The 71,299-nt window shown below is 45.6% G+C and overlaps 1 protein-coding gene across 4 annotated transcripts; it reads right to left on the bottom strand.

Annotated features, from left to right (window-relative positions):
• Positions 1-40,038: 40,038 nt before the first annotated feature.
• TRA2B (transformer 2 beta homolog) lies at positions 40,039-56,761 on the bottom strand. Of its 4 annotated transcripts, none has more exons than XM_040357091.1 (10): positions 56,634-56,759; positions 48,521-48,666; positions 48,238-48,409; positions 47,180-47,257; positions 45,055-45,243; positions 43,075-43,190; positions 42,150-42,242; positions 41,471-41,536; positions 41,143-41,216; positions 40,039-40,452 (listed from the first exon to the last, which is right to left on the bottom strand). In XM_040357091.1, the coding sequence occupies exons 1-10, from the start codon at positions 56,667-56,669 to the stop codon at positions 40,442-40,444; spliced, it is 981 nt and encodes a 326-aa protein (XP_040213025.1). In that variant the 5' UTR covers positions 56,670-56,759; the 3' UTR covers positions 40,039-40,441. The 4 variants fall into 4 exon arrangements, with proteins under 4 accessions (XP_040213025.1, XP_040213026.1, XP_040213028.1 ...); XM_040357092.1 differs by having other exon boundaries at positions 48,247-48,409; XM_040357094.1 differs by lacking the exon at positions 47,180-47,257 and having other exon boundaries at positions 56,634-56,761.
• Between the last annotated feature and the right edge of the window lie 14,538 nt (positions 56,762-71,299).

The following is a 71,299-nucleotide window of genomic DNA, read 5'->3' as shown; positions in this document are numbered from 1 at the left end:
TCAGGCGGATAGCTGCTGATATTATTTGTCTGCAGGAGACTCACCTCCCCCCGACCTCCACGCCCCAATTTGCGGTAAGGCAATTTAGCCACCAATTTCATTCCACTTTTTCAGTGTACTCGAGGGGGGTGAGTATCCTGGTCAAGCAGGGCACACAGTTCACTGCCCTGAAAACGCAAATTGATCCGGATGGAAGGTATATTTTTATCTTATGTTGCATACACGGTACCAAATGCATTTTGGCTGGAATTTATATTCCCCCTCCTTTTTCATCTAGCATATTGAAGATATTGACTGACTTCATGGCCCGCTTTACGGGTATACCTGTATTAGTGATCGGGGATTTTAATAATTGTCTAGATACTGCTAGGGATAGGATGTCTGCGCAGGGAGGGGTGGGGGGGGCAGGGAGGGAGTGGGCCTACTCCGTTTGCCCGTTTACTGGCGGAAATGGGTCTCACAGATGTTTGGAGGGTCTATAATCCAGAGGCCAAAGTTTACTCCTGCCAGTCTGCCTCTATTGGATGTCTATCCAGAATTGACCTAGGTTTGGGGAATGATCTGCTTTTACCAATGTTGGAGTCCTCCCAATATCACCCCAGACAGGTATCGGACCACTCCCCACTTTCAATAGACGTCAGGTGTGGGGCCCGCAGGGGTAATACCCTCTGGAAGCTCAACCCCTTTTGGCTATCACTTATCCCAGATCCTGACCCTATCCCGGAACTCCTCACAAATTTTCTTGAACGAAACTTGAACACTGCAGCATTAGACGTGGTATGGGATACGACCAAAGCCTTCCTAAGAGGCCAATTTATTAGGGAAATCTCCAAGGTTAAAACGTCCACAAAGCAATGGGAAATGTCAGTGTTAGAGGAGGTGCGATCCTCTGAAGCCAAGTATATTGCAGACCCCAAAGACGATAATAGAAGATCGTGGTTAGCGACTCAAACCTTACTTAAAGACCTGTCCATGCAGTTAGCTGAAAATAAACGCTTTTTCCTACAACAGAGTCACTTTGAAGAAGGTGAAAACACAGGCCATATGTTAGCATTACTTGCTAGATCACAACAGTCATCATCTTACATTGCGTCGATCACGAATCACGCGGGGTCCCCTTGCCACTCAACTAAAGAAGTTATAGAGGCCTTTAAACTTTTTTTTCAGGATGTCTATTCCTCCAAAGTTAATCCCACTCAGGACGAAATCCACTCGTTCCTAGACAAATACCCCATTCCGTCTTTGTCTGCCTCAGATGTTGCTCTACTTAATGCCCCTCTGACTGAGGAGGAATTACTAGAAGCACTGGCACACTCGAAAAACGGCCGAGCCCCTGGGGCGGACGGGTTACCATCTGAGGTATACAAAAGATATGCTACCCAACTCCTCCCTGCTTTACTCAAGGTCTATAACCATGCACTTGACACAGGTTTCCTCCCCCCATCCATGAATGAAGCCCTTGTGGTGGTTCTGCTGAAGCCCGGTAAGGAACCCTTGTCACCGGACTCCTATAGGCCAATTTCGCTTCTGACATGTGATGTCAAGCTGTTGGCTAGGGCTCTGGCTAGCAGGTTGGCGAAATGTATACAAAAGGTGATTCACAGGGATCAGTCTGGGTTTATTCCAACGAGGTCTACCTCACAGAATCTGCGCAGACTCTTCCTGAACTTACAAATCCCCCCAGATAATGTGGGTAACAGGGCGGTTCTATCATTGGACGCCGCCAAGGCGTTCGACAGCGTAGAATGGCCCTATCTTTGGGAGGTCCTGGCTCGGTTTGGGGTGGGGCCCACATTTTTGAAATGGGTTCAGCTCCTGTATAGCTCCCCGACGGCGAGAATGCGCGTCAATGGGGAAGTATCAGAACCCTTTCATCTCGCTAGGGGCACTCGGCAGGGGTGCCCTTTGTCGCCCCTGCTGTTTGCCCTGGCTCTCGAACCATTGGCCATACATATCAGGCACATGCAGGACATAGTGGGGTTTCAGAGAGGGCCTAGGAAAGATGTGGTTTCCCTTTACGCTGATGACACTCTGATATACCTGGGAGACACAGACAACTCTCTACAAAATGTCATGAACCTGATTGCTGGCTTCGGTCAGCTCTCGGGTTTCACTATCAATTGGAACAAATCTGTTCTTATGCCCTTAGATCCCCTGCCGGGTCCATTGCCTGAGTGCGCAAGGGACATCGCTGTGGTGGATGAATTTCGATATTTGGGCATACAAGTCACGCCATTCCCGCTTAACTACTTAGACAAAAATCTGTCCCCATTGCTACAGAAACTCCGCCTAAAATGTTCAGCCTGGAGGAAGTTGCCACTATCTGTGACTGGTAGGGTCAACCTCATTAAGATGGTATGGGCGCCTCAGCTCCTATACATCTTTCACAATTCCCCAATCTGGATCACTCATAGATGGTTTACTCGGATAGACTCTCAGTTTAGGGAATTAATTTGGGGGGGTAAATCACCTCGTATTGGTCTACACTCACTGCAGCTTACAAAAGACCAGGGGGGTTTAGCAGTCCCACACTCTAGATTCTATTTTATAGCCTCGCAACTCCAACATCTTGGTAACTGGGGAGTGGTAGATAGCTCTGACCCGATTAGGTCACTGATGGTCCCAGTGGATTCGGCTCTCCCGGCTCTGGTGTATCTGGAGGCTGGTCTTACCCAGTTCCCTGATACTTTTCCCACAATAGGCCTGTTGAACAAACTATGGAAGTATGTGAGAAGTATTTTTAAACTTAAATCAATCTGCCAGTTCACTCCAATCTGGAGAAATAAATACCTGGGGGAACTCTTTATTCTGAAGGGCTTCGGCTCATGGGAAATGCTTGGGATACATTACGTCACCCAGTTGTTCTCTGGTAATGTCTTTAAAACTTTTGCTGCCATGAAAGAGGACTTTGGCTTACATAACACTCAATTCTATCAATATCTACAGTTGAGACACGCAGTACAGTGCGAGAGTAGACTCTCCCCGTTAGTTGTGACAGCACACCCGTTAATGAGAGATGTGCTCTCCACGGAGGATAGAAATGGCATGATTTCACGGGTCTATGCAAGGCTACTTCAACATACACATGATGCCAGTAAACTTCCTTGTAGACGTGGGTGGGAGCGTGATTTGGGACCTATAGACGGGGAAACCTGGGAGTTGTGTCTGACATCTGCCCCCTTAGTCTCAGTCTCTGCTTCCCAGAGACTGTCCCACTTATATCTACTACACAGGGTGTACAGGACCCTGGCTAGGCTACACAAGTGGGGCTTTAGAGACACCCCCTTGTGCCCTAAATGCACCGCACAAAATGGAGATCTGCTGCATATGATGTGGAAGTGCCCCAAACTATTTCGGTATTGGAAATTTGTTCTGGATACTATAGCTCAGGTGTTTCAGATACCAGTTCTTACTGACCCAATGGTCTGCCTCCTTGGTGCCTTGGAACTACCTGACCTGTCACCAAATGGCCATACTGCAGTGCTACGACTGCTTTATCTTGCCCGCAAGGAGATTGCTAAACTATGGATCACCCCTAGGGTACCAACGGGTGCACAATGGGTGAAACAGGCTAACGGTATTTTAATACGTGAGAAACTAACATATCAACACCGGGGTGCCTTAAAAAAGTTTTACTCTATGTGGCAGCCATGGCTGGATGTGCCGGGACTGGGTCCCTTGCAATTGGTGAGAGACAGATTGTTACAGGGATAGAGTAGCTTACTCTAGTGAAAGGGAGTGTGATGGTGCTGCGGGTGGGGAGAGAGAGAGGAACATGCTACATCATTTATTGGAGAACCTAAAAAGGCACGAGGAATATGATAGAGGTCCACAGCTTTCTTTCTTTCTCTTTCTCTCTTTCTTTCTTTCTTTTTCTTTCTTTCTCTTTCTTTTTCTTTCCTCTTCTTCTCTTTTCTTTTCCTCCTTCTCTCTTATTTTCCCTCCTCCCTTTCCTTCCAACTTTAGTTTGTTTCACTTTCTTTTACCTCCTGAGATTGCAGCCGGATGCATCTGCACACAGTCAGATTACGTTTCCCAGGGTGATGCTACATATGACATGCAGTACTGTAAAGCATAACATTTTCTCATGATTGTACTGTTTATGGATATGTTGGATATAGGATTATATCCTGATTCTTCCCTGTAAACTGCAAATAATGTTGATCTGTCTGTGTACAATTATATGATTGTATTCCTATCTGTATACAATAAACTTGCTTTTTGATTAAAAAAAAAAGGGACTTAATTGGAGTCCCAATTTACTTGTCCCTCATGAGTCTACGGTGCCTTGAAAAAATATTCATACCCCTTGAAAATTTACAAATGTCATGTTACAACCAAACATTTTTATGTATTTTATTGGGATTTTCTGTGATAGACCAACACAAAGTGGTACATAATTGTGAAGTAGAAGGAAAATGATCAATGGTTTTGAAAATGTTTTACAAATAAATATGTGAAAAGTGTGGCGTGCATTTGTATTAAGCCCCCCTGAGGAAATACTTTGGAGAACCACCTTTAGCTGCAATTGCAGCCGCAAGTCTTTTTTGGGGGATGTCTCTACCAGCTTTGCACATCCAGAGAGTGAAATGTTTGCCCATTCTTTTTTGCAAAATAGCTCAAGCTCTGTCAGATTGGATGGAGAGCGTCTGTGAACAGCAATTTTCATATCTTGCCACAGATTCCCAATTGGATTTAGGTCTGGACTGTGACTGGGCCATTCCAACACATGAATATTTTTTGATCTACCATTCCATTTTAGCTCTGACTGTATGTTTATGGCTGTTTTCTGCTGAAAGGTGAACCTCTGCCCCAGTCTCAAGTCTTTTGCAGACTCAGTTTTCTTCTAAGAGTGCCCTGTACTTGGCTCCATCCATCTTTCCATCAACTCTGACCAGCTTTCCTGTCCCTGCTGAAGAAAAGCATCCCTACAACATGATGCTGCCACCACCATGTTTCACGATGGGGATGATGTGTTCAGGGTGAGGTGCAGTGTTAGTTTTCCACCACACATAGTAGGGGTGCAACGGATCGTCACCGATCCGTGATCCGAACGGGCCACCCCGTTCGGATCGGCACACCCCGCGATCCGCGGAGCGCTCTGGAGCCTAGGCCTAGGAAAGTCCCTGGCTTCGGCCTAGCTCCGGAGCGGCGGCCAGTCTGCTTGCCAGAGCCCAGCGTGACACGCCTCCCCGGGGAGGCGTGTCACGCTGTGCACTGGGCTCTAGCAAGCTGAATGGGAATGTTAGCAGTGAAGCACTGGTGTGAGAGGAGGGGGGGGGGAAGGGGAAAAAAGAGCACAATAGCAATTCACAGGGGTGGATTAAAGAGGAAGCAGGTGAGGCTGTTTGGGACTTAAAGTACAATCTTGATGTTTTTACAGCAAAAAAAAAAAATATATATATATATATATATATATATATATATATATATATATATATATATATATATTTTTTTTTTTTTGCTGTAAAAACATCAAGATTGTACTTTAAGTCCCAAACAGCCTCACCTGCTTCCTCTTTAATCCACCCCTGTGAATTGCTATTGTGCTCTTTTTTCGGATCAGCAAAAAAAAAAAGGTTCCTTTTTTTCATTGGTCCAAAAAAAATATATATATTATTATATATATATATATATATATATATATATATATATATATATATATATATATATATATATATATATATATATATATATATATATATATATATATATATATATATAAAAAAAAAATTTTTGGACCAATGAAAAAACTGACCCTTTTTTTTTTTTGCTGATCCGAAAATGATCCGATCCGTGACTCCTGATCCGAGGATCGATCCGATCCGTGAGTTTTTTGATCCGTTGCACCCCTAACACATAGCATTTTGATTTTAGGCCAAACAGTTCAATTTTGATCAGAGCAACTTCTTCCACATGTTTGCTGTGTCCCCCACATGCCTTCCCGCAAAATACAAACAGGACATCTTATGGCTTTCTTTCAACAATGGCTTTCTTCTTTCCACTTTTCCATAAAGGCCAGATTTGTGGAGTGCACATCTCATAGTTGTCCTGTGAACAGATTCTCCCACCTGAGCTGTGGATCTCTGCAGCTCTTCTGGAGTTACCATGGGCCTCTTGGCTGCTTCTCTGATTAATGCTCTCCTTGCCCAGCCTGTCAGTTTAGGTGGACGGCCATGTCTTGGTAGGTTTGGAGTTATGCCATACTCTTTCAATTTTCAGATGATGGATTTAACAGTGCTCTGTGAGATGTTCAAAGCTTGGGATATTTTTTATAACCTAACACTGCTTTGACCACCAGGCACTTAAACCCCCTTCCTAATCAGACCAATTTTCAGCTTTCGGTGCTCTCACAATTTGAATGACAATTACTCAGTCATGCAACACTGTACCCATATGACATTTTCTGTCCTATTTTTTCACACAAATAGGGCTTTCTTTTGGTGGTATTTAATCACCATTGGATTTTTTATTATTTTCTCATTTCTGTTATAAAATTTATAAAATTGTGTAATTTTTCTTCATAAATTTTGGCCAAAATTTATACTGCTACATATCTTTGGTAAAAATAAGTAAAAATAAGTACAAATTGGTGTATATTATTTGGTCTTTGTGAAAGAGAGTGAGAGTCCACAAGCTATGGTGCCAATATCTGAAAATTGATTACACCTGAAGTACTGATGACCTATCTCATATCTTGAGACCCTAATGGCCCGTACACACGATCCGAATATCGTACGACGGATCGTACGACTTTTTTCGCTTAATAGTCGCAAGTAAAATGAAATAGGTTATTAAAGTCACGAAAATTCTCGTACGACCGAAAAAAATAATCGGAAGTGATGTCATGTGTTGTAATGTATTTGTATTGTATTGTCGGACGACAACTGTACGGTCATGATCGGCTCTCGAAAGTAGTGTACACACGATCCGAAAATCGTACGATTCTTCATCGGACGATCGTTTTCGTCCGATATTCGGATCGTGTGTACGGGCCATTAGACCCCTTTCACACGCTGCTATACCGCCTGAAAAACTCCTGCCCAGCAACCTCCATGTGAAAGCCGGAGGGCTTTCACACTGAGGCGATGCGCTGGCAGGAGAGAAAAAAATCTCCTGCAAGCAGCATCTTTGGGATGAGAAACCGCGGCAATACCACCTGCAATGCGCCTGTGCAGAGGCCCATTGCGGGCGGTATTAACCCTTTATCGGCCGCTAGCGGGGGTTAATACCGCACTGCTAGCGGCAAATCCGACAGTATAGCGCCGCTATATTTAGCAGCACTATACCGCCACCACGGCTCCCGCCCCAGTGTGAAAGGGGCCTTACATGCCAGAAAAAGTACAAATACCCCCCAAATTAACAGTTTTTGGAAAAAAGACATTCCAAGGTATTTAGAAAGGGGCATGGTGAGTTTTTTGAAGTTGTAATTTTTTCCCACAATTCTTTGCAAAATCAAGATTTTTTTTTCCCCCACAAAATTGTCATATTAGCAGGTTATTTCTCACACACAGCATATGCATACCACAAATTACACCCCAAAACACATTCTGCTATTACTCCCGAGTATGGCGATACCACATGTGTGAGACTGTGATGGAGTTAATAAAATTATTATTTTGTGTTTATGTTATTTTTCTCCTAACCACTCAAATATTGCTTTCCTTTCTTAAATAGTTGTATTTATTGATCTATATATGTGTGTGTATATATAATATATATATGTGGGTGTATTACAATTGTATTATTTTCCTTAAAAAAGTCATTATAGAGATAAAACCCTTCAGGAGTGATAAAGTGAAAACAGATGTCTCCAAACCCCCCTTCTACTACTCCTAATCAGCTGCACTCGTTCACTCCTCCCACCGAAGAAGCAAATATGGCGTCTGAGTGTGCCTCGTAAACAAGAGAAGACCATATATGGATTAGCGAATCAGATGTACCCATATGAATGATGATTGCTATGTCACTCTGTCTATAAAGCTATGATACGAATAAAGGTTCGGCCTCTTTGTGGGTCGGAAGGCAGGGAGGTCTGTGGTCTGAAATTTTGTCTATAGACTACAGGCTTACTTTTGTCATGAAATTTGGCTCAGAGGCAGAATGGGTTATGCCCTGGAGTTGTGCCAGGGGGTATTCTCTATCAAGACTTTTACACAGCGTGGCCACATACAGATGCCCAACATGCAGGGAGCACCTTCAGGCACCGAGTAAATAGATACCTAACACGTCACCCTTCAAAATTGCACAAGCTCGTGGAATGGTGCCAAACTTTGCTACTTAAAGCGGTAGTTCACCCTCCTTCACCTCATTATTCCATTACTTTCGGCATCGTAGCGCGAGCTACGGTATGCCGGTCTTAAATTTTTAATCCCCGTACTCACTGTGTTATCGATGATTGAAGAATCCGACTCCCGCGGGGAATGGGCGTGCCTATGGAGAGGGAGGATGATTGACGGCCGGCTCTGGCACGTCACGCTCCCCGAAGACAGCCGGAGTAGGTCTCGGCTATTCACAGCGCCTGCGCACAGGCTATGCGCAGGCGCCGTGAATAGCCAAGCCTATTTCGGCTATTTCCGGAGAAGCGTGACGTGCCAGGGCCGGCCGTCAATCACCTTCTCTCACCATAGGAACGCCCATTCCCCGGATTCTTTAATCATCGATAGCACAGTGAGTACGGGGATTAAAAATTTAGGACCGGCATACCGTAGCTCGCGCTACGATGCCGAAAGTAATGGTCTAATAAAAAAAAACATTTTTTTTTTTTTTTAACAGGGTGAACCCCCGCTTTAAAAATCCCCATAGGCGACGCTTTAATTTTTTTTATTGGTTACATGTTTTGAGTTACAGAGGAGGTCTAGGGCCTAAATTATTGCTCTTGCTCTAACGTTCACAGCGATACCTCACATGTGTAGCTTGAACACCGTTTTCATATGTCGGCGCTTCTGCATGCGAGCACACGAGGACAGGGGCGCTTTAAAAAAAAAATGTATTGTTCATTTTACTTTATTTATTTTAGTTTGACACTTTCTTCCCCCCCAAAAATTTTTTTTAGCACTTTTATTCCTATTATAAGGAATGTAAACATCCCTTGTAATAGGAATATAGCATGACAGGTCCTCTTTACAGTGAGATGTGGGGTCAATAAGACCCCACATCTCACCTCTAGGCTGGGAAGCCTGATATCATTTTTTTTATCCTGGCTTTGATCGTAGCGGTGAGTCGGTAGAAGCACCGGAGGGTGGCGGGAGGGGGGGATGTATTGCGGAGTATTGGCAGGGTATTGCGGAGTATTGGCAGGGTATTGCAGAGTATTGGCAGGGAATTTGCAGGGTATTGTGTATTGCTGGTTATGGCAGGGATGGCTGAGCATGGAGGGATGGATGGCTGAAACTGTGACTGCATTTGTCACAGATCCAGCCCACAGCACTTCTGCTGCCATCCGATCCCTCCCCCCTCTCCTCTCACACTGTAACGATCGGTACAGAGAGGGGAGGGAGGAACCGGCGTCATCACATGATGCTGGTTTGTTTACAAGTGATCGGAGCAATCACGTGGTAAACGGGCACTATTAGCAGCAATTTACCGCAATCCATGATGCGCCGGGTCTTCTAGACCCGGCGGTCGCGGATGATTCCAGGGACGTCCTCCCAGAATAACTCGACCGCGCTGTAGACGTATTTTGTCTAAAGCGGTCAGCATGTGGTTAAACTTCTCCACAACTTTATCTCTGACCTGTCTGGTGTGTTCTTTGGAATTTATGATGCTGTTTGTTTACTAAGGTTCTTTAACAAACTTCTGAGGGCTTCACAGAACAGCTGTATTTATACTGATATTAAATTACACACCGGTAGACTCTATGTACTAATTAGGTGACTTCTTAAGGCAATTGTTTCCACTAGATTTTAGTTAGTGGTATCAGAGTAAAGGGGGCTAAATACAAATGCACACCACACTTTTTAGATATTTATTGGTAAAAAAAATTGAAAACCATTTAAAATTTTTCTTCTACTTCACAATTATGTGCCACTTTGTATTGGTCTATTACATAAAATCCCAATAAAATACATTTATGTTTTCGGTTGCAACATGACAAAATGTGGAAAACGTCAAGAGGTATGAATACTTTTTCAAGGCACTGTACTTGTCCTGATAAAATAAAATATTTTTTTTCCCAGGATGGAAATTTTATTAGGCAGAGGTGCTTTTAGGAATGTCAGGGCCTTTTAAAAACTAAAGGGGCTTTATAGGGACCTAAACTTTTAATGTGTTTTTATTTTTTGATAGAAAATGTCTTAGAACTCCAAAGCATTATATATTTTCTGAAAGCGCATAGAGAATAAGGTATGGTAGTTCCAATAACCACGCGGTGGGCATGCGTGATGACAACACGTCACAGCCATGCTCAAAGCGTTTTGTCAAAAGTGATGGGGGACAGGCTAGGACCTAGCCTGTCCCCCGAAGTTGCTTTTGATGAAACCCGTTGGACATGGCTGTGACATCATCACGTATTCCCACCGACCGGAGCCTGGTGTGGTTTTGTTTCAGTCAGCTACATCGGAAGAACTGTCTCCATTAAAGCTGTATGCTGTTTTTAACTTATGGGCATTTTTATAATATTTATTGTTGGGCGCTATTATGTAAGTTAATAAAACCGAGTCTTGCCTACTTCACTATAGGTGATATGGTGAATGAGTGGATCCCAGTGGAGAAAGAGTGGAAGATTGGGACACCAGGTGGTGTCATTTATACACTGCATTTATACACTGCAAAGAAATGAAAGGAACACTTTTGAATCAGAACTCCTGGGATATTGATCTGGTCAGTTAAGAAGCAGAGGGGGAGGGGTGTATACAGAGGGGGTTGTTAATCAGTTTTAGCTGCTTTGCTGTTAATTGAAATTAACAGGTGCACTAGATGGGCAACAATGAGATGACCTCCAAAACAGGAATGGTTTTTCAGGTGGAGGTGTCTGACTTATTTTTTTTCCCTACTCATCTTTTCTGACTGTTTTTCACTAGTTTTGCATTGCTAGTTTTGCTATGGTCAGTGTCACTACTGGTAGCACGAGGCGATACTTGGACTCTATGAAGGTTGCACAGGCAGTCCAATGCCTCCAGGATGGCACATCAATACGTGTCATTGCCAGGTTTGCCGTGTCTCCCAGCACAGTCTCAAGAGCATGGTGGAGATTTCAGGAGACAGGCAGTTACTCTAGGAGAGCTGGACAGAGCCGTAGAAGGTCCTTAACCCATCAGCAAGACCGGTATCTGCTCCTTTGTGCAAGGAGGAACAGGATGATCACTGCCAGAGCCCTACAAAATGACCTCCAGCAGGCCACTGGTGTGAATTTCTCTGACCAAACAATCAGAAACAGACTTCATGGGGGTGGCCTGAGGGCCCGACGTCCTCTAGTGTGCTCTGTGCTCACTGCCGGACACTGTGGAGCTTGATTTGGCATACTCCATTGAACACCAGAATTGGCAGGTCCGCCACTGGTGCCCCATGCTTTTCACAGATGAGAACAGGTTAACCCTGAGCGTCTGGGACAGACGTGAAAGGGTCTGGAGAAGCTGCAGAGAACTGCAGCATGACCGGTTTGGTGGTGGGTCAGTGATGGTCTGAGGAGGCATATCCATGGAGGGACGCACAGACCTCTACAGACTACACAATGGCACCCTGACTGCCATTAAGTATCGGGATGAAATCATTGGACCCATTGTCATACCATTCGCTGGTGCAGTAGGTCCTGGGTTCCTCCTGGTACACAACAATGCCCGGCCTCATGTGGCGAGAGCATGCAGCCAGTTCCTGGAGGATGAAGAAATTGATACCATTGAATGGCCCCCACGCTCACCTGACCTAAATCCAAAAGAACACCTCTGGGACATTATGTTTCGGTCCATCCGGTGCCACCAGGTTGCACCTCAGTCTGTTCAGGAGCTCAGTAATGCTCTGGTCCAGATGTGGGAGGAAATACCCCAGGACACCATCCGTCGTCACATTAGGATCATGCCCTGCCCATGCCTTTCATTCCTAACACATTACCTAGTCCATATCAGTATAGATATCCAGAATGAGATTTTTGCCCGTTGAGATCTGATGTTTTTCAAAGTGTTCCTTTAATTTTTTTTGAGAAGTGTATAATAGTCTATTGGATCTGTTAAGAGGCCTCCCTGAGTGGTGACACATGGTGGTGGAAGCACTTTTTTCTTAAGACCCCTTTCACACTGAGGCCACTGCCGCAGTAAAGTGCTGCTCGTATTAGCGGTGCTTTACCGATGTTTATACTGTGCTTTTCGAATGCTAGCGGGGAACTTTTAACCCCAAAACTCCTGTATTGCGGCGCTTCCGAAGCACTTTTCAGGCGCTTCGGCAGGGCTAAATACACGCTAAATACATCACTCCCAACCTGCCCCAAAGATCCTGCTTGCAGGACTTTTCGGAACATCCCGCAAGCGAACTGCCATAGTGTGAAAAGTCACACTTGAATGAATGGGAGGCGGTTTTCAGGTCCTTAGCAGAGGCTATTTCCAGCGCTAAAGCGCCTGAAAAATGCCCCAGTGTGAAAGGGGTCTAACAGTAAGTGTGGGGACACCTTTATTCAATTATATGGACTTTTATGTAACAACTGGTATTATTCATGATAGATTTTGAAAGAATTGACACTATTGCACAAGCTATAGGAGGGCTGCAATATAAGCCCTACCCCGAAAATAAGCCCTAGTTTGAGGTGCTTGTGTACTCCTACGGTATAATCCTGTTGTGGCAGTGTGTGTCTCTGTGATCTAGCGGTGTCAGGTGCCTTTGATACAGAGCGGCGCTCAGCTGATCTCCTCTTCTCCCACCTGTCTGCAGGGGATCTCGGCCCCCCTCCCTCTGCAGAGCTTTGGCGGGTCACATGTACGGTATTCTCAGTGCAGAGCCTCTGCAATCAATATGTCATACTGTGTGTGGTATGCGGCATGGATACTCCTGTCTCCACAAGGTATTTACAGATCTTATTTTTTTTCACATGCTGGTGTGCTCTCTTCCCTGCTCCAAGCATTGCGGAGGGAGGGGGGCCAGGGTCCCCCACTGGCGGCAAGGAGAGGTGGAGGAGAGCAGAGCTGAGGTGTTTATCACTGTTGGATTGCAGGGGCACACACATTGTGCGCTACTGTAAAAGAGAGGATTTTGTCATTTTAAGTTTGTTCAAACTGGGAATTCCTGACAGGCAGGGAGGGAGAGAATATGTTAGGACCTACCCTGAAAATAAGCCCCTGGGTCTTTTATGGCCAAAATGTATATAAGACCCAGGCTTATTTTGGGGGAAACACAGTATTAAAAACAGGTAAAGTATGTCCTGGGTTCCGTAAAGCTATAGATACACTACAATCTAATTTAGCAATCTCCTTTAGGTCTAACATCAACTATGTAGTGCAAGAGCCTGCCTGGTAGGAACCTTGAATCAGACGGAGACAGAAAATACAGTAAAAATCACAACAGAAATTGCAATAAAAATCACACCTTTTAATAAAATGGTAAACGTTGTTAAAACATAGCCGGGTTCGGTACCCAAAGCAGGTAGTCAGAACAAGTCAGTAAATCGGGAAGCCAGAGATTAGTGTAGTCTGAGGCAACAGACAGGATCAGAAACCAGAAGGGACGTCAGCCAGGCAAGTCTTCTACAGGAACACAGCAGAGAGTCTCCAGATATTTTTGACCAAAGCGAAGACACAGAAGGAATAAACTAGGTAATTTAAATAGCCAGAAGGGGCTGGCTTTAGGCTGGACTGAAGAGCAGGAAATGATCACCAGGTGAGCCACTGTGGAATGATGAGTGCTATCAATTAACCGACAGCTGAGCAACCCGAGCACTTAGGCTGGGTTCACACTACTACACTACTTTAATGCTACTTTGCTCTGTGTTCAATGTTTCCCTATGAGAGCGTCTTGTAGCGTCCTACACAAGTCGGTCCGACTTTGAAAATGCTCCCTGTACTACTTTTGGTCCTACATTGATCCTACTTCAGGCCCATTGAATATCATTGAAGTCGGACCAAAGTAGTATCCTGTTCATGAAAGTAGGATGGATGTAGGACCAATGTAGGATAAATGTAGGACCAATGTAGCAGAGCAAAGTAGGATGAAAGTAGTGTAGTAGTGTGAACCCAGCCTTAGAAAGGAGGGCTGAGAGCCCAGCCCTGACAGGATACAGAGTGATTGGAAAGATGGTGTGTCCTCCTCTTATATAATTTTGTTAAATCTAAAGAAAATTGTACAGAGATTGTATAGTGTATAGCCACCTTATACACCTAAAATTAACTAGTTTTGGTGCCATTATTGTTAACAGCTCACCAAAAAAAATAGGCAAACACATTTTTCTACGTGGAAAAAAAACAAGTGACAAACATGGGAAAACATACAGAAAAAACGTGCAGCCCACCAAAATGTCCCATGAGCTAAAAAAAAAAAAACGTGTCAAAAAACATACAGCCCCACTACTTTTGGTGTGAATGGGGCCTGAAAGTGAAATTGGTGTATGTACACAAGAACAGTGAGGCTCCATTCACATCGTATGTATCTGAACACATGGCAAACGGCACAGAAAATGCATGCTTTGGACTTGATAAAACACAGTGGACCAACCCCAGCAAATGACATGGCTTCCCAAATCATCACAGACTGTGGAAAATGTTGTATTTCATTTGGAAATCAAGGTCCCAGAGTCTGGAGAGGCACAGAATACAAGTTGCATGAGGTCCAGTGTGAAGTTTCCACAGTCAAGTGATGATTTGGGGAGCCATGTCATCTGTTGGTTTTGGTCCAAAGTCAGCACTACACTCTACCAGGAAATTCTAGAGAGCTTCATGCTTTACTCTGCTGACCAGCTTTATGGAGATGCCGATTTCATTTTCCAGCAGGATGTGGCACCTGCCCACACTGCCAAAAGTACCAGTACCTGGTTTAATGAACTTGCCTGACCTAAACCCCATAGAGAATCTGTGGGGTATTGTCAATAGGAAGATGAGAAAACAAACCCAACAATGTAGACGAGCTGAAGGTCCCCATCAAAGCAACCTGGGCTTCCATAACACCTCAGCAGTTCCATTGGCTGATCGCCTCCAAGCCACGCTGCATTAATGCTTTAATTCATGTAAAAGGAGCCCAGATCAAGTATTGGTATAGTGCATTCTATACTCTACATCAGGCATGTCCAAAGTCCGGCCCGCCTGGTAATTTTGACATTTATATCTTTTGTTCCCCCAATGAATCCCTGAGTGCCGGGGGCCACAAAAGATATACATCATGCTGGCTGACTTGGAGGGGATGGGGAGGAGGTGGGACGGGTGCTGTGCATACAGGAGAGGAGTATTTCCTGTTTACACGGCATCCTGTGTAAAATAAAGTCCCATCTCCTGCGCTGCTATTTGGACGACTGTTCTGTCCACCATAGGAGGACTTTCTATTAAAGTGGATGTAAACCCACTCTCATCCTTTCTAAACTACTGCCATAGTGCTGATCTATAAGGATATACATGCCTCCTGCATGAATCCTTACCTGTCAAATGTCTCCATTCTGTCTGTTATAAGAACTGAAAAACTGAAGGTTCTGTGGGTGGGTCTGTTGTCTGGAGCTCGGTGGGTGGAGTCGTGATGTCAGTAGACTCCCCGCCCACCTTTACACTCCCCTAGTCAACATGCATTTTGTTCTGTGTATTTCTTACACTAAATTCTGCTATGATCACTAACATCCAGTCAAAATTCAGAAAAGTAACCACATGACCTGTCATTCACAGCAAGGGGGAGGAACTGAATTTTTTTTCTCCTGTTTGTCCGTTATTTCACTGAAAAAAAGAAAAGAGGATTGCTCAGAGCTGGATTAAATCTTTGTGGCAAGACTGGGCACAGATGATAGGAAATCTTTTACTCTACATTGTGACAGCAAAAAAAAAAATGTCAAGTTTACATCAACTTTAAAGAGGCCACAAGAAAACAGGATTTTCTCCTGTATGTCTGTTGGTGCTTGTCCCACCCCCTGCCTGTCTCCCCTGAGGCTGCAGATGGGCATGAATCGGGCTGCACTGATGTCAATTAGCAATTTGTTTAGTTGACAAATTCGTTAATTCCGAAATTACGAATTAGAAAATTTGAAAATTCCAAAATCCTAAAATCAGAAATTTGAAAATCTGTAAATTAGTATTTTTCCAATTTTCGAAAAAAACAAAACAACAAAAAAACGAATACTGTATAACTTGGTACCATCTGCAAAGACTGAAAACCCCTGTTAGACTTACCAGTAACGGTATTTCCAGGAACCTTCCAGGACAGCTACTTGAGAGATGATTGGCTCCGCCCTCTACAGGAAACACAAACCAGATACAATTTAAAAGGCCCCTTCCTTTCCTCTGACCTTCAGTTGTTTAGAAGATCAAGTAAACCTCCACCAAAGTGCACTCGGCAGAGGAAAAAACACTGGAAGGTTCCTGGAAATTCCGTTACCGGTAAGTCTAATGGGGGTTTTCCCCCCTCACCTTCCAGGACAGAGCTATTTGAGAGGATAAGCAATATACTATACCTTAGGGAGGGACAACAGCCTGAAGCACTTTCCTACCAAAGGAGAGGTCCTGGCTGGAAAGCATCTGAACTCTATAATGTTTGACAAGTGCATGAAAGGAGGACCAGACAGCAGCTTTAGAAATTTCTTCCCATGATGCCCCCGCTCTTTCTGCCCATGACGTAGCCATGGATCTTATTGAATGAGCCCTAATTCTAGGAGGACTACGACCTGGAAAGGGACTGCAGATCAGAAATCCTTCTCCCTGACGTAATAGCAAAAAGGAAGGAAATCTTCAAGGAAATACATTTCAGGGAAGCTTCATGCAAAGGCTCAAACGGAGCCCTTGTTAGAGCATTAAGCACTAATGACAGATCCCAAGGAGGCACATGTTTGACGATCCAGGCTAGATCTGGCTGAAAGGAACCTCCTGACTAAAGGATCTTCCGCTAGCCTCTTGTCTGAAAACACAGACAGAGCCGCAACCTGAACCCTAAGGGTGCTGACAGATAGACCTTTCTCCACTCCCTTGTGTAAAAAATCTAGAACATGGAGTAGAAAAATAATGTAAACCGGAATTCCTTTGCCAGGAATAAAAAGTTTCCCAAACTTTCCCATAGATTCTTCTAGTTACCAACTTGGGGCTTTCCAGAATAGTTTGAATAACTGTCTTTGAACACCCTTTCAACTGTAAGGCCCCGTACACACGATAGAATCCATCCGCAGATAAATCCCAGCAAATGGGTTTCTGCGGATAGATCCTATGGTGTGTACACGCCAGCGGATCTGTTTCCGCGGAGAAATCTCCTCTGGGATGGATTCCAGCAGATCGGATATTTGCTGACATGCACAACAAATCCATCTGCTGGAATCCATTCCAACGGATGGATCCGCTCGTCTGTACAGACTCACCGGATCCATCCGTCCAAAGGGATTCCCCGCACGCGTCGTAATGATTTGACGCATGCGTGGAATTCCTTATATGACAGCGTCGCGCCCGTCGCCGCGTCATAATAGCGGCGACGGCGCGACACGTCATCGCCAGAGGATTTCAGCGCGGATTTCAATGCGATGGTGTGTACACGCCATCGCATAGAAATCTGCTGAAATCCTCGAGAGGATTTATCCGCGGATACGGTCCGCTGGACCGTATCTGCGGATAAGTCCTCTCGTGTGTATGGGGCCTAAGATGCGCCGCTTAGCCTGGAAGGTCTGAGGGTTTGGATGCAATACTGGTCCCTGATGGAGTAGATCCTTCCGCTCTGGCAGGGAAGATCCACAGAGAGGGTCTTCAGAGAGGAAAACCAAATCCTCCTGGGTCACCAGGGGGCGATCAGAACGAAATCCCACGAGATAGGCCAGAGCGAAATCCCACGAGAAGGAGAGTGCATCCGTCCCTAAGGACCCGGTCTCTCTCTCCAGTGAGAAAAACGCTGGCAGTTTTCTGTTGAGACTGGAGGCAAAAAGATTCACTGCAGAAAGACACCCTCTTAGCACAATCTGCTGGAACATGCTTTGATGTAACTCCCAATCGTTGGAACTTACGCTCACCCTGCTCAGATAGTCCCCCAGCATGTTCTCTGAACCTCTAATGTAGACTGCTCTGATCTAGGTGACATTGATTTCTGCCCAGGAAGGAATCTGTTGTGATAGCGTTAGGAGTGACTCCGAACAAGTGCCCCCTTGCTTGTTCAGGTATGCCACTTCAGTGGCATTGTCTGAAAATATCAACAGGTCTTTCGAACTGAGCCTCTTCTGCAGAGCCAATAGAGCTTTCCTTACTGCTAGCAGTATCCTGAAATTTGAGGAGAGGTCTGCCTCCTCCGGCAACTAAGCTCCCTGGGCCTGCCAGCCCTGAGAGTGCGCACCCCAGCCCCACAGACTGGCGTCTGTAGTAACCTTCACTGGAGCATGTTGCGCCCAGTTCTTGCCTCCCTGCAGGTGTTCCCGCTGCTCCCACCAGAAGAGATTGAGAGAATCATCTCTTGGAAGTTGAACTAGTTGATCCAGAGAATTCTCCCTGTGATCCCAATGGTGTAAGAGAAACACCTGAAGGGGTCTGGACTGTAATTGGGCCCATGGAACTCCTAAGATGGCTGCGGTCATAAAACCTAATAACTGCATGACCCGCCGAAGCAAGGTCTGTGAAAGCATTCTGAAGGCCTGCACGGTGAGAAGTTTCAAAACTTTCTCTTTGGGAAGAAAACATTTCTGAGCAACAGAGTCTATTCGATAACCCAGAAAAAATATGTTCTGGGAGGGTACCAGACAAGACTTCCGTTGGTTGACTTTTCACCCTAGATCCTGAAAGGTCCGCAAAACCAACTGCAGATCCCCCGGATAAGGGATTCTTTGTCTCGGGCAAAGATCAGAAAATAGTCCAGATATGGGATGATCGATACACTTTGAATCCGAAAAAAGGCCATGACTCCGGTCATGATCTTTGTAAAAATTCTGGGTGCTGCCGAGAGACCGAAAGGGAGGGCATTGAACTGCCAATGACTCAGCCCGTTGTCCATGCGAATCGCAAATCTGAGGAACTTTCGGTCGTTCTGGCAGATTGGAACATGAAGATAAGCGTCCTGAAGATCCAGGGTAACCATGAATACCCCTGGCCATAATAGATTCCTCACAGAGTAAATGTTTTCCATCCGGAAACATCTGTAGAGAATATACTTGTTCAGGACGCTCAAATTGATGACCATCCGGAAGGACATGGGAATAAAATCCCCGGAATTTTTGTTTTTCTGGGACAGGGGAAATGACCCCTTCTATTTCCCACATGGAAACTAGATTCAACATGGCTTGCCATCTCTCTTGGTTTCTCGGCAGATGAGTAAGAAAAAATCTCTGGGGTGGAAGATTTTTGAATTACAACCTGTAACCCCTTTTCGATGTTTGAAGGATAAAGGAATTGTCAGAAATCTTTGCCCATTCCTTGACAAAATGGGACAACCTTCCCCCTACCCTGGCATCACTGGGGATTTTTGAAAGGGGCTGAAGCAGTAAAGAGAGTCCCCTTCTTTTGCTTATCTTTGTTAAAAGACCACTTTTTCTTCGCCTGTTCCAAAATGATATACTCTTCTCAGAGGAACAAGCTAGGACCTCCACTAAGGAGGAACCGAATAAGAGCTTTGCCTTCAAAGGGAATGCTGCAGAGCTTGTTCTTGGAGACCAGGTCCCCCTCCCAAGACTTAAGCCAGATAGCTTGTCTGGCTGAATTAATGACAGCAGAAGACCTTGCTGTAGCCTTCACAGAGGATGCAGCTGCATCAGCCAAGAAGGCTACTGACTTAGCAATGAGTGGGAGGGACTCACCTCTTTGGAGGTGTCAGACGAAAGGAGCTCGTCCAGACACTGAACCCATACATCTAAATTCCTAGCCACACAGGTGGATGCTACAACTGGGCCCAAGGATAAAGCTTACGTAGCAAAGAATCGGCCTTCCTATCCATTTGCTCTTTCAGGGCCCCTGAGTCTTCAAAGAACAGTTCTGACTCCTTAGAAACCTGAGACATAGGGGCATCTAGCTTAGGACATTTAAAGGAAGTTTCTTCAATTTCAGATTGAAAAGGAAATCTTTTGTGCCCTTTACCTTGGAACACTCTCCTTTCCGGATCTTTCCATTCTGACAGAATCATACCCTTAAGTGACTGGTGAACCGGGAAAGTCCTTGACTTCCACCCCTGAAGCCCCCTATACATTCTATCCTGTACAGATTGGATTTGTGTTGGTATCTCAATCTGTTTAGAGGCATAAATTGATTATAAAAGTTCATCAATTTCCTCTGCTGGAAAAAGAAACTTAGGGTTATCTGCCTCCCCCACTGATGCAGAATCCCCATCAGATGAGAAGCTCAGGTTCTCCCCTTCTTCCAGATCTGAGGTATAGTGTGAATCACTGATTTTGGACCGAGGAGGGGGTCTAACTGAAGCTGAAGGTTCTTGAGTCCTGGGACCAGAGGAAGAAGGTCCCAGACCTGCTGCCCTGTCACTGAAAGACCGGAAGGAGACTACCACCTCCTTCATAGAAGACAATAGCTCTTTAAAAGAGGAAGTCTCTGAACTAGCTCTAGATCAGTGGTTCTCAACCTGGGGGTCGGGACCCCCTCGGGGGTCAAATGATGATTTGCCAGGGGTCACCAGATCCTGGGCTGTTATTGAAGCCCGCACCACTCTCTCTCCAAGCCTTTTTGCAGCTGCCCACTCACTGTTTTTGTCAGTTTATGGCATGGCTGGGGGGCAGAGACTAGAGGTCAGCTGACTGGTGATGAATGTGAAGTGGGAGGGACGCCTGGTGTAGACTACCATTATCCATAGCGGGACGATGTAACCTAATAAAGATGCTATGGTTACCCCAGTTACTCTATATCCTCCATAACTCCCCAGTCTGGATAGCTCAAAAATGGTTCAAAAAGATAGAATCCCTCTTCAGAGAGTTAATTTGGAAGAAGGGACAAGCTAGGATTTGTCTCCAGACCATGCAGTTGCCAGCTAAAGAGGGGGGAATGGCAGTACCTCACCCGAAAACATACTTTCTAGCCTCACAGCTTCAACAGCTTGCGAACTGCGGACTGGAGGGAGGCGGACATTCCGGTAGATTGATGCTAACTGGGGCACCACATAGGACAATAGTGGAGGCACTTGAGGCTGGCTCGTTCGTCCATAGATGTCCAACTATAAAATTAAGCCTTAAAGTGTGGCAAACAACAAAAGCTTTGATGGGCTACAAGGGAATAACAATATACGCCCCCCTCTGGTGCAACCAAAACCTAAGAGAATTAAAAGACATTGAGAGATGTAAAGAATGGGAGAGACAAGGGATAAGCCGTTTAAACCAACTTTACAATGGAGAACAGATGAAATCCTTCGCAGATTTGCGACAGGAATTTAATATAACAAATAAAACATTTTACAGATACGACATGCTATCCAAGCTCAGTTTGGGTTACAACCCATTGTATGGTCCTCAGCCCCCACCCTCCTGAAAATAACCTCTCCAAAAACAACCAAAGGCCTGATATCCGAGCTGTACTCTAGATTAGGAGCCAAAACAATAAGTAGGGCAGGCCCCATTAAGAGCAGGACAGGATGGGAGAAAGACTTAGGTCAAATGACCACGGAACAGTGGAGTGCGATCTTGAGGAGGGGGGTATTGGTCTCGATCTCCCCATCCCAGAAAGTATCACACTTGTTCCTCTTGCATAGAGTATACTATACCCCCAGGAGAATGTTCAATCTCGGGTGGAGAAGTACTGACGAATGCCCAAGGTGCAGAGCGACAGGCAATCTTATCCACATGATGTGGAAATGCCCAAAGTTATTCAGATACTGGGAGGAGGTGGTTACCATAATAAATAAAACTTTTAAAATTAAGTTAGAAGCTGAGTCTAAGACATGCTTGTTAGGCAGCATAGAGGAGAATAGAGTGCCAGCCAGTTCCCTTGAAGTGGTACTGAGATGCCTCTTCCAGGCAAGGAAGTTAATTGCGCTAAGATGGCAGGCCCAGATGCCACCCACTGTCAAATCTTGGGTTGAAACTATTAACACAATAATTTGGAGTGAGAGAGTGACACTTACTCGACAGGGGAATTATAGTAAGTTTGTGAGGATGTGCAAACCCTGGCTAGACGAAACAGGATGTTCTATATAAAAATCGCCATTTAAATTCAATAAATATTTTAACCCGCTATCGGGCATTCCTTTATGGGGAAGACGTACTTAACGAAGTACATTAATTTCAAAAACCTGCACAGGGTGTGATGGGAGGGTGGGTGAGGGTTCGCGGGGTGGGGGAGGGGAGGAGAGGCGAGGTATGACAGTTCAGAAACAAGTGTTTCTTCACTTATTCACAATGTCACAAAGAACGAGGGTAGGAAAAGATAAGGGGAAAACGGAAAAACGTATGGTTGTGTATTGTTTATAATATGTATGATGATGTAACACTTTTTTGTACTCTTTTTATACGCAGAAAATAAAAAAAAACATTGAAAAAAAAAAAAAAAAAAAAAGAAGTGGGAGGGGCTGGAGGAGACCCTATCTCCTGATTTCGATAAGGTGTCATTGCTACGAGACAACACAAAGTCAGAGACACAGTGAGGCCGGAGACAGTGAGTAACACTACCTGTGATTATAGTTGCCATTAAAAGTCCCCACTACAGTACTCAGATCAGCAGATGACCATGATCAGGAGCACCTAAGTTGGCCAATCAGAACTCCCAGCAGCACTGCCAATCATCCCAACCCGCACCAGCACTGCCACTCATCCCAAACCCCCCCGCCAGCATTGCATCTCATCCCATACCCCCCACCTACCCACTAAGGAGTAAGAGATGGAAATAAAATAGAGAATCCATGAAAGGGAGAGAAAAAGAGGGGAAGGAACAAATAAAAAGGGAGAGAAAGAGAGAAAGACAGCTAGAGAGGGATGGGGGTAAAAAAACAAGAAGCTAGGATAGAGAGAGATAAAAGGGAAAGAAAGGAGAACAAAGAGAGTGGTACAGCCTAAAATGTACCAGAAGGATCTTAATACTGTACGAGTGGAAGGGTCTCGGGAAGCGCTAAATGCTCGTGGGTTAGGGGCGCAAACTACTTGTCTTTCCTTGGGTGCTGACAATCCACACTACGAAAATAATTTTACTGTTAGGGGTCCCCACAACTTGGGAAATTTTATCAAGGGGTCACTGCACTAGAAAGGTTGAGAACCACTGCTCTAGATGGAAAACAATCTTCACAAAAAAGTTTTTAATATCCATCAGGTAGCCTGGCTCTACAGTTTCTGCATTTCTTTTTCATCTGTCTATCCTAGAAAAGAACAGAAACAAGAGCCATAAGAAAAAATCAGGCCCATACAAAAAAAGGTCCCCCGCTGCATAATTACAGACAAGGGCTTACCTTGGCAGTAGTATGGGAACCGGAGGCTGCAGCTGCTGCTCCCTCCTCAGGCCTATCTTCAAGTTCCATTGGTGATCAGAAAAGGAGAATAGGCTGCTGTCCCAGGCAGCATGTCCTCAGTGTACTGCGCCATGTTCCTTATGAACACGGCGCCGGAAAATGCGTCACGTGACTTCCAGTTCCAGCGCCATCTTGCCGTGTCACCGGAAGTCCTCCGACACCATTTTGGTGCACCTCAGTTAAGCAGAGAAAGACAAGGTTTCCAGCAGCAGAGCTGGGGAGAACCTGAAGGAAGTTGCCATTTACCCTTGCAGGTGAGCAAGAACCTTCAACAGGGAACCCATCTGGCTGACAAAAACGGGGGCTGAACACATACAGGACTTGGCCACAACCAGTACTGGATGTTGCCAGAGCAGGGAGCCCAAAGTGTCAATATTTTGTGTGGCAACCATTATTTTCTAGCACTGCCTTAACCCTCTTGGGCATGGAGTTCACCAGAGCTTCACAGGTTGCCACTGGAGTCCTTTTCCACTCCTCCATGACGACATCAAGGAGCTGGTGGATGTTAGAGACCTTGCGCTCCCTCCACCTTCCGTTTAAGTATGCCCCACAGATGCTCAATAGGGTTTAGGTCTGGAGACATGCTTGGCCAGTCTATCACCTTTACCCTCAGCTTTTTTGGCAAAGCAGTGGTCATCTCAGAGGCCTGTTTGGGGTCCTTGCAGCCCAGTCTCCAAAGGGAGAGGATCATGCTCTGCTGACATATGTCGCAGTACATGTTGGCATTCATGGTTCCCTCAATGAACTGTAGCTCCCCAGTGCCAGTAGCACTCATGCGGTCAAGACCATGACACTCCCACCATGCTTGATTGTAGGCAACCAACACTTGTCTTTGCACTCCTCACCTGGTTGTCACCACACATGCAACACCATCTGAACCAAAATAAGTTTACATTGGTCGCATCAGGCAACAGTACATGGTTCCAGTATTCCATGTCGTTACTCTGCTTGTCTTCAGCTAACAGTTTGCGGGCTTTCTTACGCATCGTCTTTAGAAAAGGCTTCCTTCTGAGACAACAGCCAAGCAGACTGATTTAATGCAACCTCTGCCACAATTCTGGCAAAACTCATACCTCTATTTCCCAAAGACAACCTCTGGATATTAAACTGAGCACATGCACTCAACTTCTGGTCAACCTTTGCAAGGCCTATTCTGAGTGGAACCTGCCCTGTTAAACCACTGTATGGTCTTGCCCACCGTGCTGCAGCTCAGTTTCAAGGTCTTGGCAATCTTCTTATAGTCTAGGCCATCTTTATGTAGAGCAACAGTAATTTTTTCTGAGCCTCAAAGTTCTTTGCCAAGTTGAACCTCCAATGAGCAGTATGAGAGCGCCAACACCAAATTTAACACACCCGAAGACCTAGTGTGTGGCTTATTGGGCCCAATTTGGACATTTTCAAATAGGGGTGTACTTCCCGTTTGTTGCCAGTGGTTTAGATATGAGTTGAGTTATTTTGAAGACGGCAAATTTACACTGTCATAAAAGCTGTACACTCCCTACTTTACATTGTAGCAAAGTGCCATTTTGATTTTTCTTATAACAAAAAGTAAAAAATATCGAATAAACTAAATTTTAGTCAAACATTTAGACCAAAATGTATTCAGCCACATGTCTTTAGTAAAAAAAAAAAAAAAAATCGCAATAAGCGTATATTTATTGGTTTTCGCAAAAATTATAGCGTCTACAAACTAGAGTACATTTTCTGGAATTTACACAGCTTTTATTTTACGACTGCCTATCTCATTTCTTGAGGTGCTAAAATGGCAGGGCAGCACAAAACCCCCCCAAATGACCCCATTTTGAAAAGTAGACACCCCAAGGAAACTGCTGAGAGGCATGTTGAGTCCATTGAATATTTTTTTTTTTTGTCCCAAGTGATTGAATAATGACAAAAAAAAAAAAATTTACAAAAAGTTGTCACTAAATTATATATTGCTCACACATGCCATGGTTATATGTGGAATTGCACCCCAAAATACATTCTGCTGCTTCTTCTGAGTACGGGGATACCACATGTTTGGGACTTTTTGGGAGCCTAGCCACGTACGGGACCCCGAAAACCAAGCACCGCCTTCAGCATTTCTAAGGGCGCAAATTTTTGATTTCACTCCTCACTACCTATCACAGTTTCGAAGGCCATAAAATGCCAAAATAGCACAAAACCCCCCCCAAATGACCCCATTTTGGAAAGTAGACATCCCAAGCTATTTGCTGAGAGGCATGTCGAGTCCATGGAATATTTTATATTTTGACACAAGTTGCGGGAATATGACAAACTGATTTTTTTTTGCACAAAGTTGTCACTAAATGATATATTTCTCACACATGCCATGGTTATATGTGGAATTGCACCCCAAAATACATTCTGCTGCTTCTCCTGAGTACCGGGATACCACATGTCTGGGACTTTTTGGGAGCCTAGCCGCGTACGGGGCCCCGAAAACCAAGCACCGCCTTCAAGATTTCCAAGGGCATACATTTTTGATTTCACTCCTCACTACCTATCGCAGTTTTGAAGGCCATAAAATGCCAAGATGGCACACAACCCCCCCAAATGACCCCATTTTGGAAAGAAGACACCCCAAAATATTTGCTGAGAGGCATGTTGAGTCCATGGAATATTTAATTTTTTTGCCGGGAGCATGGACAGACACAGCGGCAATTGACCTTAGGGACGTCCCCAAGCAGTGTCAAAAAAATTTGAGGGGTGGGAAAAAAACACAGCAATTAAGCTTCACCCCAAACAAACCAGAGTCCCTCAATGGAGGAACTTCAACCTGAAACAGCCGCCTGCAAAACCTTGCGGCCAAAGGAGGCATCTGCAGATGCATTCACATCCACCTTGTAAAACTTGAAAAAGGTGTGGATTGACAACCAGATCGCTGACTTACACACTGATGGCGGAAAACCCAAGAGGAACCAACCGCCCTGGTTGAATGCGCCGTAACCAGAAAGGGAGGCGGCCGCCCCTTTGGGGCATAGGCCTGGAGCACGACCTGTCTGATCCACCTGAAAATGGAGGCCGACGAGACCACCAGACCTTTCTCAGGACCATTCACTGACAAGAACAGTGAGTCCGATCTCTGGAACAGAGCCGTAGCAGACAAGTACGCCCGTAGGGCTCGCACCACGTCCAAGGCAAGTAAAGTGGCCTCCTTCGAGTTCTTCGGCTGAGGACATAAGGATAGTAAAACAATGTCCTCATTATAAAAGAGCCCTGCAAGACAAGGCCGCCAGATCAAAAACTCGTCTGACCGAAGGAATGGCTACTAAGAAAGACCACCCTCTGGGACAGAGAGAAAGAGGAATCTCCCAAATGTCCACAAACGGAGCCCTTTTGAAGCACCGAATTCAAGTCCCACGGAGGCAGTGGAGGACACACAGGAAGGTCACAAGCCTGACCCCCTGTACAAACATACGCACCAGGGAATGCGTCGCCAACGGACACAGAAAATAAACAGCCAAGGCCGAAATCTGACCCATAACCGTACTTAAGGCGAGAGCTTGACCCACTCCCCGCTGTAGGAACAGCAGCATCTGGGACAACACGTATGTGCGGGGTGTCCTTTCATCTCTGCACACAAAGATGTAGGCCTTCCACATACGATGGCAAATCCTACGTGAAGTAGACTTCCGTGCAAGTAGCATGGTAGAGATCACCGAGTCCAACGGACCTCCAGCTCCTGGCTCCCAACAGCCATGCCGTTAAAGCCAGCAACTGTAAAGCAGGGTGAGGAGGGAAAAAAAAAAAAAAAAAATCAGACCCTGCAACAGAAGATCTACTCTCAGGGGTAGAATCCTAGGGATGTCTGCCACCAGACGCACCAGGAAAGGTGCGGCCAATCCAGAGCGACCAGGATTGTTGGCATCCCCCTCCGTGCAACGGGTGAGGGAGAAGCTTCAGAGGAGGAAAAGCATAGATTTAGGCAATAGTGACCCCAACGGTGCCACCAACGCATCCGCCCAAGGGTCTCTTGACCTGGCCACGAAACATGACATCTTCCGATTGAGACGGGACGCCCGAAGGCACAACTCTGAAAACACTTCCGGGTGCAACGACCATTCTCCCTGGTCCAGTGTTTGGCGACTTAGGTAGTCAGCTTGCCGACTCTGCACCCCCGGAATGTACATGGCCGTCAGAGCCGGGGCATACCCTGTGGCTCCACCACCGCGGCAGAGCTCCGCGTGCCCCCTTGATGGTAGGCATACGCCACGGCCGTGGTGTTGTCGGACTGGATCCTGACCGAACAGTCCTGCAGACCCAGAAAACACTTGGGGAGACGCAGCCTGATAGCCCGGAGCTCCAGAACATTGACTAGCAGGCGGGACACTGAGTCCAGCGCCCTGGGCTGACTGAACACTCCAGAAGGCCCCCAGCCGAGAGGCTGGCATCCGTCATGACCACTGTCCGATAGCACGGCAAAAAAAAATCCCGGTCCGAAGTACTGGAGATGTCAGCCACCACACTAGGGAGGACCTGACCAGGCGACTTCACTCAAATCTGGTAATCCAGAGATAAAGGGAGCTTTCTGTGACACTCGGTGTGGAATTGGGCATTCAGAACCGCTTCGAAAGAGGCTACCATGGGACCCAGAATTTTCTTGCGAAAGCGACGACCACTGCTGGGTCGCAAACCGCTGCACCGCAGATTGCAGTGTCTTCCGTCGGGAGAAAAAAAAAAACTTGCTTCTGAGGAATCCAGGACCAACCCCAGACGCTAGGATGGAAAAATTGACTCCTGGACATTCAGTAGCCACCCTAATCTTTTGGAGGGGCTGGCAGGTGATGAACCTATCCTCTAAGTCTGAGCTTAAAGGAATTTTTTTTTTTTTTAGCTAAATAGCTTCCTTTACCTTACTGCAGTACTGGTTTCATGTCCTCATTGCTAATTTTTGCTTTGATGTTGCTGTAAAACTGCTCTGATCTCCACACTTCCTGGTTGTCTGGCTCCTTATAACCATCATACTGGGAGCTTTTCACGGTGGTCTAAGCTGTCATTACTGTGTGTCTAAAACTCCTCAGAACCAGATTCATTTTAAAAAACAAAACACTGCCCTGGATTTGTTTGTTTTTGTTCTGTGGGTCTCTTTACTTCACATAAACATGAAACCAGTTTAAAAACAAAAGTGAAACTACAGGCACATTATATGATTGAATTGAATCTAGTTTTAATGGAATCAGTTAACTTTTATGTCTCTATACCCTGTAAACAGTAATTTCAGCAAAAAAAAAAAATTCCTTTAGTGATCCTTTAAAGAATCTCAGGAGAAAGTCGTCCAGATCTCCCACAATAGCGATTGCGCGCTGCCTTAGCAGGGCCAGAATCGGAGCGAGCATCATTGTGAAAACTCGTGGTGCCAAAGCCAGGCCAAAAGGGAGAACCACAAACTGAAAATAGTCCTCTTCGACCGCGAAACCTCTGGTGTTTCGCGCGTATGGCAATACGCCAAAAAGTCCCCCTGATGTAGAGCCACCACACCAAGCGAACAATTCCATCCAGAATCTTTGCACTTTCACAAAAGAGTTAAGGGCCTTGAGGTCCAGGATTGGACAGACCCCCTCTTGAGGACTACAAACAGATTGGAGTAAAAAAAAAAAACAAAAAAAAAAATAAAAAACTGAAACTGTTCCCCTTGAAGAAACCGGTATAATCACTTCCCTGACCAGCCCCTGACAGGGCCACCCGGAGGAAGCTCGAGGCTAAAAGGAAAAATCTGTTTGGTGGACAAGAGAGAACCATCTTGTACCCTGAGGAAACTACCTAGCAAACCCAGCGGTCGGAAAGAGGGATCTCTACCGAGCCGCGCATCCGCAAAGTTGGCCCCCCCCACCCGAGTGTCTGGCGGGGCAGACCTACATGCAGAAGCAGGCTTGTTGGGCTTGCGGTACCAGGTGCGCTTTTTGATCTACAGAGGGCGCCTTAGCACCCTGGAAAAAGTTTACCTGGGGGCGAAAAAAAAAACCTTAGTTAGACTTACCGGTAACGGTATTTCTATGAGTCTTTCAGGACAACACCTGGAGAGAGCGCAGCTCCACCCACTTCCCAGGAAACACTGCAGTCAATGCTATAAATTCCGCCCCCTTCCACCATGGCCTCAGTTGTTCACGAGTACCTCCGGCCACGCTGAAATTAGATAAGCAGAACATCGAAACTATACACATTAGCATATATATATATTATCTTTAATAATAAAAGGGCGGGTTATCGGTGCTGTCCTGAAAGACTCATAGAAATACCGTTACCGGTAAGTCTAACTAAGGTTTTCTCACCTCGTCTTTCAGGACAGCACCTGGAGATGATAACCGAGTACTTACTCTAGGGTGGGACCACCGCTTGCAGGACCTTCCTGCCAAAAGCCTGCTCTGACACAGAGAGCAAATCCATCCTATAATGACGAGCGAAGGTGGAAAAGCTCGTCCACGTTGCCGCTTTACAGATGTGTTCTGGTGAAGCTCCAGCCCGTTCTGCCCAGGAAGTTGCCACCGCCCTAGTAGAATGGGCCATTACTCCCGGAGGGGGATCCAAACCTTTAGCTTTGTATGCCTCATGGATAGCCATGCGTAACCATCTAGCCAGAGTACCTTTGGAAGCCCCATGCCCCTTGCGGGATCCTGAAAACAGAACGAAAAGCGAATTCGCCTTTCTGTACTCGCTAGAGACCTCTAGATAGCGTCTAATGCATCTCCTGACATCTAAGGAATGGAATTCTCTCTCCTTCGGACAAGAAGGAGTTGGACAAAAGGTAGGTAACACTATTTCCTGCGTCCTATGAAATACTGACACTATCTTCGGAAGAAAACTCGGATCAGTTCTTAATACTACCCTATCAGGGAAGATTGACAAAAAAGGCTCCAAAACGGAAAGCGCCTGAAGCTCGCTAATCCTCCTTGCTGAGGTGACCGCCACCAAAAGCACCAATTTTAAAGTTAGAAACTTTACAGAGGCGTCTACCAGTGGTTCAAAGGGTTTTTGAGTCAAACCCCCCAGGACCACTGATAAATCCCACTTGGGGAAAAATTTAAACGGGGAAGGCCTAGCCCTGGCTAAGGCCTTAAAAAATCTGATGACATAGGGCTCTAGAGATAAACGTCTCTCTAGAAACACTGACAAAGCCGCCACCTGCGCCTTCAAGGTGCTGGCTGCCAGACCCTTATCCATACCGTCTTGTAAAAACTCCAAGACGGAACAAGTATTCAAAGGAGAATCATTTTTAACTTCACACCAAGAATTGAAAACCTTCCAAGTCTTGAAATAGATGGCCCTCGTGACCTCTTTCCTACTACTAAGTAGCGTATCTACCAAACGTTTGGATAGACCCTTCCTGCTAAGAATTAGCTCTTCAGTAACCAGGCCGTGAGCCTTAACCGACTCACGTCTGGATGCAGTAGAGGGCCCTGAAAAAGTAGATCTCTTCTGACTGGTAGAACCCAGGGGTCTTCTACCGCCAGTTACAACAGACTCGAAAACCAAGGCCTCTTGGGCCAGTACGGGGCTATCAGAATCAGAGTAGTCTTCTCCTCCTGAAGCTTCCGTAACACTAAGGGAATGATCTGAACCGGGGGAGGCATAGCACAGGCGGAAGGGCCAGCGTTGAACTAACGCATCTAGACCCTCTGCCTGGTCCATTCTGTTTAGAGAGAAATAAGCTGGAACCTTGGCATTGGACTGGGCCGCGAACAGGTCTATCTGAGGTGTTCCCCACTTGTTTACTAGCTCTTGGAAGACCTCCGGGCATAAACACCACTCCGATTCCAGAACCCTTGTCCGACTTAAAAAGTCTGCCAGCATGTTTAGGCTGCCTTTTAGGTGTACTGCCGATAGGGAAGCCAAGTTCACCTCTGCCCAGGACAGAGTCTGTAAGGCCAGACTGAGGAGTACTCTGCTTCTCGTGCCCCCCTGTCTGGAAACATACGCCACTGCTGTGGCGTTGTCCGACAGAATCTGGACATGTTGGTCCAGAATCAGCTCCTGAAAGGCCCTTAGCCCTAACCAAATGGCCCTGAGTTCCCTCCAATTGGAGGACCTTCTGGACTCTTCCCTCGTCCAGGATCCCTGTGCCATCTGCCCGTCCAGGTGAGCACCCCATCCCCACGAACTCGCGTCCGTAGTTAGGACCCTTGTAGTGGGGAAGGACCAAGACAGACCTAGGCGCAGATTTGCCTGGCCTCTCCACCACCAAAGTTTCCTCTTCACTGAAGACGGAACTCTGAATCTCTTCTCTAGGGATTCCCCATGGGTCCAATTCTGAAGGATCACCTGTTGTAGGTCCCTTGAATGGAGACGAGCCCACTGCACCGCCGGAATGGCGGCCGTGAGTAAGCCCATTGTGGACATGGCTGAGCGCACAGAAATCGGCACATTCGTCTGAATTGTCTTCACCGCAGCCTGAACTTTCTCTATCTTTTCTTCTGGTAGAAAGATTTTCCCCATGAGTCTATAACGTATCCCAGAAAGACTATCCTCTGGGAGGGCACTAGACTTGACTTTTCTTTGTTCAGGATCCAACCGAGCCCTTCCAAATGAGCCTGGGTCCTCCTCAGGTCCAGGAGAAGCTGCTCCTCCGACTTGGCGAACAGCAGGAGGTCGTCCAAGTATGGAATTATAGAAATCCCCCTGAGCCTTAGGGGTGCCAAGGCCTCTGCCACCACTTTTGAAAAGACTCTGGGAGAGGAGGAAAGGCCGAATGGGAGGGCTCTGAATTGAAAATGTCTCACTCCCCTCACTGTTCTGATGGCTAGACGCAGATGGCGCTGGGAGGAAGTCCTGATCGGGACGTGCAAATAAGCATCCCTTAAATCTATTGAAGCTAGAAAGCACCCCAGGGGAAGAAGCTTTCTCACCGAGTATATAGAGTCCATGCGGAATCTCTTGTACCGGATAGCTAGATTCAGGACCTTCAGGTTTAAAATTAACCTGAATTTGCCCGACGGCTTCTTTACAAGGAATATATGGGAATAACAGCCCTCCCCCTGTTCTCTCTGGGGAACTGGCGTAATCACCCTCTGTTGGAGAAAATCCTCCACTAATGTCAGCATAGCCTGAGACTTCTCTTGCTCCCTGGGCAATTGGGTCACATAAAACCGCGACGGTGGTTTTCCCGAAAACTCCAGTGCGTATCCCTCTGCAATCAGTTTGAGCACATACGGACTGGACGTCGCCTCTGCCCACTGTGGAAGGAAGGCTTGGAGCCGACCACCCACAGCTGGGAGACCGTCACTGGGGCTTAGCAGGTTGGCTGGGGGAGCAAAACACCCCAGGCTTCCCGCGGCCCCTCTGGGACCGCCAGGGTCTACCACCCTGACCTCTTTGTGCCTCCTTAGGACCCTTGGCTTGGAAAAAAGGACGAAAAATTTTCTTGGGCCCCGAATCTACCTTTTTTAAAGGAAGAGCCTTCTTTCTATCCGCCGTCCTATCTAGGACGGTGTCTAGTCCTGTGCCAAAAACCAAGTCTCCTTCAAAAGGTAAGCCACACAGTTTCAGCTTAGAGGCTGTGTCCCCCTGCCAGGTCTTAACCCATAAGGCCCTTCTGGTTGAATTTATCAACGCCGAGGATCTGGCGGAGAGCTTCACGGATTCAGCCGAAGCATCCGCTATATAGCCTACCGCTTTCATAAGGACTGGAAAGGACTCCAAAAGCTCTCTACGAGAGGTACCGGCCTCAATGTGACCTTTGAGCTGATCCAGCCAATGCTCAAGGTTTCTGGCCACCACAGTGGATGCCATAGCTGGTTTAAGATTAATCAAGGAGGTATCCCAGGCTTTTTTGAGCAGGCTATCTGCTCTTTTATCCAGGGGATGCTTAAGGGCACCTGTATCCTCAAAAGCTAGGTCCGTATTGCGGGAAACTTTTGAGAATGCTGCATCCAGTTTAGGCCTTTTATTCCAGGCCTGCGTTGGATCCTCCTCGAAAGGAAATCTCCTTTTCAGAGATTTAGAAAAGAAGGGTGCCTTCTCTGGGTCCTTCCATTCTTTTTTAATTGTCTCAGACAATACTTTATGTACCGGGAAGGTACGATGTTTTACCTCATCCAAACCCTGGTACATCCTGTCATGCAATGACAGCTGAGTCGCATCTTCTTTAATGTTTAGGGTAGAATGAATTGTCCTTAATAGGTCATCAACCTCCTCTAAGGACAGTTTATAGCGTGAGGAAGAAGTATCCCTTTCTTCTTCATCCTCCGCCTCTGATCCTGAAATAGCATTTTCAGGTTCCTCCTCCTCGGACTCACTGTCTAACCTTCTAGATGTGGAGGGGGTACTGGCCCTGGCCTTAGATCCTTTAGTCGGACCCTTGTCCAGGAAGGAGCGAAAAGACTGGAAAGTCTGGTGCAACTCCTCCCTAAATGAAGAGAGCAACTCCCCCGCTCCCTTGACGGTGGTCTGCTCAGAGGCCGAACTAGTAGAGGCTTCCCCCCTGACAATCTCCGCAATACAAGTTTTGCATAAAGGTTTGGTCCAGTTCCCTTTAAGGGAAGCTTTACAAGTAGCACACCGCTTCTTGGAAGGAGGAGGTTCTACCACTTTAAGTTTTTCTTTAACTTTCTGAAACGACACAAAGGACAACAACGCTATGTTTAACCTTTGTACGCCAGTCAACAAAACACACAAGTGCACACAGCTAGTGAACAAATAAAAACCAGCACCCATCACCGCTGTACCAGAAAACTTCATGCACCCACAGAAGTGACTAGGGTGAGTGAGGCAGGCTCCCCTCCCCCGAAGGGGCAGAAAGAGGGACATAACACCCTGGTACATTGACCCTCGCTGGGTCTCCTACCTGGGCCGGGCTGGTGCTTGTGGCTCCTGCTCCCGCCACCTCCGCTGCGTCTTCTGGCTCCATGGTCCCAGAACGCTGCGGGCGTGCGACAGCTGTTTTAAATCTCCCGGGTTCCTCTCGCCGCTGCGAGACCCGGAAATAGCACCGCCGAAGCTCACTCCCCCTCTTGCGTTCCAGGCGGCCGGAACCGGAAGCCGCCACGCGCCGCCGGAAGTCCCGCCTCCACCCGGAAAGGACGTCACTACGCCCTCCGCTCCGGAGCCTCGTATGCCGGAAGGACGGCACCTGACCGCCCCCCCCGCAAGCTACGATGCCCGGACTAAGGGAGCAGGACCTCCAGCAGCCTCTGTCCTCGCCGGACCGAAGAGGAGAAGCACCCGAACTTCACCCGCGCGTCAGGGGAGAAGTCGGGTCCGCCTCTGGAGGATCACCTCCTAACCTAAAACACCGGTATGCTCAAAAACAATCCACCTTCCCCGCCTGGGGAGAGAACAGCACACCCCTGGTTCCCTGCAGCGCTTCCACCATGGCCGGAGGAAACACTACAACTGAGGCCATGGTGGAAGGGGGCGGAATTTATAGCATTGACTGCAGTGTTTCCTGGGAAGTGGGTGGAGCTGCGCTCTCTCCAGGTGCTGTCCTGAAAGACGAGGTGAGAAAAATCACTTGGGGGAGGTAAAGGAGGGACCCTGCTTATGATGAGGCTCCTTAACCTTCCCAGATTGCGGGAGCAGAGTGCTCTTGCCCCCTGTAGCATCTATAATGATGTCAACCAGGGACGCCCCAAAAGGCCATACACTCTTCAAGGGCAAGTCCTCCTAAGGACCCTTTAGAGGTTTGGTCCGCAGACCAACACTTTAGCCACACAAGGTGGCATAGTACCACCAGAGGCCCTGGAGATCAAGGGGAGCGTATCCAGGGCCAATTCACAGACAAACTGCAGGCCCTGCACCAACTGGTCAGCCAGTCCCACACAGCGCTCAGGAGCATTATGCACCTCCAGCTCCTGGGTCCATAAAGGCGGGAGCCCCTTCCACAGGTAACGTGGTAGACTTGTTCAGTCTGGACACGGGGGGAGGACTTTTTTTTTTTTTTTAAGTCTTCCTCAAAAGGATAACGGACCGCAAAGTATTTTGGTACAACAAAAACTTTCTGCGGCCGAACCCATTCCTTGTACATTATTTTGTCCAGGTATGGAACGCAAGGAAACTTTTTGCGGTGCGAGGCTGTTTGCGGAACCCAAAAAGGATAAGTTTTCAAGTATCCTGCACCGTAGTGATAAAATCTCCAACAAAACGCCTTATCAAGCGCTGACCCTGAAGCAGAGTCATTCTCACTGACCGTGTGGGCCAAGCCTGCAACATCTGACATGACAGAACCAGAGCCAGCAGCAGGGTGCAAGGAGGGGTTTTTTTACCCCCTTTTGGCCATTTGTCACTTCAATCCTGGCGATAAAACGCCTAAGGGACTGCCGTATGGGCTCTACAGAGACTGCAGGGGCACTAAGGGTTAACTCAGGCATGGTTGGGGTAGAAGCCTCTGTTCAGACTCCATGTGGACCCACCGCTTATGCCTCCTTAGTACTGCAAGGCAGACACCCACCGGTCACCCTCCCGGTTGCAAAACAGAGGGCAGGCGACCCCCAGGGAACTCACCACCCGACCCGGTTGTAGTGTTAGCTGAAGTGCTGGCTGCGCTGTCCCTCAGGAAGCTATTCGCGGGCTTTTACAGGCACTTGAGGCCAAGACTGCCGCCGTATGCAGGAAACAGCATGCGGGCCACAAGAAAATGGCTGCCGACCTATACACACCGCATCCGCGGCAAAATGGCGGCCATACACGTGTTTAAAACACACAGTGACACAGCAGAAAGACACAGCCCAGCACATACAGCAACTCCCAACAATAACAGCACCTTACAGTACATGCTCCCCGGTAGTGACAGAACCCCAGGAGGGCCCCACCCTTACAGCCGCCACCCAGCATGGGGAAGGAGGGAGAGGAAAGCAGGGCGGACTCTCATTCGACCTCCACAAGGAAAGCACCAGCCATACCACCTTGCCAGGGCAAGGGGCCACTACTTACCCGTCCTGCAACCACCAGCTGGAGGCATTCCGACAGAACCAACGTCCGCTAAACGGCATGGCTGTCGGCCAGACACAATGCGACAAAGCCATAAAGACCGGTCATGTGTGCCCTGGAACATGTAGTTCCCCGGCCACCCCTGGAGCAACCGGGAACTACGTTGTGGATGACCCAGAGCTGAGGGCCGGCACACGCTCAATGGCCGAGCATGGGGAGACTACAAGGATCAAGATCCAGCCTGTCACCCAGTCGGCAGTTGATAGAAGATATCAGGGACAAAAATGCAGGAACAAAACAAAACAAAAAAAATATCGCAAAAAAATTCCTGAGTACATGGACTCCAGAAGGCCATGTCTACTCCTGAGGCTAGGCAGGAAAAAAAAAAAAAAAAAACTGAAGCTGCCGAGTCAGAGTGGGTTATACCCGGGGAACCACGCCCCCTGGGAGGAGCAGTACTGAAAAATGTTTTAACACTTGAAGTGCTGTTTTTTCTGTCTAGTCTCTCCTGGAAGGATATAATACCCTAAGGTCAATTGCTGCCGTGTCCGTCCATGAACGGAAGAGAAATACATGTTTTGGCAACAGCCCTTCTCTTGCAGTTGGAATTTATGGGCTGAGGACATTTAAAGGTGTAAAAGAATTTGGATCCAATGCAGGTGAATTTTTGGAAACATAAGGATTTTACAGGTAAAATATGTTGAGAAAATCCTGAGTACATCATGGGACACAGTTAGCCCAATACTCATTACCTACTAGGTTATACACCTTCTCTAGGTGAATGGACACTGGTAGACAAAGTCTTAGACCGGAAGTCCACCTATAAATAACCCCTCCCATACAGTAAGTACATGCATTTTGTAGCAAGCCCAGAATCATCAAAAAAATAAAGTCCCAATTCAAATGAAAGGCTGACACCACTTTTGGCAAAAGGGATGGAACAGGTTATAACACAACCCTGTCGTAGTGAAGGATCAAGTATGGTTCCTGCATTAAAGGGCCGCCAACATGACACCCTTCTAGCCGAGGTGATAGCCAACTTCTGTGACAGCAAGTCTAATGGAATTTCCTTTATGGGCTTTAATGGTTGTTTCTGTAACAGACAGCACAAAGTTCAAGCCCCAAGGACACATAAGTGACCTAATGATGGGGGGCAAACAAGTTGCCCACCCACATAAAGGTTCAGACCAGCGAATGGGAGGCCAACAGCCTTTGGAAGAATACTGATACTTGACCTCCGATTGTTCGCAAAGCAAATTAGATTTCTACAGCAGACTGTAGAAAAGAATTGTCCCAATCACGTATTTTTGTGGATGCCATTTTATGGCTTCACACCAAGCAATCTAAAATAAATCTTCCAGACCTTATGATAGCTCTTCCTAGTGACAGCTTTTCTAGTATTCACTAGGGTAGACAACACTGGTCCCAAGAGGTCACGGTCCTTTAACACCCTGGCTTCAATAGCCATGCCGTCAACGTTAGACTGTAAATTGGGGTGGAATTTAGAACCTTCTTGAGACAGTAGATCAGGGCGACGTGGAAGTGTTCATGGCCTGTCTATCGTCAGTCTCACAATCTCCAAGAACCAGGACCTTCTCACCTTGTAGACTGTTTAAAAAAAAAACACAAACACCCTGTTTTTTTTGGGGGGGGGGGGGGTAACTTCTCAGACTCTACCAGTGTCCATTGACCTAGAGATGGCATATAGCCCAGTAGGCAATATTAAATGTCCCATTATTGATGGAAAATAAAAAAATATATATAATTATTTTTAAAGTAGATAGGACTCAAATCTGTCTACAGAAAACAAAGCACTTTTATCTTTCAGAGAACTCAGGATATGCTTACCACTGCCAACCTCAAGCTTCACTAAAGGGTCTCTAGCAGTGATGGGCAAATAACATTTCTTCCAAAACACCTAGGCTGCTGGTGTTAAAGGGATTTGAGCTAGGAGCAGCTGTTCCCCTTGGAGTAACCTCAGATTGCTCTGGGATTTCAAAGACACATTCACATTTCAAAAAAGGTTTCACAGCCTTCAAGAAAGTTTTCTCTGCTGTGACTAGGATTTACAATCCTGTTTTATGGCACATTCTGTTCAGGAAAAAAAAAAAAAATCTAAAGCCTCATAACACGTTTAGACTTCCAATGAACTTTTGTGGATTTTGCTCCGAATGGGCGCCCTTTGGGCAACTTCTATTGTCTGATCTGTAGCATTGGTTCCGAGCATGATAATTTGTACTTTTGTACACACGATCGGATTTGCCGACGTAGGACATTTGTTGCCAGAAAGTTTGTCTTCTCACAGCGAACATGAAAAACAATGAAAAAAAAACTATGAAAAACAAAAAGGTTTGTCCGATGAAGCGTACACGGTTGGATTGTCCACTAAAACATGTCCGTCGGGCAATGGTTAAAAAATCTGATCGTGTATATGGGCCTTAAAACAGCTTACTTCTGAACACAATGATTAGGACATCCCATTACTCAGATAAAGATGGGCATCGTGGAAAGTCCCTGAAATCACTAGACCTTTAAAAAACTTCTACAGCCCTTACAAAATTCTAGCAGAAGAGAAATCAGCTGTCAAAGCTATAGTTCCAAGAGACAAAATGTTGGTTTTTCCTCAGCAAGACCAAGCTGACCCCAAAATCAGCACATATCATTCCAAGGCTTGAATAATCAGCAACGACTCAAGTTTTACAGTATGTTCCCTCCACCCCCAGATCATTGTCTGCACTTAATTCTCAATTGTTTAATATTTGAAAACAAAAGATTAACAGGGATCAAATTACACCTGCATGGTCCGTTTATAATAATTTTGTCCCACCCTTTCATATCTTTATTCTGTTTTGAGCACATCATAGCTGGAGCTAGGCATACTATGGGTTTTTGACCCTATGATTCTCTGCAAATCTGCACAAAGCCTTCTACAATCTGCAAAGGGTCATCTGGATCGAGTCACTGTCTGCCCACACTGCAGTGACCAAGCTACAGCCAACTCCCCACAACTGGATCAGTTATACAGCAGGGGAAGCAGTAAATACTGACATAGTTCCACAAAAGGTTACCTTAGTCAGGTGCTTGTTGCACGCCCAAAATAGATCTCGAATCCGATGCAGAGACCAGTTTTATAACAGAGTCTTGCTCTGGTGCGAGGGAAACAGTCACTAAGCATTTTGCAGGCAGAGCAAACATTCACGTAACACTTTCTGGGGCAGGGGGCAAGCCCCAAATGTAAGCATGGGCCGTCACCTAGCCCTGGTGTTATTTGAGGTTTGTGAGGAAGATTAACCCACAGGTCAGTTATAGGCATTGCCAACAGCATTTTGGGTTCAGATACAATCATCACATGATGCATTTGTAATGCAGCTTTTTAATGATCATGATATACAAATATTTTGCTACAAAAAGGCAAATATTTAGCATTTCAAGAATATGCAAAGATGCATCCAAACAGATGTTTAACCTTGCACTACCCATACTAAAACAAACCAATTTCATCTTACACCTCAATGTCATCTATTTGAAAAAAAATATATAATTATTAGGTTGCAGTGGTTTTACATCCAAGTCCACAATGGCAAAAAGAAACATATCCTGCAAGTCTAGGCACATATTTGGAAACAGGAGTTTCCCTATTTACAGTTATGTGAATGAGAACACAAAAGTAAATGACTAGGAAGGTACCAAAGGCCTATGTTTATTAATTCCTGCCCACACAGATTTTATCACCCTAATTTATGAATGCCATAAAGTGGATGAGAACTATTTGAAAAAAAATTGGGCAAATATATAAGGTGAAGTGGATCATAAAGAAAAAAATATTTTTCAAAGACATTTATTTTTAAAAAGTAGTTTGAGGAAAATTGGTAATCACAAGTCAAACCATTTAAAAAATACATGCAAAACCTCTGCAAAAATTGAAATCACGGGTTTGTCTACATGGAGCAGGGAAAAATAAAAATTAAACAAAACTACTAGAACTTTTCTCACAAAAAGCAGTTTATAACATACATCACTTGTAAGCATTACTGTATGCACAAAAACATTTGCTTCATATTTCAGATGGTTGAATCCATTTCAGCTTTCAGTATCGACCTAAAAAAACAAAAACACACATTAGTTTAACACGAGAGTTTACCATGCCTAGAAATTGAAAAAAAATCATTAAAAACAAATTAGCCAACATGTCTTTTGAACACCAAGATTCTCTCCCCCTCCCCATAAAGATTAAGGGAAGGACTAGTCTCCTGAAAAACAATTTCCCCACCCAGTATCCCCGTTTTATCAAAATACCTATATTATCTCAATGAGACTAGTGTGCAATTTAATGCCATAAGAGATGAACAGTTGCAAGTGAACTTGATCCAGCCTATTAAAGAAAAAATACACACACCCCTAATGCAGGCTTGAGCTAGTTGTCCAGAATCTGTTACAATGCATTTGACAGGCAGGTTCTCTCACCTCCTCAAATGCCCGATTTAACTCTGCCACATTACTGCACTGCGATCGCATGCAGTTGTGGCATGGCCCCTTTGATCTTCATGGGTGTGTGGTACCACTTTTTAAACCCAGTTAAAAATGCTGCAGCACCAAAGCAAAACATATTGGCCACGGCATGTGAACAGCACACCTATCTGAAAAAGACCCAGTTCAGTGTCCCCCCCCCCCCCCCCCACAGTGGGCATGGCTTAAAGTAAACTCGAAGTTGAAAGCTCAATGTACAGTCAGACATAAAGGAGGCCATCACAGGACACAAACCTAACAAACCAAAATTGCTAAACTTACGTGGAGAATAGGAACGTGATCTGGATCGAGATCTATATCCACCTCGGCTGTAGTACGGTGATGGAGATCGCCTCCTAAATAAAAACAAATATGCATTACATACACTTGGAGGTGACAAATAATTGGAGGTTATAACATGTTGAAAAAAGGCGAGATGGTGACTAAATTGCAGGCAAGCTGTAAACATTAAAAGGTGCTCATACAATTAGCTTCAGCCAACACATATTCAGAGCTGCACTGAATGGTTCTCCATTTTCTTGTTTCACAGAATTCTGTTTGTTTCAATAACAAAATTAGAAAGGGGCAGGAGGTAAGAAAATGTACTTGCCTAGAAAACTGGTCCCGGTCCTGTCCACCACGCCACCCTCCACCGCCGCCACCACCTCCACCACCCCTGAAATACAAATACACAGTACAATAAATATTTACATGCAATAGACTACCATATGAAATGGTTTTACAGGATTCAAAGTGAGCTTGTTTATCAATGCTAGGTGATGCAACAGTTTAAACAGTAGAGAAGGCTTGTAGTTTTAATACACCCCCCCTCGCAACTGCTGCCCGACTCCCACCTGCACCTGATGCTACAGAGCGAGGGGGCACTGCTACATGCAGCTGCTAGCTCCCCCACCTCCCCTTTATCTGCTGCTAGTATGGCGTTTATCAGCTTCTTTCCTAAAGGAATACAGACAGCGATCGCAATACTGATTACTTCTGTATTCATAAATCACTGAAACATTGACAAATGGGGGAGGGGAGGGACGGTGGCAGGTGTCAACGGAAGGGGTGGGACAAATCTAGATGGCAAGGTGGTACACAGGCAGTGCACCAAAGTACCATGTGATTCATTACAGTGACCTTTTGAAAATTTTTGAAAAGTGGTGTATGTATGACCTTTGTATCGATCCAGTGCAATTTCAGCCCGCTGAATCCCAGAAATGTGTTAGGTGTGAACTGGCTCTTAAGCCCCAAAAAAATATTTTTCAAATGCAAGTAACAGTACTAACCTGTAAGAGGATCTGCCGTAGTACTCTCGGTCATCATATCCTCCCCCTCTTTCGTATCCTCGGTCGTAATAATCTCTGCGACGTGAGCTTCCACTGGTTAAAATTAACAAAGCATTTTTTTTAAATGGTAAATTTTTGCACAACAAATAATAAAGTGTATATGATCTAAATCTGCCCTGAACCTACTCTTCTTGGGTTCCCCGCTGGCACTCCTGACTGCTCCCCCTGGCGAGTGCCTCCAAGCACTGCCGCCTGTGTCTATTGACTCCGCCCCACCCCTCAATACTGGCTTTGATTGACAGCAGCGGGAGTCATTGACTCCCGACTCAGAAAAACCAGCAACAGTAGCAAGTGAGAAGAGGGAAGAACTGAAGATGTGCATATCGCTGGATATGAGGATTTGGGGGGGGGGGGGGGTTATTGATGCATAAACCACAATCTTCATGCAAGGAATGCCTCAAGGTTAAAAAAGTTTAGGCTTTGGATCCGTTTTAAATTGATTAAATGTAAGTGTATAGTGCATCTGGCAGGCATTTTATATCTTACAATAGGTGTGCAAACCATAAACAGCATGCATACACTAGATACATCTTAAGCAACTGCTTAAGCTACAAGGAACATTTAATACTTTGTATGTTAGGGAACATTGGCTCCGGCTGCTGCCAGTGAGGCCAAAAATTGCACTGTGTGTGCACGTCAATGATGCACACAGTCTGGGCTCAAGAGCATGCCTCATAACAAGTGGGAATAACAGAAGCAGCAGCTCTGCGCAAAACCATAACAAAGTACATTTTTATTTTAAGCAAGAGGCCTTTAGACCTGCAATCACCATTTAAATGCAGTTTTCAAATCCACAGGGGAACATTTCCATAAGGAAGCATGGAGAAAATCGTTTTAACTAAATACAAGTGGTTGGAGTACTCACTATGTTGGTCTTCCCATGTATATTCCTGGTGTAGGGGTGTGGGGCCTTTTTGTAATTGAGAAATCTACACGTATGCGTCTTCCATCAAGTTCCATTCCATTTGCACGTTCCTTTGCCTAAAAGATTTACCACATTACATTGATTTGGAAAGCAGATGGGCGTTTTATTACTTCATATCATCATCAATTCAAACAATGTGGCCTGGCTAAAAAACACCACATTGAGGGAAGATCCTCAGTATCCCTCCAAAGAAATTTAAAGTCAGCAGCTACAAAGTGTGCGATGAGGCGTAAATGGGGAACTTCCCCATCTCGGCTTTAAAGCGGTAGAAAACTGGAAAAGAAAAAAAATCTCCTGGCAAATTTTATTATCTGCATCACATACTAGTACATAAGACATACCTACCGTATATACGCAAGTAATATTTTTCAGGGCTGAAAATAACCCCCCCCTCGGCTTATACGCGAGTCAGTGTACCTGAAGGGCTGCAAGCGTCCATTGTTTAAATGTCACAGCTTCCCCGGGTCCCTTCCGTGATGGGCGTTTCCCAGCAGACTGTTCAGCCAACCATGGATGTCCTCTCATCCTCGGACAAGAGGACATCCATGATAGGCTGAACACTGTCTGCTGGGAAATAGAGACCGAAGATGAGAAGATTTCGGTGATAGGATGCTGGGAAATCCCTATCACGGAACGGGACCAGGAAACTGCTACTTTTAAACAAAAAATGGATACCCGCAGCCTGTAAAAATTTCCAGGTACAACGACTCGGGCACAGTGAGGCATGCAATGGGCATTGACCCTCTTTTCCGCTTACAGTGGCTGCTGCATTCTAACCCTAGTCTTATACCCGAGTCAATTTTACCCCAAAAAACTGGAAGACTTGGGTACCTCGGCTTATACGATACCTGAAAAAAAATAAGCCCTCCAGCATGCTACAGTCACCTGATCTTTCTTACACGTTTGTGGGCTGTGGCCACTTGACTGGCCGAGCCGCGAGGACTTAACTTCGGTATCATGGCTCCATGGACAGCACACTGTCCATTTAGAGCGCAATGCACATGCACCGGTGACATCACTAGCACAGCTAAAGTGAATACCTCCTAAACAGTGCACGCTTAGAATAGATTTACTATGCCTTACCTGTAGGTAGAAAGGAAAAAACCTTTACCACAATTTTAATAGGTTAGGCACTATTCCATAAGGCGTTCAGCTCCAAATAATTTGCTGACTTTTAAAAAAAAAAAAAAAAAAAAAAGTGCCGCTACAATCCTATTTGATTGACAGCCTCCCGACCGTTGCATACATCGCGTAACCAGTTTCCGAAAGTAGCTGAACGTCGGTTGCGCAGGCGCCATATAGAGCCGTACCGATGTTCGGCAACTCGTGACGCGCTGTATGCGACCGTCGGAAGGCTGTCAATCAAATAGGAACGCCCAGTCCCGAAGACCATACCCGGAAACGGCGGAGAACATCTGTAAAACGGTAAGTACAGCATTGATTTTAAACAAAACACCCGAGTCTGCTTCCCATAATTAAGCCCAATCTAATGTAAAAAATTTTTTTACGGGTGAACTCCCGCTTTAAGCACTTACCTGTCCAGCGTGCCAGCCACCCGAGGCCAATCCATTCTCCAGATCGTGTGCCGGCGCCGCTAGCTTCTCTAAGGCAAACAGGCAGTGAAGCCTTGCGGCTTCACTGCCTGTTTGCTACTGCGCATGTCACGCGGCTCTTTGTGAATGGGCGGCTGTCCTCTGGGAGACAGTTCCCAGAAGACAGCATGCCCCATTTCCCAGGAGGCTACGCGAGGAGGAGAAGAGACGCTCACCACGAACGAGGAAGTGGCAGATTAGGACGATCTGCCTAGTCATTTCTGGTATGTAACGTTTTTCTGCATTTTTTTTAGGGTGGACCTCCGCTTTAACATAGTCAACTTTACAGAGCTGCCAGTGATTCAAGCAGCAACTTTTTATTCCTTACCTCTTTTGCATCTTCAACATTTTCAAAGTAGACAAATGAGAACCCCCTGGAACGTCGAGACTGCTGATCATACACAATGGATACATCTGCTATTGGACCATACTTTGAAAATACTTCTCTTAGATCTCGTTCCGTGGTGTAAAGACTTAGGCCAAACACGCCCAAACAGCAGTTGGGATCAGGATTTGCCTGGCGTGAGAAAACATTCAAATCTTAGCACTGCTCCTTTCTCACCAAAAACAAATAAATTCAAAAAGACAAACAAAATATGTCAGGAAAGAAATATAGGAGCTTGAACTGTGGAAGTGGTGCCCAAACAGGCAGACAAACAAAACTTGTATTGCCTGTTGTCTCCCTGCAGTTAATTATTTCCCAGCATGGAATTAGACCCTGGTCACACCTCAGTGTTATTTTTGGTGCTGCTCCAAAAACTCATGTTGAATGGGCCTCTCCACACAAGCAGCTCATGTACCAAATTTTGGCACTGAGTCAGGCACGTTTGACGTTGGGTTTTTGGCTGAGGTTTTCATGCATTTTGTCACACGTCAATCAGCAAAATTACATCATGCTTGGGGTGCCATTAATAGTGCCACTGCAAATGCGTTTTGTGATCCCAAAACACCTTAAAGATACTGCCGCCTGTAAGAATAATTAAGCAGCTGAACAGCTGTTGATTGTTCTTACAGTGCAGGGAATCACTGACAGAAAAATATCTGAAAGATGCCTGCAGCCATCCCCACTCAAAGCCCAGGAGGACATACTGCAGTAGGGAAGGTGTTAAAGTAGCAGCTGCAGTGGTTCAGAAACTACAGATCAACAAAATAAAGAAATATTGGAATCTCGCACAGCTATAGGACCGAAGACACAGGAAAAGCCTGAATTTTTTTTAAAGTATTTTTTCAGAGAACTGTTTGTTTAGGAACCATTTTTTAAAAGGGAGGATATACATTTACACCAGGGTCCTCTGTGGCCTTTAACATGCATCACATTACGACAATCCACACATTTGAAGGTGTATAAAAGCCAATGAGCGCTCCAAACAGAAGGTCCAAGCATGCAAAATGGTTTAAATATGGTTTTATGCGTACATAATATGTGGACCACTGATTGATGGATCTTTTTCGCATTCATTTTATTGAGTGTCGCATACAATTAAACCTTGGCGACTGTGCCCCTTTAAAGCCTTCCAAATCTCTCCATTACACATCAGCTCTAAAAAAACAAAAAACAAAAAGTGGGAGGGAACTTAAAAGCAGAGGTTCACCCTAAAAACATTTTTCTAACATTACATTGTGCTCACTTCCAACATTGACAGTTTGCCGATTTTTATGCTGTACATACCGTCGTATAGCTATTTTCCACCCGGCTTCCGGGTAGTGGCTCATTCCTATGCAGAGGCCAAGTTATTGACGTGATGACAAAAACTTCCCCCCGGCGCATCACGAGTTTCCGAAAGAAGCCGAACTGTGAGTTGGCTATACGGCGTCTGCGCATAGACGTTCGGCTTCTTTCGGAAACTGGTGACGCGCCTTATGTGCAGGGGGGGGGGGAAGATTTTGTCATTACGTCAATCACTTAGCATCTGCATAGGAATGCCCACTCCTGTGGGAGCCACTACCCAGAAGCCGGGGGGGGGGGGGGGGGGGATAGCTATACGACGGTATGTACAGCAAACAAAACAAAAAAAAATCAGCATACTGTCAATGTTGGAAATGAGCACAATGTAATGTTAAAAAAATGTTTAGGGTGAACCTCCGCTTTAAATAACCCCAAAACTCATTGGCTATTCTGCATGTTGGTGTGAAAAAAATTAAATCTTTGTACTTCATATCTTTTGTTTGGTAAGCTCATTGAATTTTGTGCTAATGAACCTTCAAATTTGGATGCCCCGATATAAGACGAGATAAAATTGTGTTGCGAGAATCTTTACTAGTCACTGGATTTGATTTACTAAACTTGAGGGCAAATTCTGATGCAGCTCTGCATAGAAAACCAATCAGCTTCCAGGCTTTGTCCAAGCTTAAGTGATTGTAAACTCAAATAGACAAAATTGATCTAGCCTCCATGTGTTCATTAAGCAGTGTGATGTGTGTGTGCACGCGTTTTTTTTTTCAATCCTAAATACCTTTTTGTCTTTGTGGTCAGAGTTCGCGTCATCTCGATCTGTATCCCGGTCCGAGTGGGAGGGGCCGAGATTTCCCTTCTGTTTTAGGTAAAGGGTATAGGTCAGTGAATGAAGGCTGAAGGAGAGGAGGAGAGAGGAAGAGGAGGGGGAGAGGGGGGAGCCGTGAGAGATAGTGTTCTCACTATGGAGCCGACAGGGAGAGAGGAGGGGGAGCTGCAGAGACACACACAAATAGAATAAAAGCTAGATGACGGAGAGACATATCCTGACCACGATCTCATGGCTCAGCCATGATAAAAATGGTCAGCTTACAGTGGGGAAGTCAAGACCAGGCAGAATCAACAGGTACAGCAGGAGATACAAAAAGGGCAAACAATTAGGCAAAAGCACTATGCTATAGCTCGTGCCTGAAAGAGTCAGGAGCATGATTTTTTTTTGGGGGGGCGGTAACAACCACTTTAAGTTAGAAACAGATTGGCTACCATGCACAGTTGCACCAAATTTCACACTCTACTTTTAGTAACCCAACCACATGTCGTCTTGCAATCCGACAGATGAGTCAACCCAGCCCATTTTCATTAGTTCTAGACCACCCATTTAAAATTTCTGCAGATGGCTCCACTAGCACTACACCAGTCGGGCTTTACTGTGTAACATGGCGTTATAGAAAGTTCTTTATGTCTAGCAAAACAGCACACACACACGGTGCATTACTGTAGTGCGGGGGTGAAAATGGAGCCAACATACAGTAGCAAATCTTGGCATTTTAAGTTCAGGTCTATTTTAAAAAGGTGCAAGCTGCTAGACTTTAAGCCTTACTATGCAAGAAAACTTGCTAGCCCCCAAACATAGGTTGTGTGCTGGGCGTCCTAGGACTTTACATGCCAAGCACTTGTTGCAGGTTAGTGGCCCATTGAGAAGTAATGGATAAAATTGCACCACAGTTTCACCTTGAAAATAAATGCAACTCAGCAGTGGCAACTCCTATATTTCTACTCCCAAAATATTACACACAACATTTGTGTATTGTAGTGAAAAGTGGTTATTCAAGATCATACCGAACTTACTCTACTCCCTATATGCCGCCTTCGATTTGACATGGGAGAGCGACTGTGGCTGTGACGTCTTCGGTAATCTCTACTATACGAGCGGCTTCTAGACCTTCTGTGAGACCTTGAACGAGTACGAGATCTTGTGTAATGACGTCGAGAACTTCTTCTTGACCTAGATCTACAGGGGGAGAAGAAAAAAAAAAAAAGTGAATGATCTAAACATGCTACCATTAAGAACGCATACATTTTTCTGTACCTCACAAAATTAGAGGCATCAGTAAAGGTGTACCTTGATTTAGACCTAGATCGTGACTTTGATCTTGAATGCCTGGACCCTTCTTTAGACCTTGATCGCGCAGGAGAACGAGTCGGGGAATGGCTTGCAGATTTGCCTGATCGACGAGCACTGCCGCTCCTTGAAGCAGATCGGGACTCCTGAATGCAAACAGATACATTTTTACTACAAACACTTACATAGTTTTAATATAGATCTATAAAAAAATAAAAAATAAACAAAAAAAAACTTGGAAGTTGAAATAAAACTCTGCTTTTAAAATAAGTCTATAAAAAGATGTCTTTGTGTCTAAATTTACATAATTTCCCCTTTGTTTACCCTGTATGCATTCTTAAACAGATAATGCATGCATTTATTCTGAAAAAATGTACAGGGACACAGAAACAGACTAGTAATTACTTAGCGTAGAGAATTATGACTCCAGTTTACTTCTTATCTTAACTTCATTTTTTATTTCATTTCTTATTTCATTTCTTATTTCATTTCTTTCTTCATTTCTTCAGTCATTCAAATTCTGACTTCTTTTTCATCTTCCCCACTTCATACATATTTCTCAATATTCTACAAGTAGGACTTCAGCTCTGACAATTAGCATGCATAGTTTTTTTCAAATTCAGCTTCACTTATTTCTGAGCTTCAAATAATTCTCATTTAAAAAACGTGTCAAATGACGACTTCTGTATTTTCCTTCTTCAATTTTAACCTTAACAGAAAAAGAACAGGATGGAGTTTAAATTCTTCAGGATCAAAACTCTGTGACAAGTGTTAAAACACGAAAGAAAGAAAATATACCTAAACGTCAAATCATCAGATTTGTTTTTCATATTTAGACAGTTTAAATTGTAATGTAATTTCTTTTAACTAAAAATCGATAGAGAATTTTAACTCCAATCAAAAAAAAAGGTACACTTTTCGTAATGTGAACCTGCCTAAAAAAATATTTTATTTCAGCAGGCTTGAGGGCCCACTTGCATACAATATATATATGTGTATATATATGAATTCTGTATGCCAGCAACTCACAATTACAGCTTCCAAAATCATAATTTCACAAAGCCAAGACATAAAAAAATTTAAGGTCCACTTTCTGTTATGAATGGGCACTGGTGGGTTGAACAGAGCTCTTGGCTTCATCTCACAAATTTCAATGAGATTACCCTACAGAGGCCTTGGGCTAATCAATAAGGCCATATCAAGGATGTCAGGAAGTTTCATCTGGTTCACCCAAAAAGTGTTTAATTTTCAGTTATTGAGAATGTATCGGGCAACTTTGTTATGCCAACTGTCAAAGCCAAACTACAGTATCAGAGAAAGCTGGAAGGTGTTCCTAAGATTTTAAACCCCCCCCCACACACAGTAATTTACAGAAACAGGTGCACTGATAAAGTGTTTTGGGGTGCCATCTGAAGTGAATGGCACCACAGAGCATCAACACTTGGGATGAATGGGCCCTTACACCAGCTCAGTCCACTGAATATTCATTTTCTTTGTTGTTAGCGAGACAAACTGGGGTTCTACTATTATGCAGTGTGCCGAGAGGCCTAGACCAGGCTGTATGGCTTGATCTGTTCTCTATGGGGGAGTCCATTAACCAACTACAATTTCAGCAGGAAAAATCCTCATGAATTTCAGCTGTTTTTTAGTTTTCCTCAAGTTTAGCTTTCATAGTTTGAGAAGCTGAAGGAGCTCTTTCCATGCCTGTTGCTTCAATAAACTGGCTGAAAAAAAAAACAAAAAAAAACACATAGCCTATACAGTAAAATGGCCTTATTTTGTTGGATGCTTCATCATAGCCCCTTAAGCTTTAGGTGCTGAAGTATATGTAGTTCTCCAAGCTTGTCAAGACTTGGGGGCCCTAGAACCAACTTAAAATGCAGGCACAAAAGTACAAAAAACAAACTGTATTTTAAATTGGGAAATTAATCACACCAGGAAGAGTGGATTCCCTAGCGCAGGCAATTATTTGCTCTATTGCCACATCATAGCTCTCTTCTGGTAAGATTTAATTACTGCCTGATGGCTCATCTATATCTGCACTCACCTGTTCCATCGTCAAGCAATGCTGCCACCCGATGCCTCGCTCCTCTCCCGCAAGTGTGGGCACCCAGCTGTGAGCTTGCGGCTTCACAGCCGGGCACATATGCGCGAGTCATTCTGCGCTCTGTCAGTGGGCAGGCAATCTTCTGGGATCTGACATGTCCCAGAAGATTGGCGGGAGGGATTGCCAAGGGGGAGGGGAGGCGTCACCCAGAAAACATAAGTGGGACAGGAAGTCCCTCTCAAAACCAGGCATCCCACTCACCTCCCCCAAAAATGACATGCCAATTGTTGCATGTCAGGGGGCGAGGAGTACTTAATCCGTAGTTCTACCCAAAAGTGGAACTTCTACTTTATGTACACTCACAGGTACAGACATCACACACAGCCACAGTATGGCCTGGAAGAGGAGGAGCTGCCAGCCAGGAGTTGTGAAGAGGCAACGTTGCCGCCAGCCCACCTAAACGTATGTGGATTACTGTACAGTACTATAACACTTCACTCCCAACTCCCCCTTACAGGTAAATAACATGCTCATAATGTAATGCATATTTATGTTATAGGAAGATTGTTGAAATAAAGGATCTGACAACCGGGCCTTCCAAGGTTTTGTTCCGATTCACAGACCTGGGTTTTTAAACTATGCTCTGGGTGTGATGAATGCATTTCTTGACAGAGCTTGCAGAAAGAATCTCCAGTTACTTGCGAAACGTCACCTTTAGCTTAACAATGACTAACCTAGCAACACGGATAAAAAAATTTCATGCACCTTCCCATGTAGTAAACATGTGTGAACGTGCAATCTTATGTAATGGTACAGTCAAAGCCACACATTTACTGGAAAACTCCAGTCAGGGATTCTCTGGCTTTGATGCAAAAAAAAAAAAAAAAGTACCTACAGAGAAATGGTAAAAAAAAAAAGGTCTTGACTGCAATTCTAAATAAGTCCTAAAAATCAAAACAATTTTTCAATTATCCTTAATCTGTACATTTTTAGAGGGCCTCCGTCAGTGCCTGCTCAGCAGATGACAGGTCCATTCCTGCCTGTACAGAGCAAACAGCCTGCAGTTCCCCATGGAGGGGCACGATTGACTGCTATCCAATCGGACAATGGGGAGCAGATCCTCATCCATCCGTTTTTGGCAAACAGGATTGGATGTTGGCGGATGTCAACCAGTGCATGTAGGTTGACATCCACCGCTCTATTTAGGGCAATGGAGGGTATGCCTAAAAAACTGACAGGCAGACCCAATTGTTTTGCTGTGTTCAATGTGAAAAATGCCCAAATGCATACAGCGGGCTAGAACTAACCATGCTTGAAGTGTTACTAAACCCACAACAGTAAAATCAGTCTGTATATGCAGCATAGCATGCTTGTTATACTCACTGTGGAATTCTCTGCATTGTGTTTTATCCTGCATGCACAGATCGGTACTCCCCCTCCCGCACTGTCTATCTGGGGAAGGCCAGCTAACACAGGCAGAGTAGCCGACCTGCACATGCTCAGTTGTATCTTGTGATGGAGAGCACATTTTACTTGATCAGCGATAGCCAGGTCACATGATATCACACATGTGGGCGTGTATACAGGCTGAAGTTGAAATCTCCTTCCTGGACTCGGCACTGGAGAAACTCTGCAGTTTGTGACGTAACCATGGTATACAGATCATCCAGAAAAGGTATATAGTGGCAGTATTTGAATGTAAAAAGATGATTTACAAGCTGTTGGGGGTGACCTTTTTTCATATTACTGGGTTTAGTAACACTTTAAGGACCTGTTCCCACTGTTCTGTTTTCTTGTTGCCCAAATCCAGTCATGCACCTGTGAAACAAGCATGCAACTCAAAATAAAAAATGCAACTGCAGTGCGTTTTTGATGTGCTTTCCAGTTATTTCAATAGAGGTGCATTTTTAACATGCAGGACATTTAAAAACACACTGCACCCACAGTGCATTGGTGTGAAGGGTTATATAGGATTTAATGGGATACATTTTTCATGTATTTGTGTTCCACTTTTTAAACACCAAACTCACAACAAAAACTGATCCCATCCCCCTTGTAACACCAATACCAACAACCCTGCAGAAGGAAGAGGCTTATACATTCTCAGGGTGCTATGGTCAGGTGATCAGTTTTGGAGGAATAGGGGGACAGCCACCAGAGACCCCATAATAAGCATATGGGCAATGTCACTACACAGGCATTCCATCCATTGTTTGCATACTCTGCCCTCTGCGGAGGTCACATGACCAGAGTGCTCCAAGAGCAAGTATAAGCATCTTCATTTTACAGGGTAGGTCGTAAAAAAGTGTTAGAAGCATTTTAAGCCTGGACTTCAATGTTAAAATAAGGTAGGATATACCTTATCGTGCCAGAAATGCAGCTCCATGCCGGATCATAGGCTCCCACACGCATGCAAGTGACGTCATAGCGGCTCTAGCCACTCAATGTCGGAGCCCGCAAACACGGAACGCTGAGGCAATATGTCACGCCCCTCAGCAGTGGCCGGGCGATGCATACTAGCTCATTATGCCTTGGTCTTGCAGGGTTTTTTGGCCATACAACTGCTTCAAGATACACAATTTTACAAACTAGCAAAACAATGCTATAAACCAGGCACTGCCAAAAAAACATGTTCATCCATCCATGAATCATTTAAATCATATTTATACAACAGACTAGAACCACAAATGGGTTGTGTTTACAAGAGAACTATGGTCAAAGGCCATACTTTTCTTCTTAGAGAAAGGAGCGCACTTGGCCCTGCACACAATATCGCATGTTCAGACCATTATTTTCTGCCAAAACACTGCTGCGCCTGGACACTTCGTGGTTTTTTCCCTACCTCTAAACACCTCTGTGTGCATGGACACGTAAACTAGGATGGGGCGTTTAGAGGCGGGGGGGGGGGATCTGCTCCTAGTAGCAGCTGAAAAACCATCTGGTGTACAAGTGGCCTGAACTGAAAGTAATGCAAAATCTGGAGCCTTATTCTGATTGTAATACTTAGTGGGTTATGGACCTAGAAACAATTACTATTCGGGTAGATCTAAACCTCCCTTGCTTCTGAACCCCCAATCCTCATTTAGATCACGGCCTGTTGCAACCCCATTTTTTCAGGGGCCAAAAGTTCCCTGAAAGTGCACAGTTTTTAATCAATTTGTTTCAAAAGCATTCGTGTTGGGTGCTTGGTTTTTTTTTATATTGCTTTACAGGTCTGGCTGTAGCCCAAGGCCTTGTTTACACAGAGCCCACATAGCCACATGCCTGTCTTGTGTCTCTCACCCCATTGCCTTCAATGGGGACACAGCTACTGCTCCCAATTCAACATCTGTGCGGGTGACCCTGAACGTTACACTGGGAGCAGCCACTGAATTCCAGCTGACAGCAATGAACACCTGTGCATCCTCATAGGGTAAACATTGCCCTCATTGGGTCCTGTGTGAACACGGCTTACCAAGTGTTTAACCATCAAGTACTTATTTTGACAACATTTTTCACATGAGACCAAAAATTCCTCACAGCATTATTTCCTTTACTAGTGTCTACAATGAAATGTTATCTACACTTTTAGGGGAGTTACATTCACTTCTCTTAGCAGGACACTCCCTGCCTCACCACTCAGATGGAGGGAGAGTTACCAAGACTGGTGCAGCTGTGCATAGTAACCAACTAACTTCACATTTGACAATAAAAGCTAGAAGCTGATTGGTTACTATGCACAGCCGCAACAAATTCTGTGTGCACCAGTTTTGGTGAATCTTTATGTAAAACAAAGTAGATCAGCGAGTTGTTTTCTTCACTTCCCCATGTCTATAAAATGGAGGAATAAACTCCAGCCTGAGGTTTCATTTCCATATACCATCAGGAATACAGTTTTATGGACAGTCATGGCTATACATACAGCAGATTTATCCTCCATTAACTGCTTGCCGACCAGCCGCCACAGTTATACGGAGGCAGGTCGGCTCTGCTGGGCGAGATCACATAGCTATACGTCATCTCGCCGAGCAGCCATTAGGGGCGCTCACATGCCTCCCCCCGCTCTGGTGGGCACAATCGCCGCCGGGCACCCGGGATAGCTCGTTACAGAGCAAGGACCGGGAGCTGTGCGTGTAAACACACAGCTCCCGGTCCTGTCAGGAGAGAAATGCCTGACCGTCTGTTCATACAATGTATGAACAGCGATCAGTCATTTCCCTAGTAAGTCCACCCCCCCTACAGTTAGAACACCCAGGAAACATACTTAACCCCTTTCCCTTTTTACGCTAAATAAAACACCTACAAACCGGCCTGAAATAGCCTCTGCCGTTTCTCCAGTGTGAAAGCCCTCACAGTACGCTAGCGGGATCGCTCCAAAAGTCCTGCTAGTCACATCTTTGGAGCGGTATGTCTACCACTCCTCCACCGCTCCTTCCCATTGAAAGCAATGGCAAACCGCAGCTTTACCGCTGCCAGTATTAACCCTTTTCCAGCCACTAGCGGGGGGGGGGGGGGGGGGTAAAACCGCAAGGCTAGCAGCCCGATACTGCCTCAATTCCAACGGTAAAGCGACCGCCACTGCACCTCCCGTCCCAGTGTGAAAGGGGCCTAAAGCTGGACACTATACAACTTGTTGCTCGATTACCTTTAGATTTACCTTAAACTATGTAGTGCTATAGCCTGACTGACAGCATACAAATTGAAAGCATTTAGGTTTGACCTTATATTATATGGTTTTGATAAAGCTAAAGAAAAAAAACGCACTACGAAGGAAAATTGTATAGTGTGTATCCAGCTTAAGACCCCTTTCACACTGGAGGTGGTTTTCAGGCGTTTTGGCACTAGAAATAGCCTCTAAAAAGCGCCTGCAAACTGCCGCCCATTCGTTACAATGAGGTCCATCACACTGGTCCTACAAGCAGCGTCTTTGGGACGGCTTGAAAGCTCAGTATACACCGTCCCTGCCTATTGCAATAAATGGAGCGGCGCTTCATAAGTGCAACACTGGAGATTTTAACGATTTTAACCCCTTTGTGGTAAAAATGGCCCACTATCTGCCAAAAAGCATTGCTTAGACAGCGGTAGAGCACCGCTAAAACAAGCAACACCTTATCGCCAAAGAGCAGAGCTGGGAGAGTGAAAGCAACCTAAAGCCGGGAAGGATTACACAGGATCTCAGCTATCTGGGGCTGCCTTATGCTGGTCATACACCAGGCAAAAATATATATATACACACACACACACACACATACATATATATATATATATATATATTTTTTTTTAAACCGGTTTAGAAAAACAGTTGTAAGAGCAAATATCGCCATTGTGCAACTGCAGAATATCAAACGAGAAATCCTTCATCGCATATGAATCAGTTTCTCATTGGTTTGACTCTTGCGCCTCAGTCACATATGCGCAGTATGAACCGTTCAATTCTTAAATGGAGAGAAGCACATTAACCTTTAAATTTATCAGCCAAAGTTAACCCAAACTTTGTTTTTTGGCTCAAAAACGTCATAACCAAATTGTGCCCATAAACTGGAGAGATTTTCTAACACTTCCTCGTGTAGTGAAGAGATTTCTCCTCACTTCCTGTGGTGGGGACACAACAAAGCCTCACACAGCCGTCTAATATCTCCCACCACACACAGCTGGCCATGGAGCTCTCTGAGGCATAATGAAGGTGTGAGGAGAAGGCCTGGAGGTGGAAGGATGGAAGGCGGTGAAGGCCTCTTAATGAAGAGTCCCGGAACTCCGCCATGTCGGCGCACTGAGGAGCCATCTTATGTCCGCTCAGCACACAAAATGGCGGCGGACTCGCATCACACAGCGAGCCCGGCCTTCGCACCACACCGATCCCTAATACCCACCACACCCGGATGACCACCATAGGAAACCCCGCCGCTCAAGCCCGGGGATACACAGGCATTTCCCCTTTCCGGATTATCTCCATGTGCCGCCCATCACACGGATATCCATGTCCCGCTCACCAGCCAGCATGGAAATCCCCCTCCGTACTGCGGAGATCCCATCCCCCGTGTAGCCCCGGACTGAGGTAAGTACACGCCACAAACACTCATTACTAACCCGATCGGCATAGTTCTGCTCCCCGTTGTCGCTCATCTTCGCTGTCCGATGTCAGCCAGCCAAGAACAGGAGCCCAAAGACACGAGCCTGCTCAGGACGGCGCGATAATAAGCGGGGAGGCTGAGGAAAACCTTCCACTCCTCCCACTTCCTCCCTCCCGTCCTATCAGCGCCCTCCTTCGCTGCTGTCCTCTTAGCTCCTCCCTCTGTTACTGCTGCCCCGTGGGCTTCCGTATTGTGCACGAATCTATCAGTCTTCTATTCACACCCTCATTTTTATTGTAGAATTATAAGGCAAAGTAAAGGAAAGAAATATCCTCTATCAAAAAGTTGTCACTGTTTGCCTCCCATTGCAGAGACTTTCCTTTACTTCCTGTCCCAAAGCCAAACAGGAAGTGAGAGAAAATTGAGTATTGTCTGTGATACTTTTTTTATTTGCACTAACATAAATTTTTCAGGACAAGCCTTCGGGTTATGTCCCCTTCTTCAAGGTTGGCCACAAAATAAGGAAATTCCTTGGGGCCCCCGGGTTACCAGGACTAGTGTCCCCATTGGAAGGTTTCCCCTCTATTACTTTTCCAGGGACAACTCCAAATTTAGAATTTTCTTTTACTTTCACTTTCAGTTGTAATAGTTAACAGAACAAATAGAGAAGACGAATCTCCAAAACAGGGGCACAGACAGCAATGAAAACCTCACCTTCCAACTCCAATCCATCCAAAACAAAAAAAAGTTTCCCTTTAAGCATATGAAGATTTTACCCCCTTCATGACCAGGCCATTTTTTGCCACTGCGCTACTTTAAGTGGTAATTGTGCGGTTATGCAATGCTGTACCCAAACAAACACAATCTATATCATTTATTTAGACAAATAGAGCTTTCTTTTGCTGGTATTTGATCACCTGGGTTTTCCCTTTTTTTTTTTGCAATATAAATAAAAAAGACGGGACTGTGATAGTGCGGCAGGCAACCTGACACTAAAGCCTCGTACGCACGATCGGATTTTCCGCAGACAAAGCCTCAGGGCTCTTTCACACTGAGCAGATCCGTATTGATCCGCTCGGTTAGCCCGTTTGGCTCAGCGGGGATCCTCCGTTAATCTCCGCTGAGCTGTCGGCGGACAGGGCCGTCCCCGCACACTGTGCAGAGACCGCCCTGTCTCTCCTCCGCTCTCCCCTATGGGGAATTGGATGAATACGGACCGTGTGTCCGTATTCATCCGATCCGTTCCCGCCGGACGGAAGAAAAATAGGGTTTTCTTCCGTCCGCAAAAGCGGATCTTTGCGGAGGCGGATGGTTGCGGACGTTAGCGGATGCATCATCCGCTAACGTCTGCAATCGCATAGGGATACATTACAAGTCCGTAAACGGACTTGTAATAAACGGACCGTTTGTCCGTACGTCTGAAAGGGCCCACAGACTTTTGTCCGAAGGGCGTTGGCCAAAAACTTGCCTTGCATACAAAAGGCATACAATTGTCAGCCAACAAACACAAATTCAATCGTGTGTACGAGGCTTTAGAGCCCTTTCACACGGACAGCGCGGCCGTGTTAGCAGTGAAGCGGCACTAGTTATAGCAGCGCTTTACAGTCGTTTTAGAGGCACTTTTCAGGCGCTAAGAGGGTGCTTTTAACGGCAGCGCTGCCCATTGTTTTCAATGTGCAGGGGCGCTTTAGGAGCAGTGTATACACCGCTCCTAAAGCGCCCCAAAGACACTGCTTGCAAAAAAAAAAATTAATGTCCTGCCAGTGCAGCTCCCCATGCAGATGAGGCATTTTTCAGTCGCTTTACAGGCGCTATTTTTTTGGCGCTAAAGCACTTGAAAAACACCTCCAGTGTGAAAGGGAGAGTCTTACTGACACTGGGGGGGGGGAATCACATCACCAGTGACATTAAAGCGGAAGAACTTCAGTAATTTTTTCATCTTTGCATCTATAAAATCTTCTGCCCGTGTTGTTTTAACTTTGGATGGTAAAACATTTTTTTTCTGCCAGTAAATAAATTATACAGCCCACTTCCTTGTCTGGTAAAAAGCCTAGAATTATGACATCATGCACAACTCTCTTTCTCATTCTCGTGAGAGTTTGCCAGGAAGGGAGGAGGGATGAGGGCCAATGAGAGCTGCAGAGCTGAAGGTGAGCCTCTATGTGTCTGTGTAAATCCAGGAAGTGAACAGGCAGTAGCTTCAGCTGCCCACAGTTAAAATGGATGCAGCCAGACTCAGTGAAGGGAGATTTCTGCAGCATATGTACAAGTACAGAATCACAGTATATATAAAATATGCAAAGTGGTGAGCTGCAGCTCGCACTTAGAGAGACGAAGCCGGGTAAGGCCCCCGGGGCCTGACGGACTGACTGCCCACTATTACAAGACCCTTCTCCCTTCCCTAGGCCCGCATATGGTGAGGCTGTACAACACCCTGGGGACCGGACAGTCATTCCATGTTACCACCCTACAGGCACAGATATCTGTCATTCCCAAAGAAGGTAAAGACCCGTCCCAGTGCAGGAGTTACCGCCCAATCTCCCTCCTTAATACAGATCTCGAGCTTTTTACCAAGATCCTAGCCTCCAGGTTACAGCAGCATCTGCCCGGGCTCGTTCACTTGGATCAAGTGGGATTCGTCCCAGCCAGAGAGGCAAGGGACAATACCACCAAAGTCCTCAACTTGATATATGTCGCGACTAGAGGAAAGACACCTTGTGTCCTCCTTGGGACAGATGCCGAGAATGCGTTTGACCGAGTGAGCTGGAAATTCTTATTCGCGACATTAAAGCATATAGGCCTCGGGTCCCAGATACTGCACTGGGTGGCGGCTGCTTACTCAAGCCCAACGGCCAGGGTTAGAGAAAATGGAGTGCTGTCTGAGCCATTCCCGATTACTAACGGGACCAGACAAGGCTGCCCGCTCTCGCCTCTGCTCTTTGCTCTGACCCTGGAACCGTTCCTGTGTCATGTTCGCTCACATTCGGAGATCTCCGGAATATCTGTGGGGGGGTATACAACATAAGATATCTGCATACGCGGATGACTTAATGTTCACGCTGACGAAAACCTTTCCTCATTGCAGAATATCCTGAAGGAATTCGATGTCTATGACCAACTCTCCAATTTAAAAATTTATTTTACCAAGTCGGAGGCCATGGGGGTGGGGGTGGCTCCTGCTCAATTGGGGGGGCTTAAAAGCAGCTTCAATCTGAAATGGACAGACACGGCCCTGAAATACCTGGGCACTTTTATACCTGCGTCCCTCTCCCGGCTCTTCCAGCTGAACTTCCCCCCACTTTTGAAAAAGGTGCAGAAGTTGCTGGACCAGTGGAGCGGCGGCCTTCACTCGTGGCTGGGCCGTTGTAACTTTTTGAAAATGTCGATTCTTCCAAAATTTTTATACCTGATGCAAGCTCTCCCAATAGCCATCCCGAGTAGTTTCTTTAACCACTTAAGCCCCGGACCTTTAGGCAGCTAAATGCCCAGGCCAGGTTTTGCGATTCGGCACTGCGTCGCTTTAACAGACAATATCGCGGACGTGGCTCCCAAACAAAATTGGCGTCCTTTTTTTCCCACAAATAGAGCTTTCTTTTGGTGGTATTTGATCACCTCTGCGGTTTTTATTTTTTGCGCTATAAACAAAAATAGAGCGACAATTTTGAAAAAAATTCAATATTTTTTACTTTTTGCTATAATAAATATCCCCCAAAAACATATATAACATTTTTTTCCTCAGTTTAGGCCGATACGTATTCTTCTACCCATTTTTGGTAAAAAAAATCGCAATAAGCGTTTATCGATTGGTTTGCGCCAAATTTATAGCGTTTACAAAATAGGGGATAGTTTTATTGCATTTTTATAAAAAAAAATTTTTTTTACTACTAATGGCGGCGATCAGCGTTTTTTTCGTGACTGCGACATTATGGCGGACACTTCGGACAATTTTGACACATTTTTGGGACCATTGTCATTTTCACAGCAAAAAATGCATTTAAATTGCATTGTTTATTGTGAAAATGACAGTTGCAGTTTGGGAGTTAACCACAGGGGGCGCTGTAGGAGTTAGGGTTCACCTAGTGTGTGTTTACAACTGTAGGGGGGTGTGGCTGTAGGACTGACGGCATCGATCGAGTCTCCCTATAAAAGGGATGACTCGATCGATGCAGCCGCCACAGTGAAGCACGGGGAAGCCGTGTTTACATACGGCTCTCCCCGTTCTTCAGCTCCGGGGAGCGGCTATAAACGAATAGCCGCGCCGTCGTCCCGGATCGCTCCTCGCGGGAATCCGACCGCCGCATGTAGCGGGCGGGTTCCCGATCGGACCCCCGACCCGCGGAAAGGCGGGGACATACATGTACGCCCATCTGCCTGTACGTGCCATTCTGTGGACGTACATATACATGCAGCGGTCGGGAAGTGGTTAAGCAGACACACTCCGCCCTGAATTGATTTCTCTGGGCGGGGAAGAGCCCGCGCCTAAAACGGAGCTTGCTCGCCCGTCCGAAGCTCTACGGCGGTATAGCCATGCCGGAGATCCGTACATATTACCATGCGGCTCACCTTAACAGACTTCTGGACTGGTGCCGACATTCCGACACCAAGCTGTGGACTTGTATTGAACAGGCACAGAGCTTGATACCGCTCCACAGAGCCCCGTGGTGCCAATCAGCCTTGCCCCCGGAACTTAAGAGACATCCCCTGCTGGGCACGACCACTAGAGTTTGTGCCCAGCTGCTGACCGAGTCTCACCTCTCGACCTGCGACTCACCCCTGAGACCGGTGATAGGCCATCCTCTATTCCCCCCGGGGCTACGAGACAGGAGATTTTTAGACCTACGAGATCCAGGGCTATACCAGGCTTCCCACTTTGGCGTAGGGGGCAGCGGAACTTATGGACCCCGCCGGCCCATTTGGCCTGGATTACATGAGGGCCCTGCAGCTCAGCCACTTCCTGGGTAGCTTACCACCGCTGGACGGCACACCCCCTCCCCCACGACATTTGAAGACCTATGTACAGAAACCGGGACGCTCCCCCACGCGCTCTCCCTGAAATACAACATGCTGATTACACCCCCGGCAGACAGCCCAATCCCTTGCCTCGCCAAATGGGAAAGAGACCTCAACTGCAAGTTCACCAGCAGCATGATACAACACATTCTCACCCTTACACATAAGTCCTCGCTGAGCTCTAGGGTGCAGGAGACGAACTACAAATTCTCACCAGGTGGTACAGGACACCTGAGCTGTTACATAAACTATTTCCGGCGTCCTCTAATCTTTGCTGGCGCTGCCAGGAGGAGAAGGGCTCACTATTACACATATTTTGGTCATGCACTCGCATACAGGGCTTCTGGAGAGAGGTCCGACGCATAACCCAGAAGTTTACAGACCGTGTGCTGGAGGATGACACGGCGTTCTTTTTGCTACATGCGGTGGCTATCCCAACAAAGACTTACAAGAAATCGGTCGTGCGTCACTTGCTAGATGCGGCCAAGGCCTGCATCCCCCTGTGCTGGAAGTCTCAGCAACCCCCAACAGTGGCACAGTGGCTCAGGAAAGTAGATGATGTTGGCTGAATGCAGGATTTAATCCTTACCAGTCAGAATAGGCAGGAGACAAACACAGAGATTTGGCGACCTTGGATCATGTTTAGATATTCTGACGAGGGACGGAACCTTAGAGGGGAAACCCAGGAGTTGGATCAGGTCAGTGTGTACCCGAGACCCTGGAGGCCCGGACCCAGGGGCAGACTTGGAGGCCACAGGGCCTGGTTAGGCCCCATATAGGCACCCAGTACCCGCACCCACCCCGCTAAACCTTTCATCTGATTTCTAAATTGCTGCGTTTTTAAATTCCAAAATCCTATATATGATAGTGGTAAAAAAAGGTACTTATAAGTTTAACCACTTTTTTGTACAATTCTCCTTTAAGGGGGTGTGGTAAGGGGTGTGTCCTATGCCTGCATAATTTTGTTGATAGGTGTCCCTCATTCCCATCTCAAAAAGTTGGGAGGTATGGATCAGGGCCACCCTCCCGCAGCATTTTTTACTGACAAAACATTGAAAATGTACTGGCGGAGCACATTATATAATGGCAACCTGAGAAATTACAGAACTCCTGTTGAAAACTAACACAGTGAATATTTGAACAGATATGGAACCACTGACAATACCTATAGAAATTTGCTTGATTTACACTTAAAAAGTCAACACAGCATGAAATTATCAACCCCTGTTATCAAATGGCAGTTGTAGTTGCTGGATGCCCATCCACGGTACCTTGAGGACGGGCAGTCAGCAAGTGGTTAATTTCTTGACATCAATACGAGTGCTATTCTGTGCAGCATTCAGGACCCACCCAACACTTTTCCTTTTGTTTTGTAGATAAATGTATGCGCCACAACAAAGGCCTACACAACATTTCTACAGAGACGGTGACAACAGTGGATCACGCCTGAGTAATGTATGTTGAAGCAGCCACTTGTAGTCTGCCTCAAAAGGGTGACAAAATAGGAGCACAACTGGGAAGCAAGGATACAGAGTTGTCACCTATAACAGGAAGTGCCTGAAAAAGGATATGGCAGAGTCAACAAGGATTAGCTTCAGTTTGAAAAAGATTGAACATCACTTTAGAAATTAAATTTCCAATTATTTGACATTTTACTGATTGGGTTTGGAAATCCATGAACAATCATTGGAAAGGATGGCAGGAGATCAGTGTGAAGTGTTAATTAGGCCCTGTTCATATCTCTGTGGTGCATTATCATTGAACTGTAAATAACAGGCATTTGCAGGAATTTTATTGCATCGTTCACACCTCAGCATACATTTTCAGGCATTTGTATTTGAGCATTTTTGAGCCTGTTGCATGCATATACAAATGTTTTTGAAGCGCATTGTATTCAAGCTTCAGGCATTTTTGTTTTAGCCAATGGAAAGCACTATGTGAAGGAAACCAGTTTACAGGTTAAAAAAAAAAACAGTTTTTCAGAAATTCCAATTGAAGTCTGTGAGGCCACAAACAACCAATACTACCTGAAAAGTAGCTCATGTAGCTTTTGGATAAAGTGGATGTAAACCAGATTCATGAAATTTGACCTAGAAACATATATCTGCAGTGTTTTCTTATCTCTCTCCAAAGCCCTAAGTCCTGTGTTTTTCTGCTTTTTCGTTTCTCTGTAACAGCATAATAACTTCTGACAAATTCTGAGATAAAACCAGCCTGAAATTTGTGTCAGGGTGGGTGCTATAAATATATTAGCAGAGAAATTGTCTTGTCACAACACAGCCCTGAAATTATCTTAGTTTCTCTGCCTATATGAAGGGGAGGGTGTGTGCCTTTCCTCCAATCAGCTCTCACACAGTGTATGCCAATAATCCACTCCTACTGCTGAATGAGGAAGTTAAATCTCTACCACAATGTTAGAATTCTAAAGAATATAGAAAGCTGAAGACAGCAGATATACGTGTAAAACTTATGTAGGGAGATTTGTTTAATCTCTGCGTATCATCTGAGGCTGTTCACTTCATTGGGTATATGTGAGGGTTTCACTTTAAGATTCAAGCTACAGGCATTTGAGTGTTCATATCGTTGAACATTTTGGAGCACCAAGCAACAAAATGCTCAGGTGTGAATGGGGCCGTGCCTCTTCATACCTCAGTGTAGTGTCGCTGAAAGCTGATAAAAAAATACCTGAGATTTTTGAACTACAAGCCTAAGTCTGGGTTCACACTTACAGGGTGAACATGGACGCACTGCACCCCCTGCTGCATGCTGCTCTGCACATACGGTAGTGTCAACCCAGTCTTAAGCAATCTTGGCCCCAATAGACTTAAAGGGGTTGTAAAGGAATTTTTTTTTTTTCATAATAAGCATCCTTTACCTGCAGACATTCCTTTTTTCACTTCCTCATTGTTCGTTTTTGCTCAGAAGTTGCTCTATTTCTTCTCTGTTCTGTTCACTTCCTGCTTGTCTGATTTTACTGACCACCGTGAAGGGAGGCTTTACTGCGGTGGTCAGTGACGTGCTCACCCCCTCCTGGGAACTACATCTGTGCGGCAGGATGCTCTCTACGTGTTAGAGACTACAAGGAGGTGTGAATTACTGGGCGTGCCGCAATTCATACTGGGAAATGTAGTTCTTACATGAACGAGCGCCGCAAACCAGGAAGTGAATGAGAGAACAGAAACTAGAACGCTGGAGGTGATATAGATGAAGGAATTTAATAGGCATTTACTATTTTTTTGAACAGAATCATTACACTATTCTGTCTGTCTACCTTGCAGACATTGATTTTAGGCACATTTTTTTTTTCCTTTAGTGACCCTTTAAACGGGAATGCCCCAAAAACATGCATGTTGAGCGTTCTTTTCTCCCCAAGTAACTAACTTTGCATTAGCTAAAATAATTAAAGTAAGAAACACTCAAGCAAAAAGGCCTGCAAAAATGCTTGTACGAACGCTATAAAAAAGTCATTAAAAACAACCAAATACACTCAGCTCAAGTGTGAACAATCGATGTTCTAAACGTTAATCAATCGGAAACAGTTCTTAAAAACTTAGGGCCAGATTCATGTACAAATCCGGCGGCGTAACGTATCCCATTTACGTTACACCGCCGCAAGTTTTCAGCGCAAGTGCTTGATTCACAAAGCACTTGCCTGTAAACTTGCGGCGGCGTAGCGTAAATCCGTCCGGCGCAAGCCCGCCTAATTCAAATGGGGCGTGTATCATTTAAATTAGGCGCGTTCCCGCGCCGAACGTACTGCGCATGCTCCGTTTTGTAATTTCCCGCCGTGCTTTGCGCGAAATGACGTCGCACAGACGTAATTTTTTGAACGGCAACGTGCATTACGTCCTTTCCTATTCCCGGACGACTTACGCAAAAAAAATTTGACGCGGAAACGACGGCCATACTTTAACATGGCTGGTCTAAATATAAGCCATTGAAATAGCATCCGTAACTTTACGCCGAGAAAAGCCGACTAGCGACGACGTAAGAGAATGCGACGACCGCGCGTACCTTCGTGGATCGCCGTAAACAGCTAATTAGCATACCCGACGTGGAAAACTACGCAAACTCCACCCAGCGGGCGCCGAAGTATTGCATCCTAAGATCCGAAGGCGTACGAAGCCGTACGCCTGTCAGATCTTACCCAAATGCCGTCGTATCTTGGTTTGAGGATTCAAACTAAAGATACAACGCGGGAAATCTGAAAATACGCCGGCGTATCAGTAGATACGCCGGCGTATTTCATCTGTGAATCTGGCCCTTAGAGCGCATGTGCGTGTTAAAAACGTAACCCAGGAAGTACAAGCAACAAAAAGAGAGATTTTTGTAGTTAGTGTTAGGCCCCATACACACGAGAGGATTTATCCGCAGATACGGTCCAACGGACCATATCCGCGGATAAATCCTCTCGAGGATTTCAGAAGATTTCTATGCGATGGCGTGTACACACCATCGCATTGAAATCCGCGCTGAAATCCTCTGGCGATGACGTGTCGCGCCGTCGCCGCTATTATGACGCGGCGACGGGCGCGACGCTGTCATATAAGGAATTCCACGCATGCGTCAAATCATTACGATGCGTGCGGGGAATCCCTTTGGACGGATGGATCCGGTAAGTCTGTACAGACGAGCAGATCCATCCGTTGGAATGGATTCCAGCAGATGGATTTGTTGTGCATGTCAGCAAATATCCGATCTGCTGGAATCCATCCCAGAGGAGATTTCTCCGCGGAAACAGATCCGCTGGCGTGTACACACCATAGGATCTATCCGCAGAAACCCATTTGCTGGGATTTATCTGCGGATGGATTCTATCGTGTGTATGGGGCCTAAGGGTACAGAAAAGGTTAAAAAAAATTACATGATTTCAGTTGATTGATATAAAATGTAACATTTATGTTGATAAGTTATTCAAGTTATTCACTTTAAGGTCATCACAGAGGACAAGGAGGCACTCTTTTCGTCTAGAGGAAAAAAAAATAATCTCCAAATGCAGAAAGGTTTCTTCACAGTAAGGCCCCTTTCACACCAAATCAATGGGCACTGTGGCTATGCTGCCAGCAAAGCGCAGCTGCAGTGGCGCTTTGCAGTGGTTTTAACCCTTTCTCTGCCGCTAGCGGGGGTAAAAGCACCCTGCTAACGGCCGAATACCCCCGCAAATATGACGGTAAAGCACCGCTAAAAATAGCAGCGCTTTACTGCCGACGCCCCAGTGTGAAAGGGGCCTTATAGGTAAAGTTGATCCAGGGAAAATCCAATTGCCTCTCGGGGGATCAGGAAGGAATTTTTTTCCCCTGCTGGAACAAATTGTATCATGCTTTGTTGGGCATTTTCACCTTCCTCTGGATCAAGGGGGAAGGATTGTGTATATGGGATTGTATAATTTTTTTTTTTCTTTGGTTGAACTACATGGACTTGTGTATTTCTTTCAACCTGACTAAATATGTAACTATGATAATATGTCAACAATTGGGGGAAATATTTTGATGCAATCATGGCGTTATCGCATGCACGTTCAACAGATCCTTATGAAATACAACAGTTTTTTCGAACGATTTTCTAACCATGCACACCTCCCAACTTTTTGAGATGGGAATGAGGGACACCTATCAGCAAAAGTATGTAGTCATAGGACACGCCCCTTGCCACGTTGCCTTTAAAGGGGTACAAAAATAAGATTGGTTAAACCCACAAGTGCTTTTCTTACCACTACTATTCCTTTATATTGGCTTAAGGAATTTACAAATGCAGCAATTTAGAAATCAGGTAAAAGGTTTAGCACCGGGAAACACTTTTTGATAGATAAATAGTGCATTTTATATACAACTATAGATCAGACCAAAATGTGGGACAAATGAGGAGGAAAGAGGGACAGTGGGACTTTGTTCAAAATCAGGGACAGTCCCTCGAAATCAGGGACAGTTGGGAGCTATGATGTATGGCCAGCTTTTCCCCAGTGCTGTTTACAAGAACCAGCTCTCCTGAAAACTGTGCCTGGAGTCAGTGACGCATTATAATAAAGGGCGGGTGGCTTATTGGGATACTAACAAAAGGTTTTGCAATTCAGTGCTCTTCAAAGTAAAATGATTTCAACTTCCCTACTCTTGGAAAGATTGTGGGTGTTAACACATCAATCATATAAACCTAATACATCTTCCTCTAATAAACATCTTGTTTGAGCTCACAAATCTTTCCTATAAGCAAGAGTCCAAAGTTCCTATGTAAACTACTACAACACGTACATATTCCTTCAAATTTATGTCCATAAAATTCCGTTCATTTCTATGGTGAGACTGCAGCCACATTCCTGTGAGTATGAGGAGGCTGAATATACAGGAATTAAAGTGATATTAAAGCGGGGGTTCACCTTTAGAGGGCACTTTTCCCCCTTAGATTCCTGCTCGTTATTACTAGGGGAATCGGCTATTTATTTTAAAATATGTGCAGTACTTACCCGTTTACGAGACGCATCCTCTCCGTCGCTTCCGGGTATGGGCTTCGGGAATGGGCGTTCCTTCTTGATTGACAGGTTTCCGAGAGGCTTCCGACGGTCGCATCCATCGCGTCACGATTTTCCGAAAGAAGCCGAACGTCGGTGCGCAGGCGCAGTATAGAGCCGCACCGACGTTCGGCTTCTTTCGGCTACGAGTGACGCGATGGATGCGACCGTCGGAAGCCTCTCGGAAGAATGTCAATCAAGAAGGAACGCCGGCTCCCGAAGACCCATACCCGGAAGCGACGGAAGAAGATGCATCTCGAAAACGGGTAAGTACTGCACATATTTTAATATAAATAGCCGATTCCCCTAGACCGAACGAGCAGGAAGCTAAGGGGAGATTTTTTTTTTTTTTTTAAATGGGTGAACTCCCGCTTTAAACCCAGAACTTTGCCCTATATGAAAGATCGAAAAATGTAAACCTTGTGCCTTCTAAACCTTATAAAATCTGTGACAGGAAAGTTTTCATGTTGGCTCCAGCTGATGATGTCACTTGCGCACACGCAGTTCACTCTGCATTCAGGGCACTCTCCCTTTGCCATGATTGCAGAGTGTGTCGTACCGCGATGGTGACTCCCATGTGCATGCGTGGGAGTGACATCACCCAGGCCATTCAAGCAGATGGAGAGCGTGAACCCGGAAGGATAACCAAGTAAAGTTGGAAGCACGCGGAGTGGTAACAGCTCAAGGTTGGAGGGCTTCACTTTATGGGTAAATCTGTCACAATGTGCTAATATGCAGTGCGTGCTAGCACATTATGGCATCAACCAGCTGGGGGCATTAAAAAACAAACAAAAAAAAACAGAGTTCATTTCCGTGTATTCCTTTAGTAGTGCTACTCTTGTAGGAGCCACAGGCTTTGCCCAGCAACCAGGCACACAGGCTAATTCACATGTTTCTTCAATGACAAGTCTAGGGGTGTTGTTTTATTTTTGGAGAACTTGGATAGGCTTGAGGGAAGTAGGTGGGATACTCTAAAAACAAGAACTATGTACACTTGAGGACTTAGGTGTTCTTCAGGACAAGCTACATGAAAGTCTGTGCTTATAGCAAACAGTAGACTTCAGCTTTAAGGTAGTAGTAAACTGTAAATTCCTTTCTTATAGCCATAAGAGCAGAGTTTCTTAAGTGGAAGGATATATGGACAAAGATCTTCAGGACATTAGCCGGTGTTACCTTTGAATAGACCCACACCTGACTTTCTCTAGCACCAGAGGGGTCAATCATTTCTAGAGTCACTCTCGGGTGCATCAGTAGGCTTCCTTACACTTTCCTATTTCCCTTAACCTGGTACCAGTGTCACCAGACGCTAGACAATGGACATGGTGCCTAAGTTAAAACTTACTAGATGACACCGTTGTGTTCCAAAAAGTCTCAGACACTATCTCTCATTATTTTGTCGAAAATGTGTCGGAAGAGGTAGGAACCGCCTCTATTTGGGAAGGCCACAAAGCAGTTGTCAGGGGCAAGCTTATCTCCCAGGGCGCCCTCTTGAAATGGGAATGCACTAGTGATCTTCAAATACTCCTTTCTAAACTCCGTAAGGCAGAGATTGGCCAAAAGCGCCGGCTGACCCCCGAGGCTTTGACACTGCTTTAATTCCTCTGTGCCCCCCGAGGCTTTGACCCTGCTTTAATCCCTCTGTGCTGAGGTCTCCAGTGTTTTGGAAGCATGTATTCGTGCACGCTTATGACATGTTTCTTACAAAAGCTATGAACTTGGAAACAAGTGTGGAAAGCTGCTGGCCAGGGCCTTGAGATGTCAGCGTGCCACCAAGCATGTATATAAGATCCAAACAGTTTTGGGAACCCAGGGCCTACATCCTTCTAAAATAGTGGAAGCGGTACACGAATACTATGCCCATTTTCCGGACACACTTCCTCGGACCTTGATAGTCCGGAAGGCATTGCACATCCTCCAATAGTTGGAGGAGGTGGAATTTCCGAGGCTTTCAGCCCAGGACACCAGAAAATTGGATGCCCCTATTACTCCAACTGAATTGACTGCTGTGGTTAAAGAGCTCCCCAAGGATAAGAGTCTGGACCCAGATGACTTCACCAATGCCTATTACGCAAAATTTCTTCCACATATTTCTTCTCTTATGTATTCTTGTTTCAATGCCCTAGCCAAGGGTTCCTGCATGCCTTGGGAATCCCTGCTAGCTTATGTCACTGTCCTATCCAAAGACGAGAAAGACCATACATTACCCTGTAACTGTGGCACAATCTCCCTCCTGAATACTGACATAAAGATCTTGGCTTGAATTTTGGCAAATCGTTTGAAACCCGTTTTGCTGGAGGTTATTCACCCTGACCAGATGGGATTCATCGCAGGGAGGGGATCCAGAGATAACTCTAAAAGGCCATACAAATTATACACTGGGCGCGATCACAGGCTAATCATCAGCCCTGTCTGCTGCTTTCCACCGATGCCGAGAAGGGTGGATTGGACCTACCTTCGAATTGTTCTTAGCCACTTCAGATTGGGCCCAAATATGCTCCTATGAATTGCAGCTCTGTACAATTCCCAGAGGCTCAGGTGAAGGTAGACAGAACCCTTTCACAACCATTCCCTATTAGGAATGGGACTCGTCTGGGCTGTCTTTTGTATCCACCTATCTATCTTTGCCCTTACCTTAGAACCCCTGCTTTCTAGAACTAGACAAAAACCAAATACTCAAAGAGTCGGTATAGGCTCAGTCGAGCACAAACTCTCCACCTATGCAGATCATGTACTGTTCTACGTGACCAACCCTCTGGTATCCCTGTCTAAAATTATGGCAGAACTGCAGGCGTTCAACCAGGTTTCTAAATTTATGATCAACTAAAGTAAATCCGATATTCTAGCGCTTAATGTCCCGTCTGGTATGTGTGCACAGTTGCAATCTTCTTTTTCCTTCTTATGGTCACCCCTAAAATATTTGGGCGTTTATCTTCCTGACCTTTGTTCCAAACTGTATGCTTGCAGTTATGCTCCACTACTTAACACCATACTGAAAGAATTGTCAAACTGGTAATGAACCTCTTTTTCATGGATGGGTCGTGTAATTATTTTGAAAATGAATATCCTACCCAGGTTTCTTGTTTACTCTCAAATGGTCCCTATTTCCCTGCCCCGGTCTTTCCCTTCGAGCCTCAACAGCCTTTTCGTACGGCCTATTTGGAACAAACAAT

The sequence above is a fragment of the Rana temporaria genome, chromosome 6, assembly GCF_905171775.1.
Source record: "Rana temporaria chromosome 6, aRanTem1.1, whole genome shotgun sequence".
NCBI lineage: Eukaryota > Metazoa > Chordata > Amphibia > Anura > Ranidae > Rana > Rana temporaria.
Note: the sequence above shows the minus strand (reverse complement) of the source record. Positions and strands in the feature narration are given on the sequence as shown.

Excerpts from the sequence above, each read along its gene's own strand:
- TRA2B (XM_040357091.1), bottom strand. The coding sequence starts at position 56,669 with ATGAGCGACAACGGGGAGCAGAACTATGCCGATCGG. Across the intron at positions 48,410-48,520 it reads CGATCTAGGTCTAAATCAAG|ATCTAGGTCAAGAAGAAGTT; the intron begins GTACACCTTTAC and ends CTCCCCCTGTAG. Across the intron at positions 41,217-41,470 it reads GACCGGGACCAGTTTTCTAG|GAGGCGATCTCCATCACCGT; the intron begins GCAAGTACATTT and ends GTTTTTATTTAG.